Source organism: Quercus lobata, chromosome 1 (genome assembly GCF_001633185.2).
Source record: "Quercus lobata isolate SW786 chromosome 1, ValleyOak3.0 Primary Assembly, whole genome shotgun sequence".
In the NCBI taxonomy this organism is placed as follows: Eukaryota; Viridiplantae; Streptophyta; class Magnoliopsida; order Fagales; family Fagaceae; genus Quercus; species Quercus lobata.
In genome coordinates, this window is record NC_044904.1 from 14,422,195 (window position 1) to 14,494,283 (window position 72,089).

Sequence of the window (72,089 nt, forward strand, 5' to 3'; positions counted from 1 at the left end):
TACCTTAGATTGAAAATTCTCTTTTTGAATTACATATTGTAAATTTGTAGTTAGCTAGTTTTTATATGCTAACTAGCCTAACTTATTTTGGATTTGGAACTTAGAATTTGGAAAAAAATTTCCATATGTTTAGATAATATTTTGGTACTTAGTTGCTAATTAAACATGTATTGAACTTTTTAGATATATTATGTCAAAAGTTAAATATATTTTGTTTCGTTAGAATAACATAAGAACAATGTAGTGCGTGTAAATTACATTTTATGATACAATTTTTTTTTTTAATGGATGGATTCATATTTTAAGTGATTATATAACATACAAAGTCATTATCAATAGGATTTTTGCTTAAAATCTGAAAATAGGTAGGATCTTACGATCCACGATTCGATCCTACGATCCACGATCTTACCTACCTCCCACGATCCTACGTAGGATCCCGATTTTGACAACCTTGCACATAGTTTCTCACAATTTTGAATACAAAAGTTCAACTAAAAATAGCTGAATTAGGAGGAAATTCTCTCTATTCAAACATAAATGTTATTTGAGTCAAAGATGTGAAATCTTTTTTACTTTTGGTTGACCTTGTGATATATTACCATGTAAACTTTAGAGGCCCCGAAATTTTACAGATCAATATTCTAAGATATTTTAATTTAACTTCTATTCTATATATAAACTTTCAATTAAAATCTAGACATATCATATTTTCTTTAAATAATACTCATTCTATTCCAAATTGTTAGACTTTTATTTCATTTTGAGATGTCCCAAAATAAAGTCATTTTTTTTTTTGAGAAATAATTACATCATGCTGCTAACCCTGTAGCTCGAACCTTTTCCCTCCTAGACCCCCAAGCACTTTGTGCATTGAGAGGTGCCAATTCAGTTACAAGGCCTTGAAAAATTAATAAATAAAATTTTAAATATACTCTCACTTTATTTTAAAAAATCAATACCCATTTTTCGCTAAAATTTAAATTAAGGATTGTGGTACACATACCTTTTCATGCAAAAGACAATATATTAAATGACATCCTGTTAAAAATTAGATTTTCTAAAAAAGCCTAACAAATTGGGACAAACTGAGTAGAATAGGTATAATTTTACATACAAATATAGCCATAATAAGTATAAATTAATGATTACCATAATTATATATTTAATAGTTCAATATAAAAACACAACCATAATAAAATTTTAATACTTAATATGGTTTTTACCACGAAAATTTTTACAAACTTCAAGTATACTACATATGTTAATCTTTAGAATCTTTACAAAGTAAAGTAGTAAACCCCAAACCAAAATCCATTTGCTCATAATAATTGTTATTACAAATGTCGTACAAGATATTTTACTTTTTGGTTGCTTGAATCTGTTTACTTCTCGGTGGATATAGTGCTAGACATTTATTGAAGGAAGCTGGTATATTTTGGAGTCTTTATCATATCATTGCTTTTATCTGCTCAAGATCTCTTTTGCTGTAGTACTCTCTTGCCTTCCTTCCACATTTTCAGGTATTTCATTTGTTTTGTTAATGCAGGTCTTGTACAAGGTCAGTAAACCCGAAAGTAATTGCTCTGGAGGTTGCATTATCTGAGATCACTAATGTAGCATGGCAATAACGAGAGTTAGACACAAATGCGGCCACAAGAATTAGACAATCATACTATTATGGATTTGAGAGATACTGTAGTGATCCAACAACTCCTGTGGTGTCTGGGTATTAGGGTTCAAATCCCACTGGCCTCTCTTTTACCTCGCCAATCCATACCATTAACAATATTTTTGTAATAATGACAATTACCATTTACTTTTACATAGAAAATGTTAAAATATTAATTTTGTGATTTAAACTTATAAACATTAAAGATGTTCTTTTAAAAAAGAGAGGAACAATTCGAGAGGATTTGAAGCATTATTTTAAACTCTTGAAGTTTAATACCATTAAGCAGGAAGCATTTAAAGGGCGAGGGTGTAAGCTTATTTTTTTGTTCCTCCTTCAATTATTTATTTACAATATCTTGACAAAAAAAGAGAGACAACTGATCTCTTTTTTCTCTTCTCCTTCCAAATTCCCATGTTAGAAGGGGGAAAAACTCTCAAGTACAAAAACACTTGAATTTATAGGATTTGATATAACCTACACAATAAAAAGAAAAAAAGAAAAAATGAAAAAAAAAAAAAGAGTTATACCAAATGAGGATGATGGGGCATTCGAATCTTGGTTATTGAATAGGGAGATGAGACTCTTGGCAACAAATAACATGGGTTAAATACATTATTAACTCTATAAAATTGACATTATTATTATTATTTTATACTTTTTCCAAAAGTTAGTTTTGGTATACAAGAGGGAGAAAAAGAATTCAGATTAGTAATAACTATTTCAAGAGGAGTGATTCCCCAATTGTGTTAGCCCTTATAGTTAAAAATTCAAGATTTATACGATTCATCCAAACTCAAACATGCATATATTAATAAGGATGTAGTTGAAATTGTTGTTTGATAAGACCATAAATTCATAATGTCCCAAATATTTTTTCCCCTAAAAATCAAAGGAGGAGAACATTGTTATAGATGAATCTTCTTTATTACAACACACCATGGAAAAGCATAGTTTAATTCTTCCAAGGATAACACTATTCATTAATGTTGTACCGTGAGCTGTGCTATTCCACTTCAAAACCAATTGGTGATGAGGAAGATACATTTATATCTTTTATGGCATTAGATATCACCCCACAGGCTTTTTTTAGAGCGGTTGTAGGGAGTCAAATTTTGGTCCCTTCATCAATCCCTCTCTCACAATGACACTCCCGTGACTCAAATCCATGACCTTGGCTTTGATACCACTTTTTCAGACCATGAGTTGTGTCATTCCACTTAAAAACCAATTGGTGATGAAGAAGACATACTCAAATCTTTTATGGCTTTTCACGCCCCGTGGGTGTGGGGGCAATGCACCTTTTGGGGGGGAGTACGACTCAGCCGAGTGGACTGGGGCAGAGAAAAGATAATGGTGTCACCACCTAGTTTTATGACCTAAGAACCATGTATATAGCGCTCTTTCATGGAAGGATTGATCTTACTACCAAATTATAGGTTTGGAGTTTAGGTATGGGGATGAGAATGTGTTAGGTACCCAACCTTACTCGACTTGTGGGTCGGCTTCCACTCATTGTGTCTTACATCTTAATCTCATTAAAGGCATGTTCAATATTGCATATTGTTGACATGGGTTCAATTTGTGGCTTGAATTGCCACTGAAGCCCATAAGGCCCATTGCTTGTAAGTCGGTCAAGTATGACCAAATACAACTAGGAATGTAACTCCTAGTGTTGCCGACCTATGACATATAAATATATATATATATATTAGTATTGTGTTGTACAGGATAGAGAGATCAAGAATTCTATTAACCTAGTAAGTGCAACCGCATAAGAGAAAAAGAGAGGTAGCCAGCTTCTATTCTTATTGTTTCTGTGAAAGAGTGTTAGGGTGCAATTGAGATTTGGGTTTCTTGAGAGTGTTCTTGTGCACTATTGTATCTTCCTATTTTTATATTGAAATTTCTTCGTTGTCGCCGTGGAGGTAAGCAGCTTGTTGAAACATGTAAATTTTTGTGTTCTTTGTATGTGCTTGTTATGTAATTTTTGCTTATTCACTGTTATTGATTTGAGTCCTGGGGTGTTATCTACACAACACATACTAAACTCACACACATTAACATACATTTAAGCATACAACATGATATCAATCATCCCAAAACCCTAACATACATTTATCATGGCAACTCATATCAAGCCTAGCATACATCTATCATGCATATCATATTATCCCATCCAAGGTAGCAAATAAACAAGATATCACAAGGGCAGAAACATAGGCATGTTAGAATCAAACAAGCATGTTATAGGTATCCCAACATTAAAACATGTCATTCAACCAAGCATGTCCATATCCATCATCAAAGCACAAGACAAATGCATGCACATGTGAATGCATGCCTATGGATGCAAGGGGGTGTCGAAATGGAGTCACCACCTACTTTTTGCAATGGTCTAGGTACTATATATATAACGTCCTTTCAAGAAAGGACCTTTTAATCTTATTACCAGAGATATGGGTTCAAAGTTAAGGTACGGTCTTGGGAAGGTGTTAGACACCCAAAACCACCTAACCCTAAGGTTGGCTTCCCATAATTGTGTCTTATATCTTAAACCTATTAAAGGCACACTCAATACTTGTATCTAACTCATACACACACACTAACATACATCTAGCAATCAACATGGCATTAAACATCCCTAACCATACATCTGTCATGCTCACAAACAAAACCTACCATACATCTAATCATGCATAGCACTTCATCAAAGACCCTAGCATTCATCTAATCATGGCATCCCCTATCATACATCTAGCATACATCTTAACCAACCTAGCATTCATCTAATCAAGGCATCAAAGCATATCAAACTAGACAACAACATATGACTCATTAAAAGCATTCCATGTACACTTTGGAAATACTCAACCAAACAAGCATATTCATCTTTATCAACAAAGCAAGACCATATCACAAATGGATGAACATTTCCAATGCATGACTTACCTTTTACTTACTTTGCAGCAACTCAGCGCCTATGACATCGTGCATAAGCATGTGAATGCATATACATAGCATCAAAGCAATAAAACACAAGATAAACCCTAATTCTAACATATGATAGCAAACAAGCAAACAAACATGTGAAAACAGAAGGAAAACAAACAAAAAACAAAATTTAAGGTTTTTGGGCAGTGGCTTGCGCATGCAAGAACAAGCCTGCGTACATAGGTTCTTGCCCAGAAACCCTAAAAACACAAAAACAGGGCAGCACCTTAAAACGGAAATTCTAACAACCTAATATGCATTTAAAACATACAAAGTGTAAACCTAGACTAGAAAAACATATCAAAACATGTTATAACAAAAAAACAATACAAATAGAGGAAATAAAAGTAGAAAATAAAAGAAAAGGAAAAGAAAGTTTTAAAACTAATACCTCAAAGAAAAGCTCTTTAAGCTTGATTTTTGACCGTTTCCCTCAGTCAAATCTATTCACAATTCAATAAAAAGTGATTAGTAAAGATTAAACTCAAAGATCAAGGCCGGAAAAGGCCCTAATCAAAAGAAAATTAACTTGAGGGTGTTTTGTGAAAAACTCCCTTTTGATTCACTATTTCTAGTGAATCTTAGTGTTTTCCTGTGAGATTTTTGTATGTTTTGAAAATATACCACGTAAGGCTTCTTATAGTGTGACAAAAGGGGTTTGGAACAATCCCTAGACGATGTGGGTTTCGTTCTAAACCTCAACATAAATGCAAAAAACTTGTCTTGTTTAGGTTTCTAGAAATCCCTATGCATGCGCAAGATCAAGCCTGTGTACGCATGCAGAAAGCCACGTACGTAGGCTGATTCATGCGTATGCATAACGAGAGTTTCCTTTGGCCTTATTTTTCAAAAATTGATTTATTTGCTCATTAAAATTTATATTTCTCATTTTAACACTTCTTAAGTTAATTTAACTTCTGATTGGGGCCTAAACAACCTTGAGCCTTAGAATTCATCATCATTGGGGAACAAGGGCCCAAGTCGTAAGGGGTACAAAATGCGGTGTCTACAATGCCTTACCTCACTCACCTTACTATGTCAGAGCACCTATCCATCAATGCATGATCATATCATATGCATGTTCATGACACATCAAAGATTTAATTGAAATGAAACCCTAATCTAACATGTGAAGAACAAACAACACATAAACAAAGAAATAAAAACATATACATGCGAAGATAAGCTAGAACAGAGGCATATTAGACAAATGAAATAAAGAAACAGAAGTAGAAAAGGTCAAATTAGGGTTTTTGGGCTTAAGTACGCATACGCATACATATGGTCTAGAACCATATATATAGTGTCCTCTCGAGGAAGGACCTTTTTGATCTTACTACTAGAGATATGGGTTCAAAGTTTAGGTATGGTCTTGGGAAGGTGTTAGACACCCAAAACCACCCAACCCTAAGGTTGGATTCTATTAGGTTCTAAAGACTTAGGATTTTATGTATTTAGAACTTTAATGTGTATTGTTGGCAAACCATGATCAAAACAATATGTTTGTTTAAACTTGCTTAAAGTTGGTTCTTTTATATAAAGTTGGATTAAACTATTGTAGGATTCATTTATGCTTCTCGACCTGGTTCGATCGATCGAAGCTTAGGCTCGATCAATCGAAAATCGGGTCAGAGGCGTTTGCCCTAGGTATAAAAGGCAAACCCTAGCCACGTTTTATTGTTGCTCATATTGCTGTTTGTGTAAATCTCTTATGAGATATGTGAGGAGCTTTCCTTTACACAAGCTTAAGATTATCAAGAAGGAGATTTCTTCAAGAGCTTGATGATTGCTCAGTTGCTGCACTAAAGAGCTTAAAGAAACACAAGCGAGTGTGCTTGTACTTGCTAGAGAATCCAAAAAAGAAGGAGTCCGTGGATTCGGAGCTTGCACGTGGTCGTGTCAGTAAGTTCTACTGGTGGGTAGCAATAAGAAGTCAAGTGTGGGGGCTTGTAAGTCTTATTGTATAAATTTCGATTCTTTCAAGATAGTGGATTCAGGTTTACCTTGAGGATAGTTAGGTTAAATCCTCCCCAGGTTTTTACCAGTTTGGTTTCCTAGGTGATCATATCTTTGTGTTATTTATCTTTCTGCTGCTATGCCTGATATGATTATTATGATTGTGATAACCTAGATTTGTTAAATTGGACTAAGTAACAACTTGGCTAATTACCTAAGTTAATCCAATTGTGTTTTTAAGGGGTCTAAAAACTATTAGATTCCTTTCATTGTGTCTTGTGTCTTAACCCTATTAAAAGCATACTCAATATTGCATTCTAACTCACACACACACACTAGCATACATCTAAACATACAATATGGCATCATTCATCCCAAAAACCTAATCATACATCTCTCATTGGCAATCAACCAAAGCCTAGCATTCATCTAGCATTATGTCATCATACCATATCCAAGGCATATACATTAAATCAAGGTAGAAACACAAGCATAGGAAAATCCAAGCAAACATGTGATTGCATCTATACTTTAAGAAAAACTCATCCAAACAAGCATGTTCATCTTTATCATCAAAGCAAGATCATATTCAAAGATGCATGTTCATGTGAATGCATGACTTACCTTACTTATCTTGCTGCATCACAGCACCTATGGCATCAATGAATGGGCATATGAATGCATGTTCATAACATCAAAGCAAGAAAAAGAAAATAAACCCTAATTTTAACATGTGAAAAGCAAACAAACAATAAATATGTGAAACAAAAACTCAAAACAATAATAAATAAAAAAGGATCTAAAATAGAAGCATTATATGTGAAATAAGAAACAAAATCAAATGAACTAGGGTTAGGGTTTTTGGGTAGGATCATGCGCATGCATGAACAAGCCTATGTGTGTAGGTAGGATTATGCGCACGTGGAATCCACCCTAGAAACCCTAGCAACACAGAAAATAGAGCAGAACTTTCAAACAAATATTCTAACAGCCCAACATGCTTTAAAACATAAGAACAACAAAAACCTAAACTACATAGACATAATAAAACATAAAATAACAAAAAAATAAAGCAAACAAAAAGATTAAAGCATAAAAAGAAAGAGAAAAGAAAAAGAAAGTTTAGGCTAATACCTCAAAAACAAAGCTTCCCAAGCTTGATTTTTGACCATTCCCTTTAGTCAAATCTATTCACAATCAATAAGAAGCGTGATTAGTAATCTAAAACTTAAAGATGAAGTCCGGAAAAGGCCCTAATCAAAAGAAAATTTACTTGAGGATGTTTTTGATTCACTATTTCTAGTGAATCTTAGTGTTTTCCCTTAGGATTTCTGTCTATTTTGAAAAGGTACCATGTATGGCTTTTTATATTGAGAAAAATAGGGGTTTAAAAGGCTCCTAAACGATATGGGATTCATTCCAAACCTCAACTTTAATGCGGAAAACTTGCCTTTCATAGTTTCTGGAACCCTAGCATGCGTATGCATGCCCATGTATGCATACACATGCATGAAGCTTGCATACGTAGTTTTGGAGCATGCGTACACATACGCGTGTTTGTGTACACATGCCCTAGGGTTTCCATGGCCTTTATTTTCCAAAAATAGTTTTATTCAAATCATAAAAGAGTTATATTTTCCATAAAAACTTTCCTCAAGTCAATTTCAATTTGAATAGGCCCTAAACCAACCTTGGGCTTTAGAATTTTACCCACATTGGGGAATAGGGGCTCGAGTTATAAGGGATATAAAATGCAATGTTTACAGCGGGCTTGTTTTTAGAGTGGTTATAGAGAGTCAAATTGTGGTCCCCCCAACGGATGTCTTGTAGGAACATGGAAGGTCTTGATCACCCCATCTTGGATCTTTTCTTTGATTAAGTGACAATCAATCTCAATGTATTTAGTCTTCTCATGGTATACTGGATTTGTAGCAATCTACAAGGCTGCTTTGTTATCACTGTAGAGAGAAGTTGGTTGGTTATCAACAAAACCAAAAGGTTTGAGTAATGCAATTAACCAAACTATCTCACTGGTCACAGTAGCTAGAGTTCTATATTCTAACTCTACAGAGGACCTTGCCACCACTTGTTGTTTCTTACACTTCCAAGATATTAAGGATTCACCCAAGAACACACATAAACTAGAAATAGATCTTCTAGTGTCTATACAAGCTACCAAATTGCCTCACAGTAACACTTTAGCTACAATTCAAATTTCGTAGACAGAAATAACCCTTGTCCTAGAGTATTCTTCAAGTACTTGAGAATTTTGTAAGCAGCTTAAAGATGAGGCATCTTAGGAGCAGTCAAAAATTGACTCAACTTATGAATTGAATAGCTGATGTCAGGCATTATTAAAGTTAGATATAATAACTTCCTTATCAACCTCCTATATAATGAAGGATCTTGAACACTATCACCACTGGTGTTGATTAATTTTGTAGATTGTTCCATGGGAATGCTTGAAGGTTTACAAGCTAGCAAACTTATATCAAATAGTAGCTCAAGAGGACAACCCTTTAGAAGTTCTAATCACTTCAAGGCCTATAAAGTATTTTAAGGTTCCAAGGTCCTTGAGCTTGAATTTATTGTTTAGGAATTGTTTAAAAATGTTCATAGCATCCACATCATTGCTTGCTATCATTACATCATCAACATACACCAAAATAATGATAATTGAACCCTTTTGAACCCTGGTGAAGATTGAGTAATCTAACTTGGACTGAACAAATCCATGATCAATAATTGTGGAAGAAAGTTTAGCAAACCACTATCTACTGGCCTGTTTGAGTCCATACAATAATTTTGTAAGTTCACATACCTCCCCTTTGCTGCCAAATCCAGGAGGTGGAACCATATAAACCTTTTATTGTAAGTTTCCATGGAGAAAGGCATTGTTGACATCTAATTGAGTTAGATGCCAAACCTAAATTGCAGCCATATCAAGCAAAGTCCTAACAACCACAAACTTCACAACTTGTGAGAAAGTCTCATAAAATTTTACCCTTCTGTTTATGTATAGCCCTAAGCCACTAATCTAGCCTTATACCTGTCAACAGAACCATTAGCTTTAAGCTTGATCTTAAATACTCATTTACACCCAATAGGCACTTTACCAAGAGGAATTTTGTCATAACCCAAGTATTATTGGCCTGAAGAGCATTAATCTCGGCTTACATGGCATCTTGCCATCTAGGATCTTTTAAGAGCGTGAGCATAGGACTCTATTTCATTGTTAATGGTTAAAGCAATAGAAAAGGCTTTATGAGTAGTAGAGAGCTTATTATAGGAAAGGGTAGAAGAGAGAGGATGTAAGATACCTGAAGGACTGGAAGCAGTGGAATCGTCTGAGGGATTGAGAAAAGCTGAGGCCAATACATGAGTAGTAACAATATTACAATGATAATATTTGAGATAGGTTGGTGGCTTATGGACTCCAGTAGAATGTCTGAGTGGAACAATATTTGATTGAGAGTGAACTAGAGGTAGGACGAATTGAGGAGTATCTGATGAGGGAAGATCGGGGTGTACAAGGTCAGGAAACTTGTCAGGTGAGATAGCAATATTAGACACAGTGAAATGTGGGGAAAATTCTGCATATATAGTAGGAAAATATAAAGAAACCTTGTGTGAAGAGTCCGAAACACAAGGTTAAGGGGAAAACATAGAATGATTAACTAGAGGTGATGATTGAACATGCTTGGAAATCCAATCTTTGAATGGAAAAGTAGTTTCTTTAAAAACTACATCTCTAGATAAGAAACAAATTTTACTAGCCAAATCATACAATTTGTAACCTTTAGTACCATGAGTCCATGAGGATAACTAAGAAAAATGCATGCTTTAGCTCTAGGGTCAAATTTTGTTCTATTTCTACTTAAGATGGAGGCATAACAAAGACACCCAAAACCTTAAGATAAGAGTATGAAGGTGGGTGACCTAATAGTTCCTTAAAAGGTGTAACATGAATGGGCGAAGTATTCTATTAATAAGGTAGGTGGCAGTTAGGATGCAATCACCCCAGAACTTTAAGGCCAAGTTTGCTTGAAATCTAAAAGCTCTAGTAACACTAAGAAGGCTTTGGTGTTTTCTTTCAACTATAGAATTTTGCTAAGAAGATTCCACACAAGACAATTGGTGTATAATTCCTTTAGAAGTATAGAAAGATTGCAAGGCAAACTCAGGTCCATTATCTGACCTAATCACTTTGATAGTGGTTTGAAACTGATAAGCCACCATATCAAAAAATTATTGAATCAAACATGATGTTTTAGATTTTTGTGTCATCAAGAAAACCCAAGTGCATCTACTATAGTCCACTATGGTAAGAAAATATTTAGAGCCATTTAGGGAAGGAGTGGAATAAGGTCCCCAAATGTCAACATGTACCAAATCAAAACAAGAGGATGAAACATGTGCAGAAGAATGAAATGGTAATCTTTTTTGTTTGGCAAGAGGAAAAAAAGAACAATCAAAGACTTTATTACTGTTGCAAAAACCAATTTCAGGTACAATAGATTGCAACAAAGCTAGTCTTTGTGAAGAAGGATGGCCTAACCTGCTATGCCATAGACTAGACTTATCTACTATAGAAGTATAGTTACAAGAATTGATAAAGTTTACAAGAGTGATGGAAGACAACTTTGATATGACATCAAAATCGGACTTTGGTAAGGTAGCTTGAGATGAATTCTGCAATGTGTAGAGACCTCCTTGCTTTTTACACAACCCAATCATCCTCCCAAGCTATAAGTCCTGGATGAAAAATAGTAATGTGAAAGAAAAATGCAACAACAAGAAGGAGATTGAGTCAGTTTGCTTATAAAGACAAGATTAAAAGAAAATGTGGGAATACAAAGCACATTCTCCAGTGTTAGGATAGAGGATAATTAGACAATTCCTATATGAGTGACTTTAGCCATTTCTCCATTAGGTAATCTAACAGAGATTTGTACAATGGAAATAATTGATGTAAAAAAATTGGAGAGAATGGACCATATGATTAGTGGCTTTGCTATCAAGGATCCAATCAGTAGAGGCGAGATGCGAAGCCACAAGGATAAACCTACTCTAGGTATTATAGTTCTCTTCAGCGAGGGGTTGTACCGCAAGGAACATGCCAAGGTTATCACTATTTGGCATGAAATAAGTGCTGGAAGGGTTTTCCCAAATTTGGTGGGTTGGTGTGGTTGAATCTGATGCACTAGTAGTCATGATCAATTCAACAATGAATTCTTAAAGAGCTAGAATTAACTACCAATCAAAGAATTGATTCACCACAGATCTAATCAAGAAAAAAACTCTCAATCACAGAGAATTGATTCAAGATCTGAAACCAAAATATGCAATTATCGCAAAGAAATCAAGATCTAGAAGAAAAAACTAGTGCAGGAATAAAGAAGAATTGAAAATTTCCTACTTGACTACACAGAAAGCACTAGAGAAACAAAAATTGAAAAATGGAGATGAAAGAGAATTGAACTAGGAAATCAGAGAGTGCCAAAGTAAGGACTCTAAGTTAGTTAAGGTTCTGATATCATGTTAGAATCTATGCACACAAACCCGAGCTTCAATAATGGAGGAATTGAATATTAGAGCTCAGAGAGAGAATTTGTATGTGAATGATTCTGTATGTTGAAAAATATCAAGCTCTGGTTCTTATATAGTAAGATCAGAGACGCGGGAAAATATAACAAATGAACTAATAAAAGAATAAACCAATAGAAAGCTAACACCTGTCAATCTACTAACTAACTATATCTGTACTGTACAATCGACAAGCCGTTTAGTGACAACTATACAAAAACAATCTGTAGCTTAGACTATGTTCCAAATTTCTTCTGTCTTTGGAGGATTTTGTTGTGTTTGATGTTTCCCCCTCTGTAGAAATTACTAATTTACTAAATTCGGATGTCATTGGGTTGTATTATTGTAGGCTTTCAGCCGCTACTTTGGTCTGTATAGCAAGTTAGTTTTAATAATAATCTCCTTTTACACCCACCCCTCGGGTGGCCGGCCCAAGATTGTTTGTGGCCTAAGGCGAGAATTTTATAGGGGTTTTTTTACATCTAAATATCACTTAAATAATATTTATTTATTTTTATTTAATTTCAAATCCATTATTAATTCTTACTTATTAATATGATTGATTCACTTAAAGTGAGCTAATGATAATTACTACATATATTTTACAAATTGGCATATCACCAATAAAAGAAAAGTTTTTTAAACATTCATTTAATGATATTATTTAAGTAATACCGATCATATTCCTGTCACATCAGTTTGTAAAATTTGTTTTCCTAAAATTTGTATTAGCTTTAGCATTTTTCATACACTTAATGGTGACTATGTTGTATTTTTATTATTATTATTTTTTGTGTGGAGAAAATGCTAAATTTATTACAAATTTTACTACAAAAAGCTTACAAGTTGATATGTTAATGAGGTGGCACTTCAACAAAAGAATAAATGAGTATTGAATTACTTCATTGGTGACGTATCAATTTGTAAGCCCTATATAATAGAATTTGTAATATACTAGCATAACTCTAATATTTTAGGCCTTTTTAAGATTGTGATAAAATATACACTTAATTCACACTTTTTATTTTATTAAAGGAAAAAAAAAAAAAACCTTACCCCCCATATTTGGGGGCCTTCTTATGTCAAGGGGCCTTAGGCCATGGCCTAAATGGCCTAGGCCTAGGGCCGACATGCAGGGCCAACTCAACAACTTTGGGGGTCTTAGGCAAAAAATTTAAGTGGGGTCTTTTTATATTTAAATATTAATTAAATAATATATATTGAATTTTTTTTGTTTAATGAGAAAATAATATATATATTGAGAAAATATTTATAGATAAATAAAACACAATTTATAATTAAAAATGATAATTTAACTAAAAATAAAATTTGAAGTATAGAACAATAGAACTTGGTTATTGCAATTTTTTTAAAGCCGTAACCACTTTAAAGTCAATAAATTAGTGTCACTATAATACAAATGAGTTGATATAATACACATCAAATTAATCATTGGCAGCCCTAGGATTTTTGTTCAGGGGGTCAATAAGAAACATAAATTATACAAAATCTATTAAAAAAACACTATAAATTTATTTGACATATTTTTTTCTAATATAATAACATATTAATTATTGTTGCAAGTGTACTTTAATTATTATTACTTAGAATACTTTAGTTTATTAGTTTACTTTTTTTTACTCTACTGATTTTTTACGAATTTGCAAGACATTTTGATAAATCAATTTATATTTTCTTTATAACTCTTCATTTAAGGTATTGACCCACCCACGTAGCAACAACCTCTCCCACACACTTCGGTCAAAGATTCAAAAGTGCAAAAGACAAAACTCATAACTCAATACTTTTATATCAAACACTACAAAAACTTAACAGTACAGATGCATAGAAGGAGATGGTCAACTAGACAAAGACTCAAAACTCAAAAATAAAGTATCAAAACACTATAAACCACCCCCCCCCCCAACACACACACACCCTGATTCAGTGAAAGAAGTCTATCAAAACACTGTAAACGCACACTCTCATCGTGAATGAAAGAGAGATGAAAATACCAGATCAAGCAGTGGCGATGGCAGATCAGGGACAGCCTAGGCGTTGGCAATGAGGCGGCAAATCTAAGTAAGATGGCGGTAGATTGTTTGTGGGTGAAGTGACTACCTTTTTTCTTTGGGTTTGGAGAGTGAAGAGGGATAGTGGGAGAGGACTACGTTTTTCTCTCTTAGGTTTGGTTTGACCCTTTTTTTTTATTAATGATTTTTTTAAAAAAATTTGATTTATGGGCTTCTTCTTTTTTATTTATTTATTTTTTCTGAGATTAAAGACCAAAAATTTTCTGAGATTTATGGGCTCTATTTTAGCATTTCAAGAAAATTACGTTGTATTATTAATGAATTTGTCTGGTATTAATTTTGATTTTAGCATATTTCAAGAATGAGTTAATAAATTTGTCTCCTAAAATTTAATTTTGTTAGTTGAAGTTTGACTATTTTTGTTTTTTTTTTTCTTTTTAATCTTCTGCATTTTAGGATACAATGGGGCTTTTTTAATGCATTTTATTGACCAATAAAAGTGGTTAAATTTTTTTAATTAAAATATATAGATAAATATATTATATATATAATTTTTTTTTTTTTTACAAATGGGCCTTTCTTTTATTTGGGGCTTTATGCGATTGCATCAATTGTATCACCTATTGAGCCGGCCTGCTTGGATATTAAAATAATAGTCTTACAATTGTGAAATGATATTTCCTGTTCACATAGGAGGAGAAAATCACTTGGACTACTTTGGATGGTAATTTAATCAAATTACATATAATGGAAATTTATTCAAATTATATGTGGGTCTATCTTATATGGATCATGTGAATACAAAGATTGCATTTGGTTTTCATAATTGGTGTTACTTGAAAAGGTTGAATCATTATCATAATTTATCCTGGACAAAGCATCCATCAGCCGCTTTTTTATATCCTTCTTGGGAGGAAGCTTGGATCATTGAGATTGGGTCTGGGCTTTTTCCATTAGAAACTTAGATTGTTGATTAAAAGAGTGGTATTGAGACTAAATTTCAATTGACATTAGAAAAATAAATTGAATGAATCCCACAATTTGATTTTTAACCTTCTTCCAAGAATTTTAAATGGAGATTCCTCGATAATCACACATTCCCAATGTAAGATCTAGGGCATTTAGTGCATGGTATATAACTGAAAAATTAAATAAAATAAGGATAATTGAGTGGAGGGTTAGTGAAGTTCTCCAAAGTTTTGTAGGCCACTTTTGAAGATTCTAATAAATTTTCTGGGATTGGGCAAAAAATGGTCTACCATTCAAGAAAAGACTTGGGAAATGGCTCAATTGGATTTTTCCCAAAATGGAAAAATCTCTAATGTTTAAATTGATCATTCTGGACCTAGAATGTGTTAGTGCCCGTTTGTTTCCACGTTTTAAACCCAAAAAGCGCTTTTTTAAAAAAGCCAAACCAAAATATGCGTTTGGTGAAGCCCAAAACGCAACTTTTTGATAGTTGCGTTTTGGGCAGAAACGCGGAAATTTTTATGGACCCTCAGGGGTCCATAAATGAAAACGCGCAATGCGCATTTTCAGTAGGTTACTGTTGCAAAAATAAAATTACGGAAATACCCATCAAATAGCACAAACCCACGGCCACAATCCAAAAGCACATACCAAAAATACACATAGAAAGACAGAAAGAAAGAAGAAGAAGAGGAAGAAGAAGATGAAGATGAAGATTAAAATCATTACCCAAAACACAAACCACAATCCAAAAATACAGAAATCAAATAGCACAAACCCACGGCCAAACAACCATAAACACATAGAAAGACAGAAAGAAAGAAGAAGAAGAGGAAGAAGAAGATGAAGACAAAGAAAGACCGAACCCACAGTGTTCAGTTCAGGTCATGAGGCTTCTCAATTTTTAGTTCAGGTCCGCGAGCAATTTGCTTCACATAAGTCAAGAAGCGGAAGTGGAGATCTTTTGGAAATCAACTGGAAAAAAAAAAAAAAAAAAGAAAAAGAGAGAGAGAAGAAATTGAGAGAGCCTTCTGGAAACAAACAGAAAAGGAAAAAGGAAAAAGGAAAGAATGAGGGAATGAGAGAGCCTTCTGGAAGGTGGAGGTGTAGGAAAAAGGAGAGGGTGTAGACAAAAGAGTGTACACGTGTGTGGTGGGGTAAAATACAAGAGAAAAAAAAAAAAGGAAAAGGTAACGTATGGAGGAAAAAAAAAAAAGGAAAAGTATTAGAAATCACCATTTTAAAATATTACCACAACATTTTCACAATATTTTCACAATAAATTTTAAGTAATTAGCTAATATTGATAAGTAAAAATATAATTTTAGTAATGGGTTCAAATTAGAACTAGTAATAATTTTTCATATAAGATTTTGTTATGATTCTTGTGAAAGTATTGCAAAAAATATTGTGAATGTAACACTTTTTGTTGAAAAATATAATTGTTGAAAATGAATAGAAAACGAAAAATAAATATTAAAAAAGAATAAATTTGATTACAAAATAAAAATTAAAAAAGTGGATAGGCAAAAGATAAATGTCATTATTAATTGTCCAAACAGCACAAAAATTTGTCTAACCTGTTGGAGATGCTCTTATATATACATTGTCCTTTTTGGTAATTTATCCCTTAAATTGTCACTTTTATAAGTGCTAGCCAAACACTCAGCTTTTTCAAAAAGCACTTTTTAACCATTTTTACTAAACACTCATCTTTTTGAAAATGCATTTTTTCAATTATGCACTTTTTGAAAACTCCACTTTTTCATTATGCACTTTTACAAAAAGCTGAACCAAACTCACCCTTAGTCAATGCGTGGGAAAATCTTTTTCATTTTGTGGGGTTGTCCACCCCATTGGGTGGTTGTGAATTTGTGAGGACTCGTTTAATGGTGCACTTGGAATGAGTGATTTTTAAGGGATAATTTGGTATTGGCATATGGCCATGGGTGAGGGTTATGGAATTTTGTCTACTACATTAAATTCATAGAGTTTTGCGTTTTCCTGGGATCAAACGTTGGAGCAAAATGCCATTTGTGTGGAAGATATTTTTGGACAATTGTTTGAATCAGTTGTAAGCATGGATGAAAATTTGGCTCGGGGTGAAGATGGGAGTTGAGGGGTGGTAAGGTTTCGAGCCACTTGAATCAAACCTTGAAAATGACCAAAATACCCTAAAAAACATCTAAAATGATTAAAATATTCCCCTAAAATGACCAAAATGCCCTCAAATCTTCTAGAATGAGCAAAGAAACTTGAAACCTTTAAAATGACCTAAATACCCCCAAAATCTCTAAAATAACCAAAATACCCAAGTAACCTCAAAATGATAAATAAATAAATAAAAAAAAAAAAACCCCTAAAGCCTCAAAATGAACAAAAATAGCCTTGAAACCTCTAAAGTAACCAAAATAGCCCGAAACCTCTAAAATGACCAAAATTCCCTTGAAATCTCTAAAATGACCAAAATATCCTAAAATCTTTTGAAATTGCCAAAATACTCTTTAACCTCTAAAATGGAAAAAAAAAAAAAATATATATATATATATATATATTTTGGAACCTCTAAAATGACCAAAATACCTCTGAAACCTCTAAATGACATAAAAGTAACTCGCAAATTTTGGTTATTTCGAAGGCTTTGGGTATTTTAGACCAGTTTTAAAGTTTGAGATAATTTGGTCATTCAAGAGGTATCAGTGTATTTTTGGTTGTTTTGAAGTTTTGGAGGTATTTTAGTCATTTTAGTGATTTTAGATAGTATTTTGGTCATTATAGTGGTTTAGGGAGTATTTTGGTCTTTTAGAGGTTTTTAGAGTATTTTGATTATTTAAGAGGTTTCGAGGGTATTTTGGTCATTCTAGTGGTTTCAAGAGTACTTTAGTCAGTTTAAAGGTTTTAAGTTATATTTTATCATTTTAGAGGTTTCAGGGTATTTTTCGTCATTTTCGAGGTTTCAAGGAGTTTTTGCTAATTTTCGAGGTTTGGGGGTATTTTGGTCATTTTAGAGTTTTTAGGGTATTTTAATTAGTTTAGAGGTTTCAGGGTTATTTTAGTAATTTTTTAGATTTAGGAGGATTTTGCTCATTCTAGTGGTTTCATTAGTATTTTGGTCATTCTAGATGTTTTGGGAGTATTTTGGTCATTTTAGAGGTTTTGGATATTTTTCGTTATTTTAGAAGTTTCAATGGTATTTTGGTAATTTTAGTGGTTTCAAGGCTATTTTGGTAATTTTAGTGGTTTCGAAGGTATTTTGGTCATTTAAAACGTTTTGAGGGTGTTATGGTCATTTTAGAGGTTCATTTGTAGTGCATTTTAGTCATTTTGGTTGTTCCAAGGGACTTTGGTCATTATAGAGGTTTTGGGGATATTTTAGAGGTTTCTTGATAATTTAAGTTATTCTCATGAGTGAAATAAAATTTATTAGTATGGAAAATTTTATCAATTCAATAAGTTATTACATCCCCACCAATAAGTAATGTAAGATCATCTCATTTAGTAAGGTAATGTAATTAATGTGATGTGATATATTTTGTAATCCTTTTTTTTTTTTTTTTGAGAAATATATATTTTGTAATCTTAGATTACCGTAATGTTAGAAAAAATCAATGAACCAAACACCTTAATGTCACATTGAAGTAATGAGAGGTGTTACGTCTACAACATTTTCACAACAAATCATAGGTGGTTAGTTGTTACTAATTCAAATTTGAACCTACTACTAAGATTACTTTTTTGCCTCAATAATAACAACCAGTAATAACCTGCCACTTAGAATTTGTTGTGTAAATGTTATGGACATAACATTTCTCTTAAAGTAATGTGTATCATATTAAGAGCACATCAAAGCGAACCAAAAGCTTAGTAATTGAATCATGATATATATATCATGTCCTGAAAATATTTGGTTTGAAACAATTTCATGTTTTACGGTGACCATTTTCTTTGACTATGCAGACTAATTTTTTCAGTGATGCCAATGTTTGATTGAGTTTGAAACGATTAATACATCATCAATATAGACAATTGAGAAACTTGAATGGATTAAAAATGTCATTCATTATGTGCTCAAATTAACCAGGAACATTTTTGAAACCAAAGGCCATCACTTTCCAATTATAATGCTCAAATGGTAATGTGAAAACAGTTTTATATCTATCTTTTTTCTGAATTTGCATTTGTCATAAAAACCACTTTTCATGTCAATTTTTGAGAATATTGATACGTTATATATGAGACTTAAACGATCTTTCTAATTAGGAATTGGGTATCTTATTCATTTGAGTGTATTTTTAGTGGCTTGTAATTAATTAGTATAAGGACTCAATTTGTAACGACCCCAAAATGATATTGGGTTCGTACGTTAAAAGGCCCAAACAATAAAATTTGTAGAGCGTGGGCTTGAAAGGCTAGGCCTTGGTCACCGAACAGTGGTTAGTCATGGTGTTCATACAGAATTAAACCATGTTCGCTCGAGGAGTCTTTCTTCTCGATACGGCCTGGGAGGTTCTGGTTCTTGGCCTTTCCCCCCCCCCTTTTTGGCGCATAAGCCTTTACATTATATAGTCTTTCTCGGTTGATCCTGACCCTCCATCTGTTGATCAGGCAGGTATCTATTCGAGTACCTGTCCCGCCAGCCGGTTTCCCCTACTTTATGTTAGTTGCAATAACCGAAGCCGCACTATTCAGGGGTCTTTTCCCATCAATATGGCCAGGACGTTTGTGGGCGCATTTAATGCGGAGGTGACGTCTTTTCCTTGAACCACTCTCACTCCGTACCCCCATGTAGGTCCCATTCTACTCGCCTTATCTTCTGGGGGCGCTTTGGAGGCCGCCTTTGACGACATGTTGCCCTTCCCCTTGAAGTCTTGGGATGTCGAGGATAGGGTCATCCTCGGCTGCATCTCTAGGCCATTCGGTCTTTCGCCACTTATCCTCGGCAACTACACTTCTCGGCACAGGCCCTGGGTCCTAATGGGAAGTGGGACGGGTCATAAGTCTTCTGTCCCCACAATAGCCCTTCAAAATCCTGCTGTCTGGATCCTCGGCCGGATAGGAAGGTTTTGATGACATCAAGCCTCTGTCAAAGCTTGTCAATCCTTGTCACCTATCAGTTCCCGAGACTCTTCGTTTGCCCGAGACACGTTCCTAGGGCCTTTGGAAGGTGAAACGTGTCCTCATTAAATGCGGGCGGCTTTGTGCTTCCCACGTTCAACGGCGCGATGGTGATCTAACGGTGGAGATTTCCTTGCCTTTATGGGCAGGAAAATTCGTGCAGTTACTTTCAATTGGAGGTATAAATGATTTTTGGAACTGATTTGTCTCTTCACTTTTGCACTTAAGAGTTCTAGCACGTATACCCTGAGTTCATCCAAACTTTCATCCAAATTCAAGTCTATCTCCAGCACAAAAAGCCTGTCCGAGGCACCTTTCCTCTTTTCTATAAGTTCTCTGCCTTCATTAACTCGTGCTTTTTCTTTTCTGGGTTTATTTTTCTCTTGTTCCTTTCCTTCTCCCGTCATCCACTGAGTTTGCTTAGCAACTCTTAGAGATGGTTAAATTGAGATTGAGAAAATTGGTTGACACTGAAGAGGCGATGGAAAAGTTCATCACCAATTATAGGATTCCCCCCAATGTGAGTTTGAGGCACTGTAAGATAGGGGAGTGGCATCTTTTGAGAAGGACGGGTGAGGTGGTAATTCCCATTCTCGCCTTCGTAGAGGGGGGGATGAGAATCCCCATGGGACCAGTAATGAAGAGTTACTTTAAGCATTTCTGATTAGCTCCCACCTAGTGCGCTGCCAATGTGTTTAGGATTCTGGGTTGTGTGGATGCCTTAAACGAGAAAATGAGGTTAAGACTAACCCTTCATGACGTAAATTGGTGCTACAATCTCCAAAATTTGAAGGGCAAATCCTACTACATCAAGACGAGAGACGATAGGGTTCGGCTAATCCAGTGCCTCCCCGACTCCAACAAGTGGTTGAACAAAGACTTTCTTATCGTCTCCGGGGAATGGCATGATGGCCTTCCATGCCCGATGGTGGAGGGAGAACCAGGTGGGGTATGGAGAGTAGAAGGGTGCCAATCCTTTGCGCCATTTTAATTTGGTGCGGTTCGATTACTAACCATGTACATGTCTTTCTTTTTTCTTTTTTTTTATAGATCCAAACGCCTTTCACCGACACTTTCATCTGGTTAACCAGGTTGATTTGGAAACTGTTCTTCAAGCGACAGTTTTTGTAAATGAAGAGGATGGTCAAGTTAGAGCCGCTCACAAAATCTTAGGGTACGATCCCATTCAGAAGTCATTTGCCGACCCAAAACACGTGATTAGCGCTAACCGTCCTCGACTTCCAAAAATTACCGTAGTCGAACAAGGGTTTTTGATCTCCGAAGGATCTCCTATCCCAGAGGGCATCCCATTGGTGGGCTCTCCGTCGTCTCATCACACAGCGGAGGACGAAGATAATCTGGGTCTGTCCGAAGAGGGTTTTGGGGCATTTGACCAAGCCGACCCATCCGAGGATCCTTCTGGTGATCTATGTGACCCAGACTTGTGCGAAGCGGAACTGTTGTCAGTGGGAACATCCTCTCGAGCCGAGATGGGTCTTAAGAGAAAACCCTCAACCAGCTTATTCGACCTCATCGAGGGTCAACCGAGGAAGGGTACACAGGGAAAACCGCAATCCAATGTTCCCACTCCCCCGTCTCAGCCTCAACCCGTGCAGACTAGGTCATTCTCTACTAAGTCGCAGCCATAATCTCCCCGTCCTAAACTTCCTGCTCCTCCCCAATCAGCTCTGCCTCCTCAGCCGAAGCCCACTGACTCAAAGAGAAAGAGGAGCCCCAAGGGTAAGGAGCCCATGGATGGGGGAAAATCCCAATCCTCACAGGAGAGGGACGAAGTCCCGCGAGCTCCGAAACAGTTAAAGATTGGGCACCAAAGTAAGGGGAAAGGGATCGAAGCCCAATCCACCTAAAGCAAGGGGAAAGGGATCGAAGCCCAATCTGCGCCGAGCGCTTGGCTTCTCGCCCCAATGCTCCATGGGGAGCCGTTGCTGGAAACCGCGTCCATGAGGGACCTTGGAGACGGTGATGGCGGTTATGTGGCCAACGCATTAGGGAGAACCATGCTGCTCTCCACTGATGTGGAAGAGTTAAAAAACATGAGGATGCAGGAGGTTTGCCTTAACGTGAAGAGGTACCTAGGTATGGTAAGACTCTTGAAACCTAAGGCTCTATCAATTCTGGCTCCCAGACTTTCATTTATAATATACTTGTCTTCATTGGCAGGCTATCCAGGCCACCTATAGGATGGAGGATGAAGTGAAGGGGTAGAGTAAGGCCGCCGAGGATGAATGCACCAAACGCATAGATGCTACACGGACCCTCAAATCTTCCGAGGCTGACCTCGCAAAGGCTAGGGAGAACTTAAAGGAGGCTACTCAAGATAGGGATAGTGCCTTGGCAGGTTTAACTGGTGCCCAAAAGCAAGCCGAGGAGCAGACAAAGCATCTACTCGATGCCGAGGATCAATTGCAGATAGCAAAGGAGCAGATCAGTGATTTGAAGAAGAAACTGATCATGGCAGAGAATGCTAAGGGCGTGGCGGAGTTTGTCCGGGATGAAGTCGTGAGGGCCAAGCAGGAGGCTGAGTTTGCTAGAAACGAGGCCGAAGCTGCTAGGGATAAGGCCGAAGAGGAGGGTTACGAGACGGGGATGGCTGAAACCCAGGCCTCCCTTAAAGCTCAAATTCCTGGAGTATGTAGACTATACTGCTCCCAGGTTTGGGAAGAGGCCTTAAAACGAGCTGGGATGGATGCTTCGTCTGACTTGTGGAAAGTGGAGAGCATATTTTATCCTCTAGCCATCCGTGAGACCGCCCCCGCCAGCTTCGAGGCTATGAGCGATCAACACGAGGCAGGGGTTACTCAGTCAGAAGCTGCACAGGTCATCGTCCCTCCTGGCGAGTTGATTGAAGGAGGAGAGCCTCATGATGCGAAAGAAGCACCTGGAGGTATGAATCCCGAGATGCCCAAAGAGGGTGTCAAGCCTACGGTTAGCGCTCTGATCCCTGATGCCGAGGAGCCAGCCATTCTTTTTCAGCCCCTACAGGCAATTCCCCTTACTAAGATCCCCAAGAGCATCGAAACCAACCCTGCTCAGCCGTCCCAAGAAGGGGATGTCTCCCAAGACCTCGAGGCTAGTCCTGCTCTGCCTTCCGAGGACGTGGACAAAACGACATTGAAGAAGTAGCAACCCTAGCTAATCTTTGTATTTGTTTCCAGTTCAACTTTTTAACTAGTTTCCCTTTGGTTTTGAAAATTTTATAGTTTGACTGCAGTTTGAACTTATTAACCACATATATAAAATTCTTTTCTTCCTTTAAATTGTATGTTAGTTGCCCTTGCTGATGCTTACTATTGTTGCGGATCTCCTGATTTTTGAACTAGTTATCTTAACATGTATGAATGGTCGTGCATATGATATATTTGGGATCATATCCCGGAATTCTAACTTACCCGCACCTATAGGACGTTGAATTTGAGCCTGAACACACTTCTGGGGAGATATAGGCATCATCTGAGATGTCATGCATATTATTAGGCCGAGCCTGGTATCTAGATCTCCTTTAAGTAGTTGGTTTCCCCATAGGTTCGAGTCCGAGGACCATGCAGTACCTTGATTCTGTCCAAAACTTAGATTTCTTTTAAGTAGTTGGTTTCCCCATAGGTTTGAGTCCGAGGACCATGCAATACCTTGGTTCTGTCCAAAACTTAGATTTCTTTCAAGTAGTTGGTTTCCCCATAGGTTTGAGTCCGAGGACCATGCAATACCTTGGTTCTGTCCAAAACTTAGATTTCTTTCAAGTAGTTGGTTTCCCCATAGGTTTGAGTCCGAGGACCATACAATACCTTGGTTCTGTCCAAAACTTAGATATTTTCTTTAAGTAGTTGGTTTCCCCATAGGTTTGAGTCCGAGGACCATACAATACCTTGGTTCTGTCCAAAACTTAGATATTTTCTTTAAGTTTTGGGGGACCAACCCCTCGGCCAAGGTGTGGGACGTTGATCTGACGTTGGAAGCCCCAAGAACTGCCCGTGCCACCGGTGCTTCGAAATGCAACCCCTAGTGGAACTTTATGTTAGGGCACAACAACGGGCCGTTGGAAATGGTGGAGGGACTTTCTCGATCTACCACCTGTGCCAACGCACAAGCCTCCCTACAGACGGTGCCAATTATAAGGACTCAATTTGTAACGACCCCAAAATGATGTTGGGTTCGTAAGTTAAAAGGCCCAAATAATAAAATTTGTAGAGCATGGGCTTGAAAGGCTAGGCCTTGGTTACCGAATGGTGGTTAGTCATGGTGTTCATACAGAATTAAACCATATTCGCTCGAGGAGTCTTTCTCCTCGATACGGCCTGGGAGGCTCTGGTTCTTGGCCTTCCCCCCCCCCCTTTTTGGTGCATAAGCCTTTACATTATATAGCCTTTCTCGGTTGATTCTAACCCTCCATCTATTGATCAGGCAGGTATCTATTCGAGTACCTGTCCCATCAGCCGGTTCTCCCAACTTTATGTTAGTTGCAATAACTGAAGTCGCACTGTTCAGGGGTCTTTTCTCATCAATATGGCTAGGACGTTTGTGGGCGCATTTAATGCGGAGGTGACGTCTTTTCCTTGAGCCACTCCCACTCCGTACCCCCATGTAGGTCCCATTCTACTCGCCTTATCTTCTGGGGGCGCTTTGGAGGCCGCCTTTGACGACATGCTGCCCTTCCCCTTGAAGTCTTGGGATGCCGAGGACAGGGTCATCCTCGGCTGCATCTCTAGGCCATTCGTTCTTTCGCCACTTGTCCTCGGCAACTACACTCCTCGGCACGGGCCCTGGGTCCTAATGGGAAGTGGGCCGGGTCATAAGTCTTCTGGTCCCACAATTAGTAGTCTAGGGGTCCCCCTTTCTAATTCAGTATTTTTTTTTTTTTTTTTTTTTTTTTGCACACAAGGTAGAACAACTCTGTTTCTCCACACAAAAAAGAAAAAAAGAAAATGGGTAGAACAGCTCCAAGAGGATCTGTTTTTCAAATTATTCCCATTGTTTGCCACTGTTGTGAAATGAGAAATAAAAGATATTCGAGATGACCAAGTTCTTGAACTTGAGCGAGGAAATAGATATTTCTAGTTAATTTTCTGTTTAATTTTCACTAATGCATTCAACGTACATAAATAGTCAAAGATGAGATAACCTCATCAACAAATCCTAAAACATAGGAACTAATCCTATTTAGGCTTGGTGATAGATCTTATCTCAAGTCATAACATTCCCTAACCCTTCAAATGAATAATATAAAGATTGATTCTTGCTCATATTGATTAGAGAATACTCGACCTCAATCTTTAAATAGTTGAAGGATAAGAATTCAGACCATAGATATTTGCATCAATCTTAAAGCATTTGTGTGAACAGAAAAGCCTTGATTTTCACATCCTTGAACTCACCAAGAATGAAAAATTCAATTTGTAAAATTAGACTACGCTTATTCAAAATCATGAGTAGATCCCTTTGATCTATCTTTTCCACTTTATTAATCCTTAGATCTTCAAATGCAATTTGTATGGCAAGTGCATCCTCCAATATATTACTCTTTTGATTCTCCGAAATTTCATAGGATACTTGAACTTTTGATTGTTCTTTGATTTCCAAAATTACATTGGATTATTTATCGAAGACCTCTATCATTTGATCCCACAAATCTTGCATCCTTGCTATGCTTTTGGACATGTCCTTGAGAAACTCTAATGTTACATTGACATGCTCTGAAATTGATCGTCATTTCTCAGGATCGAAACTTTGATATGTACTAAACATGATGAACTTTGACCATGATGAAAAAATTGATTCTTACAAAAGTTTTTTTCTTTGGAACTGTTGTGGGGATTGGTGCCTTTTTCTTTTCTTTTTTTGGCAAGTGGGTTGGGTGATGTTTTGGGAGCAAGTTGGAAAAAAAGTTGGTTTGATGGAGATGTGGATCGAAATGCTCTAATCCCAAATGTTGTAAACTAAGGGCCTGTCTGGTAAGTGTATCTATCTATATCTATACTATCTTTAAGATGATTCTCCTCCTTGAATTGAATTTTTATGTGGTTCAAAAATATCCTCATCAATGAAGGGTAACTTCTCTTAGAAAAAGGATCATATATGACAAACAAATAATAGATTTTGTTTTGAATTCAAAAAGAGAGCTCCTAAAATTTAGGATTTTTTCCCCTTCACGCTCATCTTTTTATTCCCTAATATTTAGTTTTTCTTTTTTGAATTTCTAGTTTACTTAATCCCTAATCTTAGGGTTTTTTTTTTTTTTTTTTAATTTATAGAAATGTTACGTCCACAACATTTTACAACAAATCACAAGTGATTAGTTGTTTTTGGTTCAAATTTAAACCTAACACTAAGTTACTTTTTTGTCTCAACAATAACAACCCCAGTAACAACCTGCCACTTAGGATTTGTTGTAAAAATATTGTGAAAATATTGTAGACATATCATTTTTTTTTCTCAAATATTCTTTTCTTTATTTTGAATTTGAAGGAGAAAAAAAAAACACTCCTACTTTAAAACCAACAGTCCAACACTATAACTTCTCATCCATATTTTTTATTTCTTCCGTTTTTCTCTCTTTTAAATTTTTAAATTTTCAGATTTTTCTCCTTAATCCTTATCGATCTCTTCCCTTAAAATTAGGCACTTGACTAAACGTACTCTCGGAGGTTTGTAACCACAATGGGATAGGATTATTTTTTCTTAAATAAGACTCCTCCACCAGGCTAATGGATTAAACACTGGAAAACAAAAATGATTTCCCACATTGCTAAGTTTTACGCGTCTGGTAATTGTTTTTCTTTTTCTTTTGCTCTTTTAAATTTTTAATGTTATCCAGAAATTTTAACCCTCATTTCACCATCTTTACCTCTTCTCTTCTTACAAAAAAAAATCCACCGTAGTCTCATTATAAATACTCAGTTATATAGGGTAAAAAAAAAATCGGCAATTTCTCTCTAGGTAATCTTTTACTGTTCTTTTCTTTTAATTCCTGCATAGGTTTGAGGATATATTGAGTTTGAATGCGTACCTATATATTTATTCATGTCCGTGTTCATTTAAATTTTTGACTTTTTGTTAATAAGATATGCAAAGATTTTCCTAGCACGATGGAGCTTTTATTTCTATGGCCTTAGTTGAGTTATAGGACCAAATTCAAGACCGGTTTGGTATTATCAACATTACTCAAATTCTTTGTCGTGCTAAGGAATTCTAGACATGATAGGGAACTGCAAATTTGTTATAGTGTGGTTTGCAATGTATTTCATTTCAGTTATTAGGATTCAAGTAAATTTTAGGATGTGAGTTAAGAGTTTTTTTTTTTTTTTTTTTTTTTTTTTTTTTTTTTTTTTTTTTTTTTGGGTCTGATTCTTTGTATGTTCAAAAAAAAAAAAAAAAAAAAAAAAAGAAAAAAAAAAGAGAATTTCCCTCTTGGATTAGATTTTTATATAGTTCAAAATACTCCTAGACCCTAGATTTAATAGGGACAAAAAGTCCCAGTGCACTTTGTATATTTCATTTAAGACCGCATTTCACCTTTTTTTTCTTTTTTTTTTTTTCCTTCTTCTTCTTTTTCTTTTTCTTCTTTTTTCTTTTATTTATTTATTTATTTATTTTTACTTTATCAAGACTTACCAGTTTATTTTATTTAATTTTTCTGTATTTTTGAATTTCCAGTTTCCTAAATTTCTAATCTCATGTATTTTGTATTTTTTTTAATTTCCATTTTTCTTAATCCCTAATCCCACGTTTTTTGTTTTTGTTTTTGTTTTTGTTTTACCTTCTCAAATCTCCTTTTCTTTATTTTGAATTTGAAAAAAAAATAACACTCCTTTTTCTCATCCATATTACTTAAGTTAAACACCTCTACATAAATTTACACACCCCATGTTTCAATTGAAATTCAAATAGAAGCAGTTTTAAAAATTTAGAACTACACCAATATATATATATATATATATATATACACTTCTTTGCTTTTAATACTATTCAATTATGAAAAGAATTCTGCCTGCACACTGCAAATTGGTGCTCTCCCACAAAAAAGATAAGGGTTCTATGGTTGGTTCATAATGATTTCTGGTATGTCCATTATTTTAGTTACCTCCTCTTTATCTTTTGATTTTTTTCAATTCGTACACTAGTTTTTTCCGAATCTGAGATTTTTCAAAGAGGGCCAAGAGTTTTGCTCATTTTGCACTAACTACAAAAAAATAAATAAATAAAAAAAAATAGATGACATCGTTAAATGACAGATCTAAGACTTTTTTTGGGGGGAGGGGGAGGGGGAGGGGGAGGGGGTTTAGTCTCATAATCCAAAAATTGAGATGAATGCAAAATTATGACACTAAAAACAAATTTTTGAAATCCAGAAAATGGTGGATTCCACACTTGAATCTATGTCTGGCTAATATTCTTTAAATATAGTTTTAAAAAATTTGTATTCTATTTTTCTTGTTCAATACATGATTTTGAAAACAACTGAGAGAATCTTTTCAAGATACATGAAATGTTTTTAATGGCATAATTGTAATTAAATTGAAAACAGTAAATCTCACAAATTTGTTCAAACTCTTCTATCTCTTAAATTAAGGAGTTTTATCTTTATCATAAAAAAAATTCTCACACTTCAAATTTGAAACTTATCATTATCCAAAAAAAAAAAAAGGTACATTTGCTCTATTCCCTTATCATTATCCAATATATATATATATATATATATATATATAAAATAATCTGCAGATTCTACACATTACATTTTGTAAAATTTGCAAAAAATAAAATAAAAAATTGAAATGGTCTCCCAAACATTTATTTTTTGTTTCCAGTATTTTGAAAATTGTTCTTAAAAGAGATAGCCAAACGCGAATAATGTAAAAATTATTATTTGAAAAATAGTTTTAATTTCAATTTTTTGAAAATGATTTTCATATAGTTTTGAAAAAAAAAAAAAATCCTCCTACCAAACAAGCTCTAAGAAATAAAAGATAGTGTAGTTAATTTGAGATGACCAATCTCCTGAACTTGATAAAGAAAATAGACATTTTTTATTAATTTTCTGTTCAATTCTCATTAATGCATTTAACATACATAAATAGCCAAGAATGAGGTAACCAACCTGAGATGCTACGTTTACAACATTTTCACAACAAATTATATGTGGTTAGTTGTTATTAGTTCAAATTTAAACCTAAAACTAAGATTACTTTTTTGCCTCAACAATAACAACCATTAACAACCTGTCACTTAGGATTTGTTGAAAAAATGTTGTGAAAATATTGTGGACATATCATTTCTCAACCTCATTAACAAATCCTAAAACGTAGAAACTAATTTTATCCTAAAACATAGGAATTACATTTAATACAAATAAATAACAATAATAATCTATCTAGAAAGATTTATTCTATCACCAAACTAAATTCAAACAATTTATCCAGTGCATTATCTTGGGTCATAAATGTAGTAAACTGGGGGAGAAAATAGACATTTTTGGTTAATTTTTTGCATCATTCTCATTAATGCATTCAACTTTCATAAATAGCCAATGATGAACCTCATTAATCAATCCTAAAATGTAGGAATATTTTCACAACAAATCATATGTGACAGGTTATTACTTGCTGTTATTAGTGGGCAAAAAGTAATTACGATAGTAGATTCAAATTAAAAACTTGTAATGGAAAATTATCAAGTACTCCTAGAGTACCATAAATGCGTAGTCTCTCCTCTCACATGAATGGTGGGTCCCACCATGAATTTAATTAGTGGGATCCACCATTCATGTGAGAGAAGGGAGTACGCATTTATGGTACTCTGGGAGTACACAATAATTTTCCACTTGTAATAGCCTGCCAACTATGATTTGTTGTGAAAATGTTGTGGACATAGTACTTCTCTATCCTAAAACATAGGAATTACATTGAATATCTATAAATAACAATAATAATCTATTTAGAGAGATTTATTATATTACTAAACTAAATTTAAATAATTTATCTAACACCTAGCTCATAATAGCCATGTAGGACTCTCATCCCATATCTGTAGTTTTTGTCTAATTTCATACAATTTAATGAATGCTAGTTTGCCTCAATGGGTATAAATAGGATATGTGGCTCTCCTTGTGTTTCATCCTGTGGCGTGAAAGCGGTCTATGTAATTATTTGGTGTGCTTCCAATATGGATTTTGCATCAAAAATGAAAGTTCTCCACACTGTGGCTCTTGTTCTTCTCCTATCAATGGAGCCTGTTGTGTGTTTTGGACAGTGGAAATGGAGTAGTACGACTAGCGGGAAAAAAATTACTTCAGAAGGGAATGGGGATCTTGTAACTGGTGGTTTGCCTGGCCAGACTGATGTAAACTTCAAGCACTATGCTGGCTATGTCACTGTAAATGAAACAAAGGGAAGGGCACTCTTTTACTGGTTCTATGAGGCCACGACTCAGGCTGATGTAAAACCATTAGTTCTGTGGCTTAATGGAGGTAAGCATATATGGTGGTATTATTGTCTGTTTGACACTTGCTATATCTTTTTCTTAGGTAGCTTAATTTGTTTTTGTACAGCTTTATAAGATCCTTGTTATTTATTTATTTATTTATTTATATATATAATTTTCTTCATGTCGTAGCTAGATCATCTTTGTCATTAAAATCATTGAAGGTCGAATGCCATGGTTGCCTATAGACCTTATTGGGAGGTTTCTACGATTGTAAGAATAAAAATTAAGATAAAATATGATGTAGGGTTCCATTACTTACGTACTATCTTATGTGGAGAACCTTACTCGCCAAGAAAATTGCAATTAGTTTTGAGTATCCTTTGCAGTATCAAATCTTTTGACCAAATCCGTCTGGCAATATATATGTATACTATTATTTTTAATATAAGAACCTGAGTTTTTTTTTGGGTTAGAAAATTGATATGAATGGGTTTATTTCAATTAAAAAAAAAAAAAATAGAAGAGCTTTTAAGCACGCATATACATAGAAGTTATATATATAGGGCTAATTATAACTTACCCACCCATGGTTTGACCGAAATTTAAGTTGTCTACCTGTAGTTTAAAATTTGGTACTTTATCCACCTAAGCTCTACTTCCTTAGGCTTTTGTAAACCACCTTTAGCTTTTCCTTTTAAAAACACATTTTAATTAAAAAACATAACATAAAACAAATCAAAAGGCTAGGGTTTGAAATTTTGCAAAAAAAAAAAAAAAAAAAAAAGGACAAACATTACAGTGAACAATGCTCTTGGGTATAGCCAAATTGCCATATCACCACCAATTTTATTTCAAACACACAGAGAGAAGAAAGACATGTATGAGTGCCCAACATCGTCCACATGTGGTGACGTAAATTGATTGACAAAAGACGAAGAGCATAGAAAATCCTCATGGAATTGATGGGTCAGAGTCCCAATAATTCAAAGAAAACCCATATAGGACTCATGGTTTTAATAAAAGAGAGAGGGAGAGAGTACGATTGCTGCTAGAGGAACTGCCTTATTGGTGTCTAGGTTGCGAAAGATGGAGGAGAGAGATTGGATTTTCTCTGTATCCATCCTTGCCATTGAAGCTTTAATAAACTACAATTGGAACTAGAACTTGCATTGAATCTGTTGCAATTCATCAAATGAAGCAAAAAGGAAAAAAACCCAAGACCAAGAGTATGAAATTTAATTAGAAAAAGATACTATGAAGAAGAAAGCAGCAACAACAACAATAGATCTCAACAACAATAAAGTTGTGCTTGAAGTCTTTCTTAATTACAATACGTAAGTTAGTCAGTTTGGTTATTTGTCTATGCCCAAGAGCATTGTTCACTATAATGTTCATCCTTTTTTTTTTTTTTTGCAAAATTACAAACCCTACCTTTTTTATCTGTTTTATGTTATGTTTTTTAATTAAAATGTGTTTTTTAACGGAAAAGCTAAAGGTTGATTACAGAAGCCTAATGGAGTAGAGTTCAAGTGAATAAAGTGCCAAATTTTAAATCAAGGATAAGCAATTTAAATTTCGGCCAAACCACAGACAGATAAGTTGTAATTAACTTTTTTTTTTTTTAGAATGAGCTAGTGTATATATATATATATATATATATATATATCTATTTGTGTAGATAGAAGAAAGTGCAGGCACATGTTAATGGAAATTTTCATGTTGAGTAGTCTTTAGACAGTCCCCGACCCTATATAAACAAATCATTGTTAATAAAGAATTACTTCAAGTATTATGTATGTCTCTTTGTGGGAATTCTTTTTTTTTTTTAACCCATCCAAGAAGTTTAAATCTATGATTTTGTTTGGCACTTCGTTTTATGTTCTCTGCTAAGGTGACAAGGTGCTTTCCTTTTCAGGGCCCGGGTGCTCTTCCGTGGGATATGGAGCAACACAAGAGATTGGTCCTTTTCTAGTGGATAAGGATGGAAATAGCCTTAAATCTAATCCCTACTCATGGAACAGAGGTAGAAATTTTGTCACACAAATATTTTAATGCATAATATATATTAGATACTTGTACGATTGCACTGTGAACCACTATTTGGTTCTCCGTTAATTTATTTAATTAATTAAGGATAACAATAAGCTATTAAAATGTTATATTAAGAATTCTTAATGTCTTATAATACAGAAGCCAACATATTATTCCTGGATTCTCCTATTGGGGTCGGTTTTTCATACACGAATACAACTAGTGATTACATTGGTTTGGGAGATGTACTTACAGGTAAGGACCATACAAATTCCAGTGCTCATGAACTTTGTTTATTTTTATAGATAAATATTGTTAAAATAATGGTTAAATTTACTATAATATTTCTTATAACATCTTAAATTATTAAGACAAATGATAGTTTATCAAATGGAATGAATGCACTCACCTTTGGCATGTTTGGTTTACTATAATAGACACGATAATATAATAGTTATTCATATGGTTTAATTATTTAGTAGTTTGGTTATGTTTTTTATTATAAGAATAATCATTCTTTATGAATAACTATTCTTTCAATGAGGAATAATTATTCATCTCTAAAAAGGTTGTGATAACCATTCCCTAGTAGGTGCAATAATTTCTAATATTAATATATTTCCAAATAAACAAACTTTTCATATCTAAGTAGCAATTATGGAAATAAAAAATCATCAAAACTAACTCATCTCTCTCAAATTTAAAATATATTATGTTCTAGTAAATATAATTGTATGAGTGAGATATTTTCTAAAATAGATTTTAAGTTTTATTCTAATATTACAACTCACAATCAAACTAATGAATATGTTTAGCTATTCTATAATAACATATTTTATTTCCAGTAATAAATATTAGCCTCATCACACATGCTCTGCGTGTGCAAAGAGGCTCTTTTTTTTTTTTTTTTAATTTAATGTAATTTTTCAATTTAAATTTATCTATTGTTAGTGAGGTTATATAGGAAGGAATTTTTAAAAAACTAAAATTTGAGATTTAAAATGAAGTAAATTGCTAGTTTAATGTTTGCTACTTTTTAGGAAAAAATGTATCAAATGTGTGTGAGATATATTTAAATAGAGAGTATGATAATTTTTAAGAAAAAAGTTTCTCGGGTAATTTTTTTTTTAATTGTTTTGAATTACAATTTTAACCCCATTTTTTTATTTTTTAAGAATAAAGATTATTTAATTAGATTAGAGGTATTTTTCACATTTTTTGAAGTCATAATTAACTTTCTGAATCCTCTTAATATATAGAAATATCTAGAAATTACAATTCCTTTTGTAATCTACATTCAGTGTATCAAACATATCTTAAGTTTATCTTCTATACTATTATTTAAGGAGTTTTTCTGTTTGGGATTCTCATTTTCATGGTTCAAAAATAACCCTACACTCTCTGTTTAAAAGAAACAAAGCTTGAGGATAATTTCGTAAAAGTACAATATATCTTTAACTCCCATATAAAATTAAGTATTTTCAAATCCTAAATTTTAGCCTCTCTTATCTCTCCATTTTTTTTTAATTGCAGTTTCCTAAAAATTTCAATTCGCAGGTTCCATTAAAAAAAATGTTCTTTCAATTCTCACGTGTTTTTATTTATTTTTTCTAAATCTCTTATCCCTATTTAAAAAGTCTGTTTTCTACTTGAATTCAAATTCTCGCAATTAATATTTATAAAAAAAAAAAAAAAAAAAAAAAAAAACTCTCAATTTAAAAATTTGTTTTATATTTAAACCCAATACTCGGTTACACCTTCCTTCCTTTTTTATTTATTTATTTTTTTTTTTAAGGTCAACTACTCTCAATTATGTTCGGTAAGTCCTTCCTTTATTTATTTATATTTTCTTTAGGGAAGTCCGTTGGGTTATTTTAAAGAAAAGAAAGAAAAAAATGCAAAAAAAAAAAAAAAAAAAAAAAAAAAAATCTCCTATCAAAGATTCAGAATCAAATTAAAATTGAAAACAAAGTGATAAACATCAATTGGTTATAGATAAACTTCGCCCCCACTACACAGATTCAAAAAACAAAATCACGATTCAGAATCAAATTAAAATTGAAAACAAAGTGATAAACATCAATTGGTTATAGATAAACTTCGCCCCCACTACACAGATTCAAACTAAACAGTTTCGAACGGTTTCCTACACCACTCACGATCAAAACACAACCTTTTTTTTTTTAAACGTTCAAACACACAACCTTAAACTCAACATTCAAAAAGGCTGAAAAAAAAAACAAAACAAAACAAAACTCTTTTACAAAATATATTTGTACAAATTGACAGAAGAAAAAATAGAGGCAGACAAAGACTAAAAAATTCTATGAGAGATGATCAGGATAGCATTTGCAAATCAATTGAAGACATGTTAATTTTCAACACTCATAGGAAGAAGACAAAGAACAATGGTTCGTTTTCTCACTTACATTTTTCTAGCTAACCAAACACAAACAAGTTTGTTTATATTCGACTATTGTTTGAGTCTCTATGATTATTTGCTTCAATTTTTATTTAATTTTTCTGCCTTAGTTGTCCATGCTAAATTGCTAATTTTTCATGTCTAATTAAATCATTGCAAACTCTAATGTAGTTCATGACAGAGTAGGAACTCCGAATGATGATGAATAAAAATTATTAACCTTTGTAAATAAAAAGAGCCTTTAAGCATGCGCTCACACACGTGCTCGTGCTCGGAGGCTAGTGTTATTTAAATTTTTATAGTTTATAATTGCTTGATTATTTTATGTAGTAGACGTAACTTTTCTTCTTTTTGTAAGTTTTATGTTACAAAATCTTGTTCTGCAAATACTTTGAGGGCTTCTGATCATTTTGGTTGTACGTTCTATGACTAATTTTTATAGCAAACGATGTTTATTTCTTCCTCCACAAGTGGTTCCTCAAGTTCCCATCTTATAGAACGCGAACCTTTTTTATTGCTGGAGAAAGCTATGCAGGTATTTTAACTCTTATAAATGTTTATTGTGCTTATCTTAACAGAATTCCTATCAAATACTCACTCTCCACATTAACAGGAAAATACATTCCGGAATTGGCTGACCTCATCCAGGACAAGAACAAAGATCCCTCTCTTTATATCAATCTCAAGGGTATTTTGGTATGGTCCTAGACAATTACAAAATTAATATGTTCAAATCTATATATAGGTAAAATTTAGGTATAGTACATTAAGTGATTAGATGCAGTATATTAAGTTTTTCAATTAAATTTGAATACGTAGTTACATTAACTTGTGAAATACTAATAATAATATATTTTCTAAGGATAATTAAATTCAATGCAACTATGTATTTTGTCGGACCGTGATATGTGTCATTTTACCTTAAAACTAATTAGTGATGAGGAGGACACACTCAAATCTTTTATGGCATTCGACATTACGCCACGTGAGCCTATTTTTAGAGTGGTTGTAGAAAGTCAAATTGTGGTCTCCCAACAATCTCTCCCTCACAATGACACTCCTGTGACTCGAACCCATGATCTTGACTCTGATACCATTTGTCAGACCCTAAATTGTGATATTCCACCTCAAAACCAATTGGTGATGAGGAAGACACGCTCAAATTTTTTATGGCATTTGACATCACGCCACGTAGTCCTATTTTTAGAGTGGTTGTAAGAAATTAAATTGTGGTCCCCAATATTTTGAATTTATTTAGGGAACAATATATTACACAAAAGGAACTTGACTTAAATTTTACACTATAATGCATCCCATTGTTCCATTATTGGTAACAAAAGCACACAACTAATCCCTTTCTCAAAGTACAGTTGGGTAATCCCGAAACATCTGATGCTGACGACTGGAGAGGTCTAGTGGATTATGCTTGGAGTCATGCTGTGATATCAGATGAGACACATAACATAATCAAATCAACCTGTGATTTTGACGCTAATGATACATGGAGCAACAAAGATTGTACTGAAGCCGTTGATGAATTATTTAGACAGTATAAGGAGATTGATATCTATAGCCTCTACACCTCAACCTGTACTATCAATTCAACTGATGCAGATAACAATTCAATGCATTTCAAGATGAAGCGCACATCTAACATGGTAAGGAATAATACATATTTCATTTTAGAGTTTTGGAAATCAATTTATGTACAAGGGAAAACACTCTTTTATAATATCAACAGGCATTAATCATCATTTCATTTTGAAATGAAAGTAGAGAGTGATTACCTCATTTATAGTATTGTCTATGTATAATTGATCTCATGAACAGATTTAGGTTCCAACTTTAATAATTTGGTTTATATACATGTTAGGCAATAATTAATTAATAATTTATTCTTTGAATCTAATTATGTATAGAGTGTCATCACATCATATAAAATTATTTGAAACATACCATAAGAGCCTTATTTAATCTAATTCTAATCATGTAAGGAAAAAGTTTGTTTGGAGCCAAACTTTGTCCCCTAATAATATATGATTCTCTATATTGATGGCCTCCACTGTCGCACATTAATTTCATTCAAAGTGTTGCGAGTTGATTGAATAAATAGATGATGGTGATGGATTTTGTTTAACAGATGCCAAGAATCTTGGGTGGTTACGATCCATGCCTTGATAACTATGCTAAGACATTCTACAACAGACCAGATGTTCAGAAGGCTCTACATGTTAGTGATGGTCACCAGCTAAAGAACTGGAGCATCTGCAAGTAATGCATTTTCTACTAATTGTTAATATTTCGTTTGCCTTTGTTTGAAGTTCCCTGATCTAAAAGAAACTTGAAGCGAGTCTTTAACTTTCTAATAAAAAGAAGCGGCCAAGAAATTTTTTTAATTTGATTTTCATGATATAAACTGAACATTTTTTTCTAAAATTTTGGCTGTAGTGAGACTATATTTAACAATTGGACATACACAAATCCATCTGTCCTTCCTATATACAAGAAGCTTATTACAGCAGGAGTTAGAATATGGGTCTACAGGTATAAGTTTCCTAACTACCGTATACTATTTTCTAGAGATTGTGATGATAATATATTTATCAATCTTATGGTATTCCTTTGTGGGTGGCTCAGTGGAGACACAGATGGAAGAGTTCCTGTACTGTCTACAAGATACAGCTTAAATGTCCTGAAACTACCCATCACTAAGGCATGGAGGCCTTGGTACCACGAGAAACAGGTAATCATCTGGATTCAGAATATGGCAATTACTACATTAAAATACAATTTTTATTTTTCATTTTAATAACTAATCCTGACATAGATAATATCTTATCTTAATATACAACTCTATTTTATTAGCAATTATTTAAAAGTATTTGGCAATTGGTTATCTCAAATTTGTACACTTACCGTACGCATCAGCAGTATTGTGTGTTAAATGTGGACACTAGGTGTGAAAATATGAATATTGTGTATATAGAGTTACATCTGCAAGTGAAACCATGTTTTCTTATTTAAGAAGCCTTTAAGGTATTCTGATACTCCACTAGTACACAGTCTACATCTTGGGAGAAAGACGAAAACTAGAGTGTTTCCCAAAGAAAGTGCAAATCTGACACTTTCCTGTTTTCCATTGAACGCTCTTTATTCTTGTGACATCACTTTGCAACCTACGTATAGTAAGAACTAAGAATTATTCATAAGCTATGAAGCACAAGTGTGTTTCTAGATTCGGGTACTGGTGCGGGACTCGGTAAATTTTGAAAAAGTAGGGTGCAAGTGTGATGGGATATGGCAATTAAAAAATTATTAAAAATATTTTTATTTATATTTTCTATATATTTTTACTATTAAAATATTCTTAAAAAACACATTACTATGGCCTTGGTTCACAAAACAAAGAAAAAGAAGGCAAGAAACACAAAACAAAAAAGAAAACACAAAAGAAGTAACAAATATTCAAAATAAAATTAAGGAATTACAGATTTAGGATGTTTGGGCCTCATTCAAAGTCGATTTCGGCTGTTCCGGCATGATTCAAGGCCAATTTCGGCCTTTTTTGGCCGTTTCGATCAATTTCGGCCGCCGGCCGATACGATCCGATTTGGCCGATACGACTCGATTCTGGCTAAATCGGCCTAGTTCGGCATGAATCAAAGCCGAGTTGGCATGAATCGGAACCGAGTCGACACGAATCCAGCAAAAAAAAAAACGTAGACGCGGCATCGATGCGCAGGCAGTGGTGTCGGACGCCGCACCCCATGTCGAACTCCAGTGCGGCACCCTCCCAGCCGCATTGGTGCTTCATAGTTCATAAGTGCTGGGTTTACAAGTTGAGTTCCGTTAAAGCCTGCTTAGAGTACTTACAATATGAGCTCGCTATTTGATGCAGTACAAAATTCATGGTTGTAATAGTGATATTAACAGGATTTTCTTTTTGTACCTTTCAGTACTAATCAATATGGAATGGAATGGTATTTGGTTCAGGTCAGTGGTTGGTTCCAAGAATACAAGGGACTTACGTTTGCAACATTTAGAGGAGCTGGCCATGCAGTACCTATCTTCAAACCAAGCGACTCATTGGCATTTTTCTCAGCCTTTCTCCTAGGAGAATCTCCACAAGCTGTTCGTTAAAAATCAAAACTTACAGTGAATTGTCTCTGTCGCTCTCCCAAAAGATTTTGGTCTTAATAAACTCCCAATAGTATTATTAGTTACCAGCGCCATATTAATGGGAATGGTTAATTAATCCTAGTTGTGGCGAATACTTCATTTTTAGTAAATCCTTATGAAAGTTGTTGAATGATTGGGAGATTGAGAGAGAAAAAAGTAAATAGTGCAAGCAATAACGTGGCTTTGCCTTAATTATAGCCTACATGTCACGCCTAAACCCGAAAGGATCCAAAGCATGAGAAAAACATCTCAAAAGCACCTGTAGATTTGTTCCTTTTGGCAAATCAATCCAAATAAAATCATAACAAATGCCAACATCAAGAATCATCCTAATAATTCCATTAAATATACTTCCAAAGTAAGTCAGAGCTCTATACAATAAATACAATGATTATTGGTCACAAAAGAATGGAGGTCTAAATAAATAATTACATAACATCAACTTGTCCCATTAGTGGGAAATAAAGGCATAACCACTATTAGATACAAAAGAATTGGGTCAAGCTTACTCTAAGTTATACATCAACAATTATCTCCATCATAAAAGTCAGCCTCCATCAGCAATTAGTCTAACTATTGCTAGCCACCAAAAAGCTGTCTCAAAAAGATAGTTGCTTACTTTAAAAAAATTTGTAAAATAATAGAATGAGACAGAGTTTAATAAGTAACATAATTAGTGGGGGTGGGGGAAATGCAAGTTTCATAATGATAACAATTTACAAATCATGTTTTAATTTGGGAATTTCCAAATAATTTCTACAAAACCATTTCCAAAAAGAATATGACAAGAATGAATAAAATGACATGGCACAAAGCTTCTCAAAATGCTCTCATGAAACTACATACTATAATTTGTGAGCAATAACAATACAATTCCAAACCCAAGGCCGCATGACAATGCCGTCACAAAGACAGAACCAAATATGCCATCACAAAGACGGAACTCATCACCATTACAAAGACGGAACTCAATAACCATCACAAAGATGGGTGCTAAGATACCAATGTCGCACAGACTATAGTATCTAGCTAGGTAGCGGGTAATCACACGTCACAGCACATGGGTAAAACATAAAGAGCTCACAAATTACCTTTAATTCAAAATACATAATTCACTTCCAAGTAGTTTCATAAAATATTTGAATGCCCAAGATATTCACAAAGTTCTCAAAGCCCTCAACTCATTTCTTGTCAAAATGATTTTGTATTAACTTCCCAAATAACATAGGTCAAGATAAAGCATCTTTATATTTTGCAAATAATGCAATAAATCCATAAAATTCATTCTCAAGAATTTAATCAAGATGCTAGTCTTTTATATGCTAACAAATCATGCAATTCCCCATATGCAATAAGAATATGCACTTTCATATATAATCATATATAGTAGGGTCACAACACAACACTTTTTAGAAAAACATAGTTCCACCATTAATTTTCCAAAATGTGTTTGGTCCAAAAACAATGTTTATACAACATGATTATTTTCCAAAAATCCCATTAGAAAGCTACTTACCTTGCAACCGACAAAAGATTAATTTTCCAAGCTCCAAATGAAATTAGTTAGAACCTAAAAAATACCAAGCAAACCTATCAAAATAAGCATAAAGCTTGAAATTGTATCTAGCTACCTATTAGAAATTGCTAACTAAGAAATTAATTAGGCAAGCCTAGCATTTAACCTCACAAATAAAGTATTCCACTTTCAAAGTTTCTCAACAATTTCATTACAAGGCATAGACTCCCATTATACTCATAAATCATTCAAGGTATTATCTCTAACATCAAAACCTCAATAATTTATGAGTAGTTTCCACAAGATTTTCACATCATCATCAAGACACCCATGACACCAAAATCACAATATCCTTCAAAACTAACAACTTAAATCTTTAACTAGCTCCAAATAAACCATAAAAATTATATTCACCATTTATTTCACATGATATACCTCAAAACCCCTAAATTTTCACCATACATAAACCTTAGTTAGCCACCACTAGTAAAATCATAAACCCACTCATCAAATTAGTCCACCAAATCAAAAACCCATATACAAAATTACAAGAATATCACCCAAGAAGCTCATAAATCTCAAGAATATCATTATTAAAGCTTGGGTAAAATAACCTCAAACAAGAACATAATACCCATCAAAAGAGATTAGAACTTTTACCTCAAATAACTTATGTGAAGGTGTGATGTTCTTGAGGGTTTTCTGGTGATCTTGCCGGAAAAATGGTGGAGGTGATGAGGAGTGTACCGGTGGGAGAGTGAGGGAGAGGAGTGTGTGTATGTGTGTTGTGTTGAGACAAAATGAAAAAGAAAAAGAGAGCAAAGTGAGAAGAGATGAGAGCTAGCCGGCCAAAGGTGAGATATTTTGAGAGAAAAGGAGTGGTGGGGAATTAAAGGGTAGGTGGGTGGGGCTCACGTGGTCAAAAACCTAACCATTTTTTTTTTTTTTTTACTGGGCTGGGGCGTTACACTACATCCATAATAGGAAGTTCTTAACTGCTTCAATTTTGATATTAAGCTCTTTAGTTCTTATAACCCCAAACTACTACTATAAAGGTTAGACCATTTCGTAGTGATACTTTAGTTATGTAATATATTATAAGTATGTTTAAAAAACTCTATGTACAACTTTCATGTTCATGTGTTCTAATAAGTATGACTATTTCCTAAAAAAATTGTAGAGATTTTATACTAGAGAATTCTAAGCTAATCTTAAATTAACTCATAGTTAGCCTACTTGTTTTATAGGTACACGGCCTACAATTGGTTTATACCTTTTGGATCATAATATGTTTAAAATGGAAATTATCCAATAGTATGATTAGAGATTGAATAATTAAGCTTCCTGCTACCAAAAATAGATATAATAATTTTAATAATTTTTCATTGCCAAAGTTCGCCTTTGTTTATTATTATTATTATTATTTTCAAATTAAACAGTTGATGCGATTTTCTAATAAACTTGGTATCATAGAACTAATCCAATGTCATATGTTCAACCAAAAGAAGTTCATTGTAATTTGTAGGCAACACAATACGCGCGCTAGATATTTATGTATTTCACAATGCACCATAATTGACTTTGAAAGCTCAAAAATGTGTTAAAAACACAAGAGTTGTTTAGACCTCCAAATTAAAGTTACGACTCAATAGATTTTACACTAATTTAATACTAAGTGCGGAATAGTGTAAATGCGAGCGGATAAACAAACAAGCTACTCTAATCCATAATCAAAACAACACAGCAGTAAAATGGAATGTAAAAGAGTAGGGAAGAGAGATGCAAACACAAGATAACACGCCGATGTGTTATCAAAGAGGAAACTGAAGAACTCGGTGAAAAACCTCTCCGCCGCCCTCCAAGCGATAATCGATCCACTAGACAATCAGTTGGGATACATGGGTTGGCAAGAGACCCTCCAAGCCTAATCTACCTGATGTACCTAAGCCCTCCAAGCTCCTACTCTAACAAGGCTTCTCAGAACCATGTTTTGTCTAGCTCTCCGAATCCCGCAACAAGCACCATGTTGCATCTGCCATCCTTGGCTTCTTCCAATGCTTCCTAGCAACACCAAAACCTCACTTAACACTCTGAAGGGTGTAGTAAGTGTTTGGGCTATTAACCTCTCAATGATATGGAAATGGAGAGGTAGGAGTTGAGGAAAATCCACAAGCAATTGTGTAGAGGATTGTGGTTATAACAATCTCTAACTCTCAAGGTTTGTGGCTAGGATTTTTCTCTCGGAAGCACTCCTCAACATTTGTGGGTAATGTGGGTATATATAGTATAGGTACAGAAAGTGTGTATCAGATAGCACAGTCTGGCAAAACAGAATATTTCGCGGGTGTCTCGCGGGAAGGCCTTACCCGCGAGCTACTCGCGAAACACAGCTATCTCCATTTGTACTGACTCTTCACATTCCAGTCATGTGTAGGGCACATGCATCACTTCGCGGGATGCTAAGTCGCGAGCTACCCACGAAAACCTCTTCAGTCTTCAATTGCTTGAGTCTTCACACACTCTTTCTCTATCACACAACCCTTACAATTAAATCCCACAATAAATACAGGGTACAAAAGATTGAATAAATTTACAATCAAATTTGGCACGGAATTAAAGCCAACAAAACACATAGTTGTAAATTACAACTTTATAGATTTCCCCTTTGGCTATTCCATGACAAAACCCCTAAAACAGACTCTAGACTTAAACGTGAGTTTGGGAAGAGTGGCAAAACTCATTCACACCTAATCTAGAAGTTGTGAAGCACTTACATGTATATACCTGTAACCTAAAACACTTGCAAACAAACAAAACTTAAATTAAGCTTATGACAAGTTGAATACATGGTATGTATATGAGCAAGTAAAATGCAATCAAGTTTGTAAACACAATAAAACATGTAAGCATATCTTTATCAAACAAGATCAGTCACTAAAGAATGACTACAATGAACATTTAGCAAGTAAATGCTCATCTGGACACGCAATTCAATTAAGAACAATTCCACAGATCAATTGCATGTCCAATACTCAACCAATGCAAAATACGCAAAGTATTTGTATCTAGGATAAAAAATCCTACTAGGGGCACAAGAGTGATGTACTCAAGACACAATAGCAATATCTTAAAAGTACAAAAAAAAAAAAATGCTACAAAGCAATACGGTAAACAAAAATTATTGAATATAAACTAATAAAAGCAGAGTATTAAAGCTTTAAATGAAAGCAGTAAAAACAACTATCCAAAAGTTATAAAAACTGAAATAGTTTAAACCCAAACATAAATAAAGCTAAACCACCTGTATGAACCAAAGTTTCTATGCCTAAGCTATGTCTATGCTTTGCTCCCCCTCAAATGTGCAAGCTCCCCCTCAAAATTTTCTCCCCCTTTTTGACCGGAATGGCCAAAGAGGCTAGAACTGATCAGACTCTAAATCTGATCCCTGCGCCATGGACAAGTCCTCGATCTGTGAAGACAATGCAGTGATCTATCCCTGGACGTATGCAAACTGAGTCGCGGTGTTTTGCACATGGGAGTCTAGCATGGTAAACATCTAATCCACTCTAGCTAGGAGGCAATCAAGTTTGTCTGGTCCTCATGCTGGTGTTGAAGAGGATGGCCGTGTTGAAGTCTTTAGGGCAGAAGTGAATCTATTAATCTCCTCCTCTGTATCTCCTCCCTCCTCCTCAACTCGATCTTGTGGCATTGTATGCACACCTGTTTTGGAGCCTTTGATGTGAGCTATGCTCCTAGTCACTGTGTGTGCACCAATAGGATAGTCTCTCTAAACCACAGTGAGACCACTTAGAAGTTTCAACTTTGCCATAGCAATTAAGCCCATAATCAGTAAGGGAAAAGGCATAACTGTTCTGGAATTTTGCTTCTCAATGCTTCTATCTCTTTGTGAGTAAAGAGATCATACAAAAATTTTGTCCTTGAAGCAGACAAAGTGGTAAGGTTGGTGACTGGATATAGGTTGTGGATCATCACATAATCAAGTGTCCTCATCTCCGGAGTGAATGGTATTGTGTTCATGGATGATTTCTTCGGTGTACCACCAAGTATCCTTATCATCTCCTCAGTAGAACCTAATCTATCCTCATATTGCATTGTAATTGACTGTGAGGGAGGATGAACTTTTAGGAAATCCTGAATACTTTCCCTAGTAATGACAAACTCTTTGTGTCTCACCTAGCAGTCTATGTGATTTTCTTTTACACTAGCATTGGAGAAAAACTCTTTGATGATTTCCGAGTACACAACTCCACTTGAGTTTAAGAGCTTTGTCCACGTCCTGTCCTTGAACACTTCAGGTATGAAAGTGTCCTCAAGTAATTCCATTTGTACGACCCTTTCCATGATGATCGTTTTATCCTTATAGCAATCATTATACTTCATATCAGCCTCAGAAGACCTGAAGTTATCAAAATCAGTGCGTGCACGTTTGGAGGATGATCTCTTAGGAGCTGCATGCTTAGTAGGAGACATCTTCACAAAGGAACACAGACTAGAAAAGAAACAAGTGCAAAAACACAAACACAGAACACAAAAACATGATTAGATACATGTTAGTTCAAAACAAAGGTAAAGCAACCTAAAACAAAGCAAAAATGACTCAAAACAGAGCAAACAGATGCAAAACAGCATGCTATAAGTGTTTAACCATGTAAACAAAAGCAAAATGCATGAAGTGAATCACTGTGCATGTGTGTGTCTGTGCTGTGCATGTGCTGATGCATGTGTGTGCAGCATGTGATGCATGGGGCGTGCCTAGGTGTGTGCCTAGCGTGTGCATGGCATGGCATTGAGGCACAAAATGGACAAAGTGTGTAAAACACACAAACACTGACCAAAACATGGTAAACATGATCAATCAAGATTAAATCCAAGCATTGGAACTCAGTTGAGTCCAATTCAACACAAAAATGTCATTAGGACATTCTGTCAAACACCTAGCATGCAACAGTGAATTCCAACAATAAACAATGCATGAACATGGTGAAAATTTCCTCAATACATGCTTAGAATGCCACAAGAGGCCAACACAGATACACAAACAACAAATGGGACTCAACCCAATCAAAGATTTTGGAAAAAATTTCACAAATTTAAGAACCCCAATCCATTTTCGAAAAATCCCCAAAATTTAGAACCCTAACTTTAATTTCTGCATAAACTCAGAAAAACATGAAGAAAATGTTTTGGAAAACATACCTTGAAGTTGGAAATGCAGAAAATAAGCTTGAGAGTGATGGGGTTTAAGTGAAAAATGGTTTTAGGTTGAGGGGGGTTCAAGAGAGGTAGTGCGAGGGAAAAGCAAAATGTCTGAAAAATTGTCACACCTGCTATATAAAACTAGAAACATGCGATTTTCGCGGGTTAGGCAGTCGTGAGATTAGTCGCAAGACACACTGAAGCTTTCGTGAGAAGCTCTTAGTAGCGACACAGTTGCAAGACAGTCGCGATAGTCTCTGTATAAACTTGAAAATTTTCCAGTTTTTGCCTAAAAACATTTCGTGAGAAGAATTTAGTCACGAAATACTCGCGAGGCAGTAGCGAGACTTTCTGTATGAAGATGTGACTTTGTAATTTCCCTTAAGTACATTTCGCGGGAAGCTCTACGTCGCGAGCTGCTCATGAAATAGCCTCTGAACCAGTTTTGAAGAAAAACACAAAAATGCATTTTGACCAAAAACTAAAAAAAAAAAAAAAAACACGAAAGTATAAAATCACTTTCAAAAACATATAAAACACTCAAAAATATTTTTGGGTTTGATTAGCAAGTACTTGAGCATACACATCACATTTGACTATGTAGAATCACACAAATGAGATAAGCATTTATTGAATCAAAGTCTTATGTGTTGTGGGTGAGTATCAAATGTGGAATAGCCCTTAGACTAGAGTGAAGCTTCAATAATCAATTCAATTAAATCATACACAACTGGTATGAAATCAAGTGGTCTATCTCAATTATAGAAATGAACATATATGACCTCTCACAAGAGAATGGTTACAAAACTTAGAAGCTTTTCATTTGGCTTCTGCATAAATCATAACATTTGATCATTTTTGGATAAAACATCTCTTTTGAGATCAGTGCTTGAAATTTTTGATATTTCACATTGAGAGTTAGCCTTTGGCTTTTTGAGCACCACACATTTCAATACAAAAGTCGCTTTCCCTTTTTCCTAGTCAAATACTAGTATGTGTGACAAGTTTTTGCAGCTCATAATCTCTTTTTCATTGTAAGATTTACATTTGGTGAGCTCTTATAGCAAAAACATAAAAGTAAAGGTGGGAAGATATATAGGCACAAGTCTATGTAAGTATCAAGACCATCAAGACTATTGACCAATCATTCATGACAAGCTTGAAGATCTATTTACAACAATCATCCATAGATTTCAAGATTTTTCCGACACAGATAAATGTGCATACAAAACAAGCTAAGCTCGTAAATGCACTATGCCATTAATATGAAGGTATTAGGCCAAACTCACATGTGATATACACAAAACAAGTGATCAAACTTTTTGAAGATTTTACAATTTTTATGGTTTTTGAATTTTTGAACACACTCAAAAACAGGACAAGTAAAGTAAGATCAATAAAAACAAGTATAGATCAAAAACTTGTAAAAGAAACATGCTATAAACAAAAAACAATGCATGATATGATGCATGAACCTATGAACCTAAACATTGGAAGTATTAATGCAAGGACATAGGAGGTGATCATGCATGAGTACCCTTTTTCACCCACAAGTCACGTGCATTTGGGGTGATATCCCTATAGGATTAGGTACGAGAGCTGTGACCTTCAAACCTTCTGTTGAAGTTTGCCAAACAGGTGGTGAATGCATCAATCATCTTTATTACATCCATCACTTTAGAATCACCATCTCGGCCTCTTGACTATTCAACAGCCTAATTCCTTGTCATTTCTTGGTCCTCTTAACCTCTGATTACTTGCATTCTTCAATGCCCTCAGCTTATGACAATTTGGTCTAGTGTGTCCTTGAAGTCCACAATGATGAAAAAAATGTTGTATTCTCGGACCTCTTTGTGACTTTAGAGGTGATTTCCCTTGAACCTTAGGCTTGACCACTGATTGGTTAGGAGGCTTATTCAACACCCGTCGATTAGCCACATTCTTATTCTTTTCTTCCTTCACTTTCTCAGCCCTTGTGGTAGTTACCATCGGTTCTTTGGCCTTCACAAACTTCACTTCCTTGGAGACATTGACAGCCGAACTACTTTCTACAGTATATCCCAATCCAGTTTTGTCGGAGAAAGGTTTTTGATGAGAAAGGACTTCATCAAGCTTCTTGGAAGAGACTCGCTCTACCTTAGCATTGGCTTGAACCACCTCAAGCTCAAGAAATTTTATTTTTGAGTAAGCTTCAGTCAGCTCATTATTCAACGTCTCTATTTCACACTTGGCCTCCTTATAACACACTAGAAGACTTCTATAGTTCTCCTCTGCCTTCTTCATCTTTTTAACAATTGCCTTGGCCACCCTTGCATATTCTCCAGACTTCTCAAGAAGGGAATTGTAGTTCTCTTGAAGGCCCGCTGAACTTTCATCTTCCCCAACATCCGATTCTTCTACAACTCCTATTGATTCCTCTTCACTATGCTCCCCAAGCTCTTCTACAAGCAAACTCAAGTCCTCCAAAGACTCAACATGAGCAATAGTCATAAAAGCGGAGTAATTCCCTTCTCCATCACAGCTCTCTTCTGAATCTGAATTGGAAGAGTCCGAATTACTAAGAGTTGTGGCATATGCCTTGCCCTTCATTCTCAAATAATTAGGACATTCTTTCTTGACATGTCCATGTCTATTGCACTCGAAGCAAGTGATTCCTTGAGTAGATTGAGACTCCTTTCCATCTTTCTTCCTAAATCCCTTCCTATCACCCTTGGGAGATGAAAACTTTCCTTTGTTGAAAGGCTTACCACTGTTGTTCATCTTCAGAAACTTTCGGAAGTTCTTTGCAAGGAATGCTACTTCCTTCTCCACATCATCCTCTTCGAAGGAGTCGTCCATTCTCTCGGTGATGGTTTTAAGAGCAAGAGATTTGCTCGATTTATGAGAAAGCAGTCCCAGCTCATATGTTTGGAGAGATCCAATTGGCTCTTGGATTTTGATCTCATCCAAGTCTTTACTCTCTTCTATAGCTGTGAATTTTGCTCGGAAACTCTCCGGTAAAGACCTCAAGATCTTTTTCACCACCTTAGAATCTTCAATCTTCTCTCCAAGATTGACTTGGCAATTACAATTTCATTGAGCTTTCCATAGAAAGAATCGAAAGTCTCATCATCTCCCATCTTAAGCTCTTCAAATCTGGTGGTAAGCATTTGGAGCTTCGTGTCCTTGACTTTCTTGGTACCCTCATAGGTAGTCTCAAGGATCGTCCAAGCTTCCTTAGCTATCTCCACGTGCGATATCCTGTGAAACTCATCAGGGGACACATCACAGAATATAGCATTAATGGCCTTACTATTCACATTAGCTAATGCAAGAGCTGCCTTGCCCCATTCGGACTTGGCAGTTGTGGGTTTAACATACCGATTCTCAATGAAATCCCATACGGACTCATCTATAGCACACAAGAAAGCCCTCATTCTAACCTTCCAAAAAGCATAGTTGCCTCCATCAAAGAATGGTGGGGCATTAAGAGATTATGGCCGATCTATCACAAAGGGTCAAGGAACACATTCAGGTATTTAAACCACAGTGAATATACTCGCTCTGATACCAATTGAAAGTTCGAAAATGTGTTAAAAGCACAAGAGCTATTTAGACCCCTAAATTAAAGTTACGGCTTGATAGATTTTACACTAACTTAATACTAAGGGTGGAATAGTGTAAATGTGAGCGAATAAACAAACAAGCTACTCTAATCCATAATCATGACAACACACAGTAAAATGAAATGTAAAAGAGTAGGGAAGAGAGATGCAAACACAAGATAACACACCGATGTGTTATCAAAGAGGAAACCGAAGAACTTGGTCGAAAAACCTCTCCACCGCCCTCCAAGCAGTAATCGATCCACTAGACAATCAGTTGGAATACATGGGTTGGCAAGAGACCTTCCAAGCCTAATCTACCCGATGTACCTAAGCCCTCCAAGCTCCTACTCTAACAAGGCTTCTTGAAACTGTGTCTTGTTTAGCTCTCCGGATCCCGCAACAAGCACCATGTTGCATTTGCCATCCTTGACTTCTTCCAATACTTCCCAACAACACCAAAACCTCACTTGACACTTTGAAAGGTGTGGTAAGTGTTTGGGCTATTAACCTCTCAATGATATGGAAATGGAGAGGTAGGAGTTGAGGGAAATCCACAAGCAATTATGTAGAGGATTGTAGGTATAACAATCTCTAACTCTCAAGGTTTGTGGCTAGGGTTTTTCTCTCTGAAGCACTCCTCAACATTTGTGGGTAATATGGGTATATATCGTGTGGGTACAGAAAGTGAGTATCAGATAGCATAGTCTGGCAAAACAGAATGTTTCGCGGGTGTCTCGTGGGAAGGCCTTACCCGCGAGCTACTCGCAAAACACAGCTGTCTCCATCTGTACTGACTCTTCGCATTCCAGTCATGTTCAGGGCACATGCATCACTTCGCGAGATGCTAAGTCGCGAGCTACCTGCGAAAACCTCTTCAATCTTCAATAGCTTGAGTCTTCACACTCTCTCTCTCTATCACACAACCCTTACAATTAAATCCCACAATAAATACAGGGTACAAAAGATTGAATAAATTTACAATCAAATTTGGCATGGTATTAAAGCCAACAAAACACATAGTTGTAAATTACAACTTTACAGATTTCATAATCTCCCCAAAGCAGCAATACAATTCAAGATCTATTAAACAACAGTATTGATCATTAAACCATATTGGGTAATGACTTTATTACTATACTAGTCTCATCACATGTGCTTTGCGCGTGCAATGATGCTTTTTCTTTTGTCTTGTGTCATAATTTTTTTTTTTATTAATTTTGGATAAGTTTTTTTTTTTTTTTTTTTTTTTTGATAAATTAGATAAGTTTTTTTTCGAAAACATGGATTTGTATGAGAGCTTCCTATTTTGTAGGCATTTTAAGTGGAGTTAGAAATATATTTTTAACAAGTTGTCCTCAAGTTTTTTTCTAGTTAAACTAAGGTTTAAGGGTATTTTTGAACCACATAAAAATCCTCTTATAGATAGTACTAGCTTCATCACACACACTTTGCATGTGTGATGAGGGTTTTTTTTTTTTTTTTTTTTTCTAGTGTCATAATTTTTTTTTTTTTAATTTTAAATTTTTGATAAGTTTGTTTTGAAGACATGGATTAATTAGTAGGAGAGTGTCCTATTTTGTAGGCATTTTAAGTGAAGTTAGAGATATATTTTTATCGGGTTGTCCTCAAGTTTTTTCCTAGTTAAACGTAAGGTTTAGGTGTATTTCTGAACCACATAAAAGTCCAGTCCAAAGAGTATCCACATAAAATAGGACACTCTCATACTAATCAATCACACTCGCTTTAAGCATGCAAAGAGGCTTTTTTTTTTTTTTTTTTTTGTCTAGTTTCATAATTTTCCTTTTTTTTTTTAAAAAAAAAAAAAATTGGATAAGTTTGTTTTGTTGACATGAAATAGCAGAAGAGTATAATATTTTGTAAGCATTTTAAATTAAGTTTGAGATATAAGTTTACCAGGTTATCCTCAAGTTTTTTCTCTGTTAAACCTAAGGTTTAAGGATATTTCTAAACCACATAAAAGTTTAGTCCAAAGAGAGGAATCATCTTATAAATAGTACAAATAGATAGATAATGAGTACAATTGTAGTTCCTACAATGGTAACAATATTCTCCCCACTAGAAAATATTAATTTCTGAATTTTATGGACATGCTCCGCATGCCATGCACATTACCCCGACAATATTATTCCAATAATATAGCTAGTGTAGGAGCTAAGGAGAACTAGCAAATATTGATTTCTTGGAACTGATTTAAGCAAATGAGAATCTAATTTTTGGTAGCATAAACATTTTCCCGTGTCCATAATTTCGTAAAGCTGGCATAGAAACTCGTTCTATAGCAAAACTCCCCCCCTTGGAATATTTGAATGACGGTTTGAATTGATAATTCATTGTTGGATATATCATCTTTGCTCCAGAGTAAAGAGGTAGAGGCTTCACAGGCTTTGAGGTTTCAACTTCAAGAGGAATATAGATTGCTTTTTTTAATGTCTTCAAGCATTTCTGTGTTGAAGTCGTAACCATTGGAAGAATTGAAGAAGATTTGAAATACTTTCATGCATGAAAGATGGAGATGATTGCATGATTTTGGAAAATCACAAAATAAATCCATTAAAACATATTTAAGTAAATCCTTCTTATTTTGATCAAGTATTTCTCTCGTAAAAGCAATTTCCTCTTCAATGTCCCCCTCCGGGTTGTCTTTCAAGTAAGTATACATTGGCTATTAGATCCAAGGAATCTTATATAGGATTGGTGGAATTGAAGCTATAAAGTTGTTATTTACAACTATTTTGTGTTAGCTTTAGTTCCGTGTCAAATTTTATAGTAATTTTATTCAATCATTTTTTCCCCTGTATTTATGTGGAGTTTTTAATTGTAAGGGTTGAGTGTGAGAGAGTGTGAAGACTCAAGCTTAAAACGAAGTACAAGTGGATTTCGCGAGAAGCTAACCCACGAAGTAGCCACGTGTAGAGCACATGACTAGAATGCGAAGAGTCATGACAGCCTGGAGTTTTCACGAGTGTCTCGTGGGTAAGGCCTTCCCATGAAATACTCACGAAACATTATGTTTGGCTAATTTGTCATATTTGTTTTACCAAGTCTTTACTCACACTATGTATACCCTCATTACCCACGTATTGTAAGGAGTACTTTTTAGAGAGAAAACCCTAGTATACACACTTAAGAGTTAGAGATTGTTATACCCACAATCATCTACACATTTCCTTGTGGTTTTCCTCTACTCCTACCTCTCCATTTCTAAATCCTTGAGAGGTTGATAGCCCAAACACTTACCACACCTAATCTAAGTGTAAAGTGAGGTTTTGGTGCTACTGGGAAGCATTGGAAGAAGCCAATCATTGGTGGATGCAATCAGGCTAAATTGTGGGATCCGGGAAAGCTAGAGAAGACAAGGTTCCAAGAAGCTACTTGGTAGCAGGAGCTTGGAGGGCTCAAATGCATGGGGTAGACTAGGCTTGGAGGGTCTTTTGTTATTCATGTACTCCAACTTATTCTCTAATGGATCGATTTACCGCTTGGAGGGTGGCCGAGAGGTTTTTCGTCGAGTTCTTCGGTTTCCTCTTCAATAACACGTCTCAGTGTTATCTTGTGTTTGCATCCTTCTTCCCTACTCTTTAAGCTTTTCTTTTATTGTTGATATTAGATGAATATGGCTTAGAGTAGTTTATCGATTGTTTGCATACATTTACTCTTATTTCGCACTTAGTTTAAGTTGGGAGTAGAAGCAACCGAGCCGTAATTTTTATTAGGGGTCTAAACAAGCTCTTGTGTATATACACAAATCTAAGCTTTCAATTGATATCAGAGCGGGTACACTTAGTCAGATTTCATTATCCTAGTGTGATCCTAGACCCCTTAACTTGCTATGGATAGTGCTATGGCAAAAGCCAACATGAAGTATAGTTCATATGTTTGTGATAATGATCTATGAGCATCTTTGGAGAGTGTCCTAGCAATGAGCTTCTAGAGTTATTCAAGTCTAAGAAACATGCTAGAATTTTTGTACACATGCTGAAATGTTTAGAACATAGGAATCATGAGATTCATAATAGCTTGTGTGAGTCTAATTCCTTGATTGCAAAATATAAGAGAAGGAATAGACATTTATGTGATAAAATTGATGATTTGAAAAGAAAGCTTCACTCATCCTTAAATGATGTAAAGAAAGATGAGTCTTGCTTTAATGGTCAAGAATGTTTGTCTCATGCTTGTCTCTTTGTTCATACTGCAATGAAAGTGTTTAATTCTTGTTTGTGGTATCTTGATAGTGAGTGTTCAAGACACATGACTGGAGATAAATCGCTCTTCAAAAGTCTCAAGGAGAAGGAGGACGGTTTTGTGACATTTGGAGATGGTAGCCACTCATAGTTCTCGAAAAGGGAACTGTTGATATTCTGAGACTCCCTTTGTTGACCAATGTCCTTTACATCAAAGGGTTGAAAGTGAACTTGCTGAGTATCACCCAAATATGTGATGAAGACTTTCTAGTTCAAGTCTCAAAGAAGGGGTGTCTAATTCTCAGTGAAGAATGTGTACAAGTCTTGAAAGGACTTAGGCCCACTGACAATTGCTATGGTGTTATTCCCAAGCCAAATATATAATGCCGGAGTGCACAAGTAAATCTTTTGGAGTTATGGCATCAACGTTTTGGGCATGCAAATTACAAGCAAGTGGCAAAAGTTTCAAAGCTTGAAGCTGTGATTGGTTTGCAGAAGTTTGGAAAGATTGAGAAAAATGTTTGTGATCCATGTCAATTAGGAAAACAAACTAAATCATCTCATCCCAAAGTAAATGTAGTTGCTACATCTCGACCTTTGGAGTTGTTTCATGTGGATCTAATGGGTTTAACGAGAACGGAAAGCATGGGTGGAAAAAGATACATCATGGTTGTGGTTGATGATTTCTCAAGGTACTCTTGGGTGGAATTCCTTAGAGAAAAGTCGGAGGCATGCAAGAAGATGGAATGATTATGCAAGAAACTCCAAAATGAAAAGGGAATTCCCATAGTTAAAATCAGGAGTGATCATGGGAAGGAGTTTGAGAATGCCAAATTTGAAGCATTTTGCAATGACCATGGTATTAAGAAATAATTCTCAGCCCCAAAGACTCCACAACAGAATGGGGTGGTTGAAAGAAAGAACCAGGTGATCCAAGAGATGGCGAGAGTGATGCTACTTAACAAAAACATCCCACAGAATTTTTGGGCTAAAGTGGTGAACACATCATGCCACATTGGGAATAGGATTTTCTTTCGAGCAGGATCAAAGAAAACATCATATGAGATTTGGAAGGAAAAGAAGCCTAAGGTGAAATATTTTCGAGTATTTGGAAGTAAATGCTATATTCTCAATGATAGGAAGAATCTTGGGAAATTTGATGCCAAGAGTTATGAAGGGATCTTTTTAGGATACTTTGTAAATAGCTAGGCATATAGGGTGTACAACAAGCGAACAAAGACAGTGATGGAATCGATAAATGTAGTCATCGATGACACCATTTCAAAAAAGGATATTGGTGAGGATGGTGAAGTTCCAAGCCTTAAGAAAAATGAGAGTGATGATAACATGTCTCAAAGGGATGATGGTGAGAGACAATCACCAGAAAAGGAGTCTACTCCTACTACATCAAGAAGGGAGACTAGATCAACTCAAGAATCGTTAAGTCCACTTACACCTCCGGAAGTTCAACTCCCAATCTCTCGTGATGAGGAACCCTCCACTTCCAAGAAACCTTCATCGAGAGTTACTCTCAATCATCCCAAAAGTAACAGAATTGGTGATTTGGATGAAGGACTCTGTTTGAGAAGAGGATCAAGCTATAGTGTAAATCATGTGACATACAATTGCTACCTCACTCAATTCAAACCCAAGAAAGTGGAAGAAGCCTTTAGTGTCGAGGTATGTGCACGTATTCAGGCAGCTCCCAAAGAGTCTCATCTAACAGTGGTCAAAAGAATCATCCACTATGTCAATGGTACATCTAACTATGGGATTTGGTACTCAAGAGATTCAAATGGCTGTCTAGCCGGATACTCAGATTCTGATTGGGCTAGGTGTGTCGATGATAGGAAGAGCACCTCGAGAGGTTGCTTCTACCTCAGAAATAATTTGGTGTCTTGGATGAGCTAGAAACAAAATTCAATGTCTCTATCAACAGCTGAAGCAGAATACATTGCAATAGGGAGTTGTTGTGCTCGACTATTATGGATGAAGAAACTCCTTCATGATTATGGAATCTCTTAAGACAGCATGTGCATCTTTTGTGACAACACTAGTGCCATCAATCTATCCAAAAACTCGGTTCAACATTCAAAGTCTAAACATATTGAAATTCGATATCATTTCATTCGAGACTTGGTGGAGGAGAAAATTGTGTGGCTGGAGTTTATCAACACCGACAATCAGAAGGCAGACATCTTTACTAAACCTCTTGATGGTCCATGATTTGAATCTCTCTGTAAGACCATTGGTGTCAATATCATCCCTTGACTCATATCTCTTGTGTGACCTTATGTTGTTCATTGGTGCATCTTTTGCTATATAGGTCTCTCTTGCATGATCATGTTTCTTTTTTAAGTTATTTTTGTACTTGTTGTTTTTGTTGATCTTACTTTACATGTTCTATTTTTTAGTGTGTTCAAAAATTCAAAAACCCATAAAAATTGAAAAATCTCAAAATGTTTGATCGCTTGTGTTGTGTATATCACATGTGAGTTTGGCCTAGTACCTCCATACTAATGGCGTAATGCATTTACGAGCTTAACTTGTTGTGTATGCACATTTTCTAAGTGTGAGTGACGTCTAGAAATCTATATTTTGATTGTTGTAAATAGATCTTCAAGCTTGTCATGAATGATTGGTCAATAGCCTTGCTTGATCTTGATATATGAGTAGACTTATGCCTATATATCTCCTCACACATTTTTTTAAGAGCTCTATAAATGTCAATCTCAAAAAGAGATTTTGAGCTGAAAAAGCCATCGCACATACTAGTATTTGACTAGGAAAAAGGGAAAGTGAATTGTATTAAAATGTATGGTGCCAAAGCCAAAGGCTCAATTTTCAAAGTTATCTCAAAATGTTTATGGTATCACTTCTCAAAAATTTGAGTTGTTTTGATCAAAAGTATGTAAAATGGAAGCAAAACAAAAAAAGCTTTCAATCAATTATAATCACATTGGTGAGGGGTCATATATGTTCATTTTTACAAGTGAGATAGGTCACTTGACTTCATACTAGTCATGTATGACTTGATTGAATTGATTATTGAAGCTTCATACTAGACTATAGACTAGTTCATACTTGATCCACACACACAACACACAAGTCTAATGTTCAATAAATGCTTATTCCATTTGTGTGATTGTACATGTTCAAATGTGATGCGTATACTCAAGTGCTTGTTGATCAAACCCAAAAAGATTTTTTGAGTATCTTATATGTTTTTGAAAGTGTTTTTATACTTTTGTGTGTTTAGAGTTTTTGTACATATTGCCTGTTTCTTGTTTTTAACTCAAACCTCTTTCAAAGGCATTTTCACGAGAAGCTTGGAGTTAGCTCTTCCCACTAAAATGAGGATGACAAAAATTGAAAACAGTAAATTTCAGACAGAAACTTTCGCAACTATCTTGGGAGAAAACTTTACCCACGAAACAGGTAATATGCTTCAGTGGCATTTTCATGAGTAACTTTGCGAGAAGCTTACTTGCGAAAAACTCGTGTTTTCAGTTTTAAAGGGCAAACTATGACAGTTTTTCAAACATAACCCTTTTGCCTCCTTTAAGCCCCTCTCAACCCTAAACTCTTTTTCACTCAAAAACCCAACAAAAACTCAAGATCAATCAACTCTTAGACTTCACTAAGGTATGTTTCAACTTTCTTTTATCTTTGATTCCTTAGTTTAGGCCTTAGATTCTAGGATTTCTTGGGTTGGGCATATTTTTGAAAGGGTTGGGAAAACTTTAAATTTTTGCAAAATCTTTTAATTTTCATGATTGGGCAGTGTCCCATTTTGTTTGGTTGTGTTTATGTTGACCCCAAGTGACATTTTAACATGTATCTAGGCAAGATTTTCACACGTTCATGCATTGTTTTACATGTTAGTGCTATATATGCATACTAAATGTTTGATAAAATGCCCAAATGACATTTTGTTGTTGTTTTGGACTCTGATGAATACCAAACTTTGGGGATTACCATGATTATACATATTTATCATGTTTTGATCTTTGGCTGTGTGTTTTACACACTTTGACCCAAGTGTGCTTGGTCATGCCTTGATAATGCATCACATATGCATATCACATGCACACTTGATGCACACACTTGATCACTTGACATGTTTTGCATTTCACTCATGCTACATAGGTTTATTAAATGTTTAGCACTTAAATCATGGTCTTGTGATATTAGGTTTATGTTTCTATGTTCTTTTTAGGACTAGTTGTTTGATTTATGGACTAACTTGTATCTAATCAAGTTTGTTTCCTTGTTTTGTTTTGTATTTGTTTCTTTGTGTTTGTGACTGTTTGTGTAGATGTCTCCTCTTAAGCAATTGGCTACAAAGAAGTCCTCAAAGCGACCACGCACTGCCTCGGAAATTTCAAAGCATTAAGGTAGACATGGCCTTCAACAACTACTACAAAAAGGCCCTGATCATCTTTGAAAGGGTTGTAGAGTTAGAGGCCCTTGAAAACACTTTCATTCCGAAAGTGTTCAAAGAGAGGACATGGACAAAGCTGCTGAACCCAGTGGGGAATGTCTATGCCAAGGTCATTAGCAAATTCTATGCAAATGTTGTTATGGAAGGGGACCGCATAGGTTGTTAGCTGAGGGGGAGAGAGAGTTATATGTCACAAGGGAGTCTATCCAAGAGATACTAGAGGTTCATCCAACGACTAAACAATCATATCTCCACTATGATGATAGAAGGGACTTACTTGTACCAATTGTGGAAATCCTCGGTGGTGACCTCAAAAAGAAGGCAATAAACACCATCCCATTCACCCTGGATATGAGAACATTGGCCTACATAATGATCTTCAACCTCTACCCTGTGAAGAATTTGACTACCTTGTCATGACAAGGGCCATTTTTCTGCTTGATCTCTTCACACACAAAGAGATCAACATTTGCAATCACATCTACTACCTCTTCACCAAATGCATCACCAAGAGGAATTTGAGGCTGGTCTTGCCATTTCCAAGTCTCGTTATGGCTCCTATAGCAAGGGCAAAGGTGAAGATTCCTAGTGGTCTTCCTGTGATGCAAAGGGATTATCCAATTAGTGCTCAAACCATGACCCAAAGCAAAACCCATATCACCAGACCATCTATTGGTATTTCACAAATCCCAAGGGATAATGTTGAGGAAGAAGGTAGGGACACGAAAGAAGAGATAGAGAGGTTCACATTAGCTCCAGAGGACACTGCACAACCCTTTTCTCAAGCATGTGCACGGGCACCCGATCATCTTGATCATCTCATTGCAAGGATTGAGCTATGGTATGTTAGAATCACACATGCAACACTCCTCGACTCAATTCACCAACATCTAAGGCCAGATCTTTGCACTATCATCTCAGATTGACGACATGATGATGGACCAACAACGACAACAGTAGGAGGACTCAAATTCGGAATCCGCACAGTTCTAGCCTCTTTGGCCATTCTAATAAAAAAATGGGAGTATTTTGAGGGAGAGTAGCATAGCTTGAGGGGGAGCATAGAGTAGCATATCATAGAGCATTGGTTCATTTTCGTGGTTCAGTAGTTTATCTTTTAAATTTCTTATAACTTATGGATATTTACATTGCTTTCTTTTAAAGTTTTAAAGTACTTTAGTTTAATTTCAGTTTATCTTTAGTACTATTTGTGTATCTTGGTTTTTATAACCTTTTGATGCTTATTGTTTTCTATCGCTTTTAGCTTTAGTTTCTTTAATACATCATGCTTGTTAGACATGCAATTAATTTTAGCTTTGCTCTTAATTTCATTGCATGTCCGGATGATCATTTACTAGATAAATGTTTATTGTAGTCATTTCCTTAATGATTGTTCATGTTTAATCAAGTTACGCTTCATAGCTTATATCTTGCTTAATACCTTGATCGCATTTTACTTTTTCCTATACATACCTTGTGTTCAACTTGTCATGAGCTTAATGAAAGTTTTGTTTATGTACGAGTGTTTCAAGATACAGGTGTATATGGTGCAGGTGCTTCATAGCTTCTAGAATTAGGTGTGAATGAGTTTTGCCTGTATTCCTAAAGTCACGTTTAAGTCTAGAGTCTATTTAGGGGTTTTGTCACGGAATAGCCAAAGGGGAAGATTGTAAAGTTGTTATTTACAACTATTTTGTATTGGCTTTAATTTCGTGTCAAATTTGATTGTAATTTTATTCAATCATTTTTTCCCTGTATTTATGTGGGGTTTTTAATTGTAAGGGTTGAGTGTGGGAGAATGTAAAAACTCAAGCTTAAAACGAAGTACAAGTGGATTTCAAGAGAAGCTCACGAGAAGCTAACCTGCGAAGTAGCCACGTGTAAAGCACATGACTGGAATGCAAAGAATCATGACAGCCTGGAGTTTTTGTGAGTGTCTTGCAAGTAAGGCTTTCCCATGAAATACTTGCGAAACATTCTGTTTGGCTAATTTGTCATGTTTGTTTTACCAAGTCTTTACCCACACTGTATATACCTTCATTGCCCACATATTGTAAGGAGTGCTTTTCAAAGAGAAAACCCTAACATACACACTTGAGAGTTAGAGATTGTTATGCCCACAATCATTTACACATTTGTGGTTTTCCTCCACTCCTACCTCTCCATTTCTAAATCCTTTAGAGGTTGATAGCCCAAACACTTACCACACCTAATCTGAGTTTAAAGTGAGGTTTTGGTGCTACTAGGAAGCATTGGAAGAAGCCAATCGTTGGCAAATGCAATCGGGCTAAATTGTAGGATCCGGGAAAGCTAGAGAAGAAAAGGTTCCGAGAAGCCAGTTGGTAGTAGAAGCTTGGAGGGCTCAAGTACATGGGGTAGACTAGGCTTGGAGGGTCTTTTGTTATTCGTGTACTCCAACTTATTCTCTAGTAGATCAATTTATCGCTTGGAGGGCGGCGAAGAGGTTTTTCACCGAGTCCTTCGGTTTCCTCTTCGATAACACGTCTCAGTGTTATCTCATGTTTGCATCCTTCTTCCCTTCTCTTTAAGCTTTTCTTTTATTGTTGATATTGGATGAATATGGCTTAGAGTAGTTTATCGGTTATTTGCACGCATTTACTCTTATTCCGCACTTAGTTTAAGTTAGGAGTAAAAGCAACCAAGCCGTAATTTTTATTGGGGGTCTAAACAAGCTCTTGTGTTTATACACAAATCCGAGCTTTTCGAAGAAACAATGAAGAAATATTAGGTTACCTAGTAGCTTTGTATGTCATTCAACAAACGAGCAATAACCATTAGTTTTGAAATGTTTTCATACTGCACTGGCTTGAGTTTGGAATCTGGTAACCTTGGTTTCAAGAAGCATGAAGCTGGAAGAAATATAGTATGAGTGGCGACAAATGTCATGCCAGCTTCAAGTTACTCATTTATTAATGGTACTATGTATCCAGTTTTACTCCATTTGGATTCTGCAAGCCACGAAAAAAATGTTTCATACCACTTCATAACCCTAAAAATGAAAAGAAAAATTCACTATCTCGCAAGTTGATATATAACTGACAAAAAATTGACCCAGTAAATGGAGGAAAGCTTACTATTTCTTGAAGATTTTTTGTTATGTCACGTCCTTCTTGTTGGAAGTATTTTGATGCTATCTCACTTACAAGATTATCTAAATATATACCTGACTCATTTATCATCCGATCAAACCTATTGTTTGCTACTCTTACATCTACCATGGCATGCATTCATCTAAAGGCCCCAAATTCAAGCAGCAAACTTATCTTCAATACTGAAACAGAGTTTCTTCACTACTTCATCATCCATAGAGGCAACCCTAGGCTTTCTGAGCATATTCTCCTCAGTGGCTTGATCAAACTCAAACCTTGATTTTGAACAAGAAATAACCCCATATTCCCAATCTGATGGTGTCTTGGAGTTTAGCCAATTTTGCATCTGCATAGATAGATCAATCAAAGACTAGCATATATAACACAATCCTTCTGGTATATTCTCAATAACTACACCATACAAATAGAGGTAAACGCGTTATGTGCAAGAAAGCAACATTATGATGCTGCCTTCTAGTATATTCTCATTACTCAACATAGGTAATAGCTTGAAAAAAGGAAGCCAAAAAGTAAATATAAAATAGCACAAGCCATAATAAGTATTTTTTTTTTTTTTTAATTTGTAAAAAACCCATGCAAGCACCTAATGGGTCTTGAATTAGGGTAGGTTGGATTAGGGTGCGATGCAAGCATTTTGCAATATATGTAGTTTTGAACCCACAAATTCACCCTCTTTCTCATTATTGTATCCCATTATTGTAGACAAAGAAGTGTCATTTAACTTAAAGATCATTGGGCATGGTGAATTTTGTAACCAAATGTTTATGACACAAAAAATTAATACTTATAATAGAAATTCATTTGATTTACTTTCTAATTTGACATGCGTCATCTTACTTGTCTTCTAGAATCTAAACAAGCCGATGGCGTCATTGGGTCAAGTCAATGGGTCCTAAGAAGAGGCTAAAACTAAGGCTGTACAAGCACCGCCCACCACCGACAAAACCTGCTGGAGCTGAACCAATCCGCCCGCCTCAAACTTCCACTATAGGTGTTAGGCATGGTGGTCAGTAGTGATTTTCAAGCACCGAAGTCTGCCGGTACGGTTGTCGGCGAAGGTTTTTGGATTCCGATGAACACTAAACCGCACAGATTTGCTTATATATATACAAAACTTGATATTTCTACCCCCTTCAAGTCAGATCTAAGATTTCCATCCCCACCCATAACACAAAACCCACCACCATTTCAGCTTTTTATCTTCAAGCACCTATGTTTTTACTGCCACCTAGGTCAGATCTTCAAGTTGTTATCTCTGCCTCCATTGCCTAGTGGTCGATTACTCGATTAGACTTCGCAAGTGAGTCAATTGATGGTTACTCCCAAGAAAGTTGAGCTTGTTTGGGTTTTAATATCTGGGTTTGTAATGGGTTTTGAATCTTTTGATATTTAGATTTTATCTAAGTTTTGATTTGTGGTTTGAATCCTTGAGTTTTCTGGGTATGATTTTGGTTTTAGATATCTCTTCCTCTGTGTGTGTGTGATAGACAGGTGGACACCAACCACCGCGCCGACTGGAACTGCCACCAATGTTGTCGGAGAATCCAAATGGAGGTTGTGAGACCAGCTTGAGGTTGTCAACCAAATCACGAAGGCATCCCTTAGGATGTGACTTGGTGAAGATATCTGCAAGTTGATCTTTAGATGAGACTGAGATCAGCTTGAGAGCACCATGGACAGGATGATAATGGATAAAATGACAATCGATCTCGATATGTTTAGTTCGTTCATGGAATACATCATTGTGAGCAATATGAATGGCACTCTGGTTGTCACAATAAAGAGGAGTGGCAGAAGATGTGAACACACCTAAGTCTTTGAGAAGCCATCGTAGCCAAAGGAGCTCAGATGTGGTATCAGCAAGGGCATGATATTCTACTTCAGTACTGGAGCGGGCCATATGAATTTGTTTCTTGCTTCGCCATGAAATCGAAGAAGAACCAAGAAGAAAGTAATAACCAATGGTGGACCTGCAATCAGTAGGATCTCTTGCCCAATCAGCATCAGAAAATGCACGGAGAACAAGAGGAGACTAAGCAGAGTAGAAAAGACCATGGAAGAGAATGCCCTTTAGGTATCGAAGAATGCGCAGAACAACAGCATAGTGAGTCGATTGTGGAGCAAACAGATACTGGCTCACGTGGTGAATAGCATAGGAAATGTCTAGATGAGTGACAGTGAGATAAACTAGGCTGCCAACCAAGCGTCTGTAAAGAGAGGGATTAGACAATGGTTTCCTCTTAAGGTAGTCAATGCGCATTAAGCTCAACTGGAGTGTCAATAGTCTTGCAATCAGTAAATCCAACTCGAGATAAGAGTTCAGAGGCATACTTGGCTTGAGTAATATAAATTCCATCTGTAGAATGAGTGATTTCAAGACCCAAGAAGTAGCTAAGATGTCCAAGATCTTTCATCTCAAACTACTGACTAAGAAAATCCTTGAGTTCTTGAATGCCACTGAGGTCATCATGAGTTATGATCATATCATCCACATATAGGAGAAGTAAAATAGTGCCTTTGTCAGTGCGACGAAGAAATAAGGCAGAATTATAATGACTAGCCATGTAACCCAAGCGAGAGATGGTAGAGCTGAATTTGGCAAACCAAGCTCATGGAGCTTGTTTAAGGCCATAAAGCGTACATCGAAAGTGAAAAACCTTGTTTGATTCAACAAAGAGACCAAGAGGAGATTGCATATAAACTTCTTCACTTAAATCCCCATTAAGGAATGCATTTTTAACATCCATCTGAAAAAGGTCCCATTTACTGGTAGTAACAATAGCTAAGAGGGCACGAACAGATGAGATACGACCAACCGGAGCAAAGGTCTCTTCATAATCAATCCCATACTCCTGTGTAAAATATTTTGCAACAAGATGAGTTTTGTAGCGCTCAATGGACCCATCAAAGTGAGTCTTAACCTTGTAGATCCACTTACAACCAACCACAGATTTCCCAGGGGGGAGAGTCACCAAATCTCAAGTATGGTTTTTAGATAATGCATCAAGTTCCTCTTTCATTGCAATCTACCATAAAGGGTCAATGGAAGCCTCACGATAGGTGTGAGGCTCGTGCAGTGTAGCAAGGGCAGTGTAGCAATGATAGTCAAGTAAATGTGCAGGAATGGATCTTACCTGAGTTGAGTGACAAGGTGGAGTTTCTTATACAAGATCTTCAGGCGAAGCAGGAGTAAGGGACCCAAGCTCAGGGTTAGGTAGCTCGTCTTCAACCTATTCATCTTCCACCTGTTCATTAAAGGGTGAACTAGGAAAGGGATCAAGGATATCTAGTGGTTGGACAAAGAAGTCTACAGGAGAATCAGGTGCAGCTACAGGAGGATCAGAAACAGCTACAAAAGGAATATGTGCCTCATCTAGAAAAAGATCTAAGATAGAAGAGGAAGATAGAGAGGCACTGAAGTGAGAAAGCTCAACAAAGGAGCAATGTTCCCAAAAGAAACCATTGCAGGAGATATGAAGACGATGAGAAACAGGATCATAACAACAATACCGCTTTTGAGTTTCGCCATAGCCAAGAAAACAACAAAGCCTTGACTGAGGCTCGAGTTTGTTATGCTCATGTGGCTGAAGAAGAACGAAACAAGCAAAATCGAAGGAGCGAAGGTGGTGATAGTTTGGAGGTGTCCCAAAAAGGCACTCATATGGAGTTTGATTTTGGATAACAGGACTTGGAATGCAATTAATAGCATGAACAGCATAAAGAATAGTTTCACCCCTAAAAAGGAGCAAGAACTTTGGCAGAGAGGAGAGCACGAACAGTATTAAGAATATGACGAAGTTTTCGTTCAGCTCTACCATTTTGCTGAGAGGTACCTAGATAGGTTAGTTGATGAACAGTGCCATAAGAATGCAAAATAGCTTGGAAAGCATATTGAGTGTATTCAAGAGCATTATCAGATCGAAAAATTTTGATGCGTTTGGAAAACTAAGTTTTAACCATTTTTGCAAAATTAAAATATACTTGCAATAATTCATAACGATGCTTCATATTAAAAATCCAGCTATAGCAAGAGTAATCATCAACAGAATGAATAAGGTCAAAGATATTAATGGATATTGATTCACTAGTATTGAAAGGCAAAGCTAGTTGTTTTCCTAATTAACATGAAACACAATCAAAGTTTTCTGTAGAGACTAAACCTAACAAACCTCTAGAAGCCAATTGTTGTACCTGAGAGGAAGATGCATGACCAAGTCAAGCATGCTAAAGTGCAAGGGAAGGAATTGAAAAAACTATAGCAGCTACAGCAACAGAAACAGGAGCAACAAGTGGATGACAAAAGTTGTCCACGAGAAACATACGCCCAACTCTGGGACCGGTCCCAAGCTCCTATTTCGTCCTCAGATCCTGCACAATACACCCAGAATAATCAAAGATAATGCAATAACCCAACTCAACTAATTGTCCCACAGAAAATAAATTGTAAAAAAGGTCAGGAACATTAAAGACCCTAGGAACCGAGAGGTTGGAGGTCGAAACAAAACCTATATTATGACCAAACATTGTGGAACCACTTGTTATGCGAATAATGAGAGGGTGTGGTTCAAGTTTAAGTTCAAAAAATAAGGACGAGTAAGGTGTCATGTGATTGCAACAAGTAGAATCCATAAGCCAAGAAGAAGGAAACATACCTGATAGAGCTAAAAGAGAAGAGGAATAAGATGCATTACCAACCATACGAATGACATTAGCGATGATATTTTTAAGGTCATCTGTGAACATGGTGAAAGTGCGTCTTGAAGACTTAGACTGTGCAGAGACGGGAGCCATTGGTTGGACACTCCCAATGTCAGTAACAGTAAAAGAAATTAAAACAGCTGATTTGTTGCGATGATAGCAAGTCTCAATATTGTGGCCAAAACGTTTGCAAAAATTGCAAAAACGTTTGCTGGATTGTTAGCAACAATTATTGCAACAAGAAGAAGACTTGTCCTTATTCTTCATTTAGAAGCAAAATATGCAAAAATGGACTGCAAAAATGAAATCTACACGAAAAAATGGGTAAGAAGCACCTAGACTGCAAAAAGTCAACTCTAGCAAAAAGTCAACGATCAACGTAGGTCAAAGTCAACACTGGTCAAGGTCAACGGCGATAGGTCAATGATGACGGAAGCAGTTGACCTGTGGATGACGTAAGCGACTGGCTTCAGGATGACATAAGTGATGACGTGGCAGTGATGACGTCAACTAAGGCTGACGTGGTGTAGATGACGTAATCGATGATGTCAACAGGTCTAGATCAGGCCCGTGGCAACATGTGAAGAAGAGTGACGGCATATGGAGGCATGTGGTTCATCTCGTCAAAACTTTGAGCAACACATGAGAGCGCGTGGAGGCTCAGATGTGGAAGTTTCTGGCGGAGTTCAATAGATCGGTTGATGGTCTACACGATGCTATATCTTGTGTTGTAATCAGAGGTTAGAGGTGACAAATCCTACAATGGAAGTTCTTGGCGGCGGAGACGAAGCTTCTGGTGGCGGAGATTCAACCCTAAGGACCTCTGACAGCAACGGAGCAGTCGAGAAAGGGCACTAAAAGGGCTTACTGACCATAGAAGTTAAGGCAGCGGAAAATACCGACAAAGACAAGACACAAGAAAATTAGAGCAGTGACTCTGATACCATGTTAGAAATACTGAATAAGTGTATTGTACTTCTCAAAATAATAGAATATACATGAGTGCCTTTATATAGGAGGCATATGTGTACAGTACAAGTAATCTAGTTTGGGCCTAAAGCCCACAACATTATACATGTTAACCATTTTAATATGCACAACGTTTATTGCTTCTTTCATCTTTGTTGCGACTTCAATTCATTTCTTGTAGGCGAGAAGATCAGCATAGTACTTAATGATCCATCATTTGATGATCCGAACCTTAACCTTTCGCTGCATGACTAACCACTCTGGATCAGTGTCCTTTGCAAAGAGTATATCCAAGCAATGAGATCCTGAAAAATGAAAATTGATTTGAGTATGAACTTAGCTATGATTTTCTTCTCTTTGAAATATTCTTGGCCAAATGCTAAGAAATCTCCTCAAGTTTAAACATTATTGAGCATTTCTCAAATGCTTATGGACACCCAATCACTCTTCTTCTAGATATATAGTATCCCATTTAATGGCATCAATAAACTAAATAAATGAGTTGAGCACATACCATTAACTGTAAAAACTCTAACAATAGTGTCTAATATGTTGTCCAATACCCTAGAATCAGAAATCAAAGCTGTTATATAGTCGATCAAGCAAACCTAAAAAGTTTGTGTGGTGGTAATTGCTTGGTTATCTAGTTACCCGCCAATACTATAAGGATCTCTCAGCCCATTAGAGAATATGATGTTGCTTCCAAACCTGTGGAGAATCAGTTTGATATCCTGGAAATATGCCATAAAATTTTCAGAAATGTTTGTTTTAGTATTAGTAGTGAAAACGACATGGCAACCAATAACAAAATATTTTCATAATAAAGTACTTCTACAAGTGCTCTAGAAATTAATAGTTGGTGAAAGTATATGTTGGTTTTTAGACCCCTTAAAACACAATTGGATTAACCTAGTTAATTAGTCAAGTTGTTACTTAGTCCAAATTCCAAGTCTAGGTTATCACAATCAAACAATCATATCATGCATAGCAGCGGAAAATAAATAAGACAATGATATGATCACCCAGGAAAACCAAACTGGTAAAAAACCTGAGGAGGATTTAACCTAGCTATCTTCAAGGTAAAAAACAAATCCACTAGAAAGAATCGAAGTTCATACAATAAGACTTACAAGCCCCCACGCTCGACTTCTTATTGCTACCAACCAGTAGAACTTACTAACACGACCACGTGCAAGCTCCGAATCCACGGACTTCTTCTTTCTTTGGCCTTTGCAAAACACAAACACCCCCGTTTGTGACTTTGAGATCCCACTCAAAGGTTTAGCAACACAAACTCTCCTGTTTGTGACTCCAAGACCACCCTTGAAGGTTTAGATCATCAACACCTTTGATGACTAGAGAAGGCAGCAACTTCTACAACACCGGATCTTGAGATTCTTTAAGGAATAATACCGGTAGAAGACATAAGAGAGCTTTTTAGGAACAAAACCCTAAATACAAAAGAGGCACACTCTTTTCTCTCTGAAAAGCCACATAAAAGCGTGCTTAGGGTTTCCTTTATATACTGGGAGAAGTAGATTAGAAACCCTAATCCTAAATGGGCTTGAACTGCTGTTTGGGCTTAATTAAAATTCTGCAGATACGACTTTCGATCGGTCGAGCCTGTCTTTCGATCGATCGAACCAAACAGATTATGAAATCTTCTTCCTGCAGCTTGTATGTTCTTGAATCTTGACTTGAATCACCTTGAGCATTGTCTAATAATACCTATAGACTCTAAGATCTATATCTAGACAAGTTTGTGTTCACGATTTGCCAATTGTTCTAAACATTTAGAACCTAACAGTATATATGTAAAGAATGCGTACATGGCCTCCATAATAAGAAGTGACCCAATGAGGCCGAGGTGGAACACCATAGATGCTCTTGCACTGCTCAATGTAGGTGCTTAGGATAAAAGGTTTTGGTTCAAACATGGTATCATTGCCACAACCAATAGGTATCACCATCTCACTACATGACTAAATGCACAAGACCAATCATTTTCACATAAACTAAAATTTAAAATAAAATTAAAAAAGTTCAAGCTAAGTACAATTTTTCAATGGCAATATCAAATTTCATACCAAGGGAAGGACTATTAGATATATAAATAAGGTAGGGTAAAGCTTAGGTACATATATATTATCTTTTAAGAAAACTAAAAGCTTGTAGAGATAATTTATATTAATTAGGTTAGAGTCGTATAGCTTAATATATATTATTATCCGATTCTCTCAATAAGGAGAATTTGGGTGGGAAAATCCACCTCTCTCACTTAGTGTAAGAGGAAAAAAATTCATATTGGTTAATTCCAAATATAAAAACTAAAAGCTTTTCATTATCTTAAAAAAAAAATGTTATCATGAAAATAGATTCATGTATGATTTACCAGTGGCAATATTTATGACACTAAGCATTTTCTTAACAAGTAACAAGAATCTGTGTCAACTTGATCATTTATTCATGGATAAAGTTTAGCTACAAAATTAGTTGTAGCTTTAGCCTACAAACTTACTTAATATCTTTTTATTGAGGGTGAATTTTGACAAATCCACCATTAGATTACATATTCTTCTTATATCCTCCATACTTGCAAAATTTCAAAAAAATTAAATATCAATAGCTATGTCATCGATAAATTTTTTAAATTGTAAGTTTTTGTAATTTAAAATTATGCACAAAATATAATCTTATAGATCATACAGTAAATAATATCCGATTGACACAAAATTTAAAATGTGTATTAAGAGCGGAAAAAACATGTAATTCAACGGTTAGATTTTCAAAATATGTTGTAATATTTATTTTATTAAGTAAGTTTGTAGCCTTAAACTATAACTAATTTTGTAACTAAACTTTGTCCTTTATTCATTTACGAGTCCATGCTTGAAATAGTTAAAGTCACCAATGGGCTTCTAGCCCAATGGCACTTCATTCCTTGTCTTCCATGTCACGGGTTTGACCCAACTCCCCTCTCCTCTCAAAAAAACAAAAATAATAATAATAATAATAATAATAATAAACCAAGTCATCATATTTAAATGCGTAAAATATCAATTTGTGCCTAAACTTTTACAAAAGTTCTTTTTTCGTCCCTAAACTTTCAAAAGTTTGTTTTTCATCCTTAAATTTTGCAATATATTTTACTTTTCATCCTTTCATTTATGTCTGTTAGTTTATGTCCTACATGGTTTAAGAGAATATTGATGTGGTAAATGACTTGGACTAAACCATTTTGTTTAAAAAAAATATGGACACATGGCTCACAATGATTCGCACATATGGATTAAATATTTTAGTGAGACACATTTACCCCTCTCGATTATTCTTATCTTCCCTCCATTGTTCTCACGGCCAACTACACCTAGCTTCACTCAAAAGAGATCTCGGTGCTAGTACCAAAAGCAAGATACAGTTGCACTAACCCGAGCCCCTAAACCCAATGAAATCCCGAGCCCTTGGTTTAAAAAATCCTTTCTTTCTTCAATTGCTCATAGATTTGAAAAGAAAAGATAACTCAAAGCCCACTACCTTGATTAGTTGATTAGTTTGGAAATGCGTAAACAAAAATTTCTTGAACATACGAAAAAGAAAAGAATTTTATAGTTTGGGAGGCCAAAATGGGTAAATGCCCTTTTCGTGCAAAAAAATCAGCGTTTTGCCCCATTTCCCAAACTAATTAGGAAAATACCTCTCTTTTGTAACTCGATTTTCTCAAAATTGAGTTTCAATGTAAAACTCGATTTGTAGAAAATCGAGTATGGGGTGATCAAACTTAAAAAAAAAAAATAAATAAATAAATAAATAAATAAATAAATTAAAAAAAAAAAAAAAAAAAAAAAAAAAAAAAAATTGCATGGAACTCTAGTTCAGGGAGCTTGAGTTCCATTAAAAATGCCACTATAGGCCTCCATGAAACGTAGCTATAGGAAAATAAAAAATAAAAAAAATATTGCATCGAACTCAAGTTCATGGAGCTCAAGTTCCATAAAAAAACGCCACTATAGGGCTTCCTATGGAGCGATCAGACTTAAGAAAAAAACTTGCATGTTTTAAAACACCACTATGGGCAAAAAATTGCATGGAAATCGAGTTCCAAATTTTTTTTTTTTTTTTTTTTTTTTCAGTTTGGTATAACTCAATTGTCCAAAAATTGAGTTTCAAAACAAGGGAATTTCCCTAATTAGTTTGGGAAAGGGGGCAAAACACTAATTTTTTTGCACGAAAAGGGCATTTGCCCATTTTGGCCTAGTTTGGGACTCAAAACTTTCACCTAACTTGGAGCTATATATAAGCTATAAGCTCTCTCTCCAAGATTTGGAATTGTCAACTGTTTCTTCTCTTCTAGGAGGGATATACCATGCATATGGTGCATGATCCCTTCTCTCACATGGGGTGGACCCATGTGATAGAGAGGAAACATACACTGGATGTATAGTGTATTTTCTCCTCTTCTAGAATGTGAGCTTCTCTTCTCTTCTCACATTAGGGTTTATTAATTGCAAGCTTTTTTTGGGGCTTTGACAATTTTTGAGACAAATATTTCTTCTCCTCAACGTTGGCGAAGGGAAGCTAACATTGACTAGTTGGGGTCGACATTTTGGAATCGTTGAGTCATTGATTGGGCTTGGTGGTTGAGATGTTGGGCATTGAGGTTTTTAGTTTTCATGTTTGGTATATGTAACAGGATTATTGGTCTAGATATTTTTATAAGGATTAACAAGACTGGGGCTAAGGTTTCGATTGTGTGGGTGTAAGGGTAAATTTGGCTCACTCAAATATTTAATCCATATATGCAAATCATTGTAAGCCATGTGTCCATATTTTTTAAAATAAAATTATTTAGTCCAAGTCAGTCACTCTGTTATGCCATGTAGGACATAAACCAATGGATAGATGGAAAGACAAAAAGTAAAACGTTTTGCAAAGTT

The 72,089-nt window shown here is 35.5% G+C and overlaps 1 protein-coding gene and 1 long non-coding RNA gene across 2 annotated transcripts; one reads left to right on the plus strand and one right to left on the minus strand.

Annotated features, from left to right (window-relative positions):
- The first annotated feature begins 30,455 nt into the window (after positions 1-30,455).
- On the plus strand, positions 30,456-39,431 carry LOC115980390 (serine carboxypeptidase-like 31). Its single transcript, XM_031102662.1, has 10 exons — positions 30,456-30,802; positions 32,675-32,782; positions 32,950-33,045; positions 35,655-35,747; positions 35,826-35,908; positions 36,583-36,870; positions 37,353-37,483; positions 37,661-37,756; positions 37,850-37,955; positions 39,206-39,431. Exons 1-10 carry the CDS (start codon positions 30,499-30,501, stop codon positions 39,350-39,352), a joined length of 1,452 nt encoding a protein of 483 aa, XP_030958522.1. The 5' UTR covers positions 30,456-30,498; the 3' UTR covers positions 39,353-39,431.
- Positions 39,432-39,708: 277 nt separating this feature from the next.
- On the minus strand, positions 39,709-41,746 carry LOC115980474. Its single transcript, XR_004089343.1, has 3 exons — positions 41,568-41,746; positions 40,908-40,961; positions 39,709-39,985 (listed from the first exon to the last, which is right to left on the minus strand). It is a non-coding gene; the product is annotated as an uncharacterized LOC115980474 (long non-coding RNA).
- Positions 41,747-72,089: the final 30,343 nt, after the last annotated feature.

Excerpts from the sequence above, each read along its gene's own strand:
- LOC115980390 (XM_031102662.1), top strand. The coding sequence starts at position 30,499 with ATGGATTTTGCATCAAAAATGAAAGTTCTCCACACTGTGGCTCTTGTT. Across the intron at positions 35,909-36,582 it reads TCAATCTCAAGGGTATTTTG|TTGGGTAATCCCGAAACATC; the intron begins GTATGGTCCTAG and ends CTCAAAGTACAG. Across the intron at positions 37,484-37,660 it reads AAGAACTGGAGCATCTGCAA|TGAGACTATATTTAACAATT; the intron begins GTAATGCATTTT and ends TTTTGGCTGTAG.